Source organism: Nicotiana tabacum, chromosome 9, assembly GCF_000715075.1.
Source record: "Nicotiana tabacum cultivar K326 chromosome 9, ASM71507v2, whole genome shotgun sequence".
Lineage (NCBI taxonomy): Eukaryota > Viridiplantae > Streptophyta > Magnoliopsida > Solanales > Solanaceae > Nicotiana > Nicotiana tabacum.
The window spans coordinates 63,604,641-63,676,729 of record NC_134088.1 but is presented as its reverse complement, the minus strand read 5'-3'; the positions used below and the strand labels follow the sequence as shown (position 1 = coordinate 63,676,729).

At 38.6% G+C, this 72,089-nt stretch overlaps 2 protein-coding genes, 1 long non-coding RNA gene and 2 other non-coding genes across 10 annotated transcripts; 2 read left to right on the top strand and 3 right to left on the bottom strand.

Moving 5' to 3' along the window:
- Positions 1 to 4,325: 4,325 nt before the first annotated feature.
- Positions 4,326 to 9,559, top strand: LOC107777882 (putative TPR repeat-containing protein At1g05150). Of its 2 annotated transcripts, XM_016598044.2 has the most exons (2): positions 4,326 to 7,668; positions 9,284 to 9,559. In XM_016598044.2, the coding sequence occupies exons 1-2, from the start codon at positions 5,317 to 5,319 to the stop codon at positions 9,353 to 9,355; spliced, it is 2,424 nt and encodes an 807-aa protein (XP_016453530.1). In that variant the 5' UTR covers positions 4,326 to 5,316; the 3' UTR covers positions 9,356 to 9,559. The 2 variants fall into 2 exon arrangements, with proteins under 2 accessions (XP_016453530.1, XP_016453531.1); XM_016598045.2 differs by lacking the exon at positions 9,284 to 9,559 and having other exon boundaries at positions 4,331 to 7,961.
- Positions 9,560 to 16,907: 7,348 nt separating this feature from the next.
- Positions 16,908 to 18,945, bottom strand: LOC107777884 (uncharacterized). Its single transcript, XM_075221082.1, has 3 exons — positions 18,463 to 18,945; positions 17,957 to 18,038; positions 16,908 to 16,978 (listed from the first exon to the last, which is right to left on the bottom strand). The coding sequence occupies exons 1-3, from the start codon at positions 18,943 to 18,945 to the stop codon at positions 16,908 to 16,910; spliced, it is 636 nt and encodes a 211-aa protein (XP_075077183.1).
- Positions 18,946 to 22,780: 3,835 nt separating this feature from the next.
- Positions 22,781 to 22,887, top strand: LOC142164459 (small nucleolar RNA R71). The gene has a single exon (XR_012695227.1). It is a non-coding gene; the product is annotated as a small nucleolar RNA R71 (small nucleolar RNA).
- A 17,909-nt stretch (positions 22,888 to 40,796) lies between these two features.
- On the bottom strand, positions 40,797 to 48,532 carry LOC107777880 (uncharacterized). Of its 5 annotated transcripts, none has more exons than XR_012694895.1 (9): positions 48,219 to 48,532; positions 47,854 to 48,017; positions 46,904 to 46,992; positions 46,765 to 46,821; positions 46,482 to 46,534; positions 44,527 to 44,564; positions 42,214 to 42,282; positions 41,892 to 41,960; positions 40,797 to 41,143 (listed from the first exon to the last, which is right to left on the bottom strand). It is a non-coding gene; the product is annotated as an uncharacterized LOC107777880 (long non-coding RNA). The 5 variants fall into 5 exon arrangements; XR_012694892.1 differs by lacking the exons at positions 42,214 to 42,282; positions 47,854 to 48,017; positions 48,219 to 48,532 and adding exons at positions 44,657 to 45,629; positions 47,105 to 47,145; positions 47,241 to 47,356; XR_012694891.1 differs by lacking the exons at positions 47,854 to 48,017; positions 48,219 to 48,532 and adding exons at positions 47,105 to 47,145; positions 47,241 to 47,356.
- Positions 48,533 to 66,108: 17,576 nt separating this feature from the next.
- On the bottom strand, positions 66,109 to 66,215 carry LOC142164419 (small nucleolar RNA R71). The gene has a single exon (XR_012695190.1). It is a non-coding gene; the product is annotated as a small nucleolar RNA R71 (small nucleolar RNA).
- Between the last annotated feature and the right edge of the window lie 5,874 nt (positions 66,216 to 72,089).

Genomic DNA, 72,089 nt, shown 5'->3' with positions numbered 1-72,089 from the left:
ACACCGATTGCACTTCGGAAAGGTATACGGACCACACTTAACCCTAATCCTCATTATGTCGGTTTGAGCTATCATCGTCTGTCATCTCCCCATTATGCCTTTATATCTTCTTTGTACTCGGTTTCCATCCCTAAGTCTACAGGTGAAGCGTTGTCTCATCCAGGATGGCGACAAGCTATGAGTGACGAGATGTCTGCTTTACATACAAGTGGTACTTGGGAGTTTGTTCCTCTTCCCTCAGGTAAATCTACTGTTGGTTGTCGTTGGGTTTATACAGTCAAAGTTGGTCCCGATAGACAGATTGATCGACTTAAGGCCCGTCTTGTTGCCAAAAGATATACTCAGATATTTGGGCTCGGTTACAGTGATACCTTCTCTTCCGTGGCTAAAGTGGCTTCAGTCCGCCTTTTTCTATCCATGGTTGCGGTTCGTCATTGGCCCCTCTATCAGCTGGACATTAAAAATGCCTTTCTTCACGGTGATCTTGAGGATGAGGTTTATATAGAGCAACCACCTGGTTTTGTTGCTCAGGGAGAGTCTCGTGGCCTTGTATCTCTCTTGCATCGGTCACTTTATGGTCTAAAGCAGTCTCCTCGAGCCTGGTTTGGTAAGTTCAGCACGGTTATCCAGGAGTTTGACATGACTCGTAGTGAAGCTGATCACTCTGTGTTTTATCGGCACTCTGCTTCAAGTCTCTGTATTTATCTGGTAGTCTACGTTGATGATATTGTTATTATTGGCAATGATCAGGATTGTATTACCAATCTGAAGCAGCATCTCTTCCAGCACTTCCAAACTAAGGATCTAGGCAGATTAAAGTACTTTCTAGGTATTGAGGTTGCCCAGTCTAGCTCAGGTATTGTTATCTCTCAAAGAAATTATGCTTTAGACATTCTTGAGGAGACGAGGATGATAGGTTGCAAACCTGTTGACACTCCGATTGATCCGAATTCTAAACTTATGCCAGGACAGGGGGAGCCGCTTAGCGATCCTGCAAGCTATAAGCGGCTGGTTGGAAAATTAAATTATCTCACAGTGACTAGACCCGACATTTCTTATCCTGTGAGTGTTGTAAGTCAGTTTATGAATTCTCCATGTGATAGTCATTGGGATGCAGTTGTCCGCATTATTCGATATATAAAATCGGCTCCAGGCAAAGAGTTACTCTTTGAGGATCGAGGTCATGAGCAGATCATTGGATACTCAGATGCTGATTGGGCAAGATCACCTTCTGATAGACGTTCTACGTCTGGATATTGTGTTTTAGTAGGAGGAAATTTGGTGTCCTGGAAGAGCAAGAAACAGAATGTAGTTGCTCGGTCTAGTGCAGAAGCAGAATATCGAGCAATGGCTATGGCAACATGTGAGCTAGTCTGGACCAAACAATTGCTCAAGGAGTTAAAATTTGGTGAAATCAGTCGGATGGAACTTGTGTGCGATAATCAAGCTGCCCTTCATATTGCATTAAATCCGGTGTTCCATGAGAGAACTAAACACATTGAGATTGATTGTCACTTCGTCAGAGAAAAGATACTTTCAGGAGAGATTGCTACAAAGTTTGTGAGGTCGAATGATCAACTTGCAGATATTTTCACCAAGTCTCTCACTGGTCCTCGTATTGGTTATATATGTAACAAGCTCGGTACATATGATTTGTATGCACCGGCTTGAGGGGGAGTGTTAGTTTACAGCATGTATATAGTGTAGTATTGTCCCACATTGGTAGAAGAGTAGTATGTCCTTGTATAGTATAGCTATAAATAAGGACCTCTTGTATTGTATTGTTCATCCAATATCAATAACATATTTTCTCCCGTGCTTTCTCACACCCTGCATTACTAATACACCGTATTCCCCACTATTCTTATACATCCTACCAAACGACCCCTTAAAGTAAAGGAAGTAAAGGCAATTCTTGAACTGGTTGTGATGGCTGATAGCATACAACCATTATAATCTAAAAGACACTTTGGTGATATTTGATATGTTAATCTTCAACTGTGTTAGTTGATCGCCATATCCTGTGTAGACCTTTATATGAACAGGGATTGTAGGTGTAATAATTCGTTTGAAACTGATAAAAGACAAGGTAGTCCTAAAATCTCATTGAGAGAAGTTGTTTCAAAAGACCTATATCTCTGTCTGAATCAATGCAGTCTTAGCTTAGTAACGTAACAGAATGGAAGAAAAGCATATATACAGGCTATACCAACTAGTAAAATTAATGTTTGGTTGTTGTTACGTTTCATTTGGTCCTGTATTTGCCGGGGGTCTTCTGATTCTATTTAAGAGACATGTATGTCCTAGTGAAAAATGTGAGACTTAGAGAACCTCAAATATCCCTCAAGAGAAATTGTTTTGTATCGGAATAAAGTAGGTTGAATCGACGAAATAGCTATAGAGGATTTGTATAGTCGATAGCTAGTTTAGTATTGAGATGCAGTTTATTGGTATATTGACTGTGGTAAATTAAAGTACCAGGGAGAATTCTTTCATTAAATTGATGGAATAAGTACATTTCTGATGATTTGGCATGGTATTCGTAGTGTAGTTAATACACTGTAGAACAAGGTCTTAAAAGTTCAAATGAAATATGTAAGAATGTAGTAGTTTTCTGCTTATGGACGGGGTTCACATTACTTCGATCCTGATTCTACAACGTGTTTGTTAGTAAGGACTTCTTTTCTGCTCTGAAGCATCTAATTTGCAATCTGTTCAAAGCAACACAAATTCATTCGACTCTTGCGTTAGTTGGTCTCAGCTAGGATGCACTGATTCTTTTTTTGGGGGGTTGAGGGGGTGGGGTGGGGGGGTAGGGATTTCAGAAGCCTTTTGGGTAAGCCAGTCAAAATAGAACAAGCTAAGACAACATGATGTTGAATCGTACAGTAATTTGATTCTCTAAACCTTGTTCCTCGAGAATTTTAATCACAATTCTCTGCCTTTTTTTTTTCAAATAAAAGAGGAGAACCTCTCAAATTTTATTAATACTAGTCTGTCACAATTCTCTATTGCCGAGGGTCTTCGGAAACAACCTCTCTACCTCCACGAGGTAGGGGTAAGGTATGCGTATAAACTACCCTCCCCCAAACCTCACTTGTGGGATTATACTGGGTATGTTGTTGTTGTTACAATTCTCTACTGATTTTCAGTTTTCTCCTGAGAAGTCTCTGTGATGCTAAATCTATGATTTTTTATATTTGCAGAGCACCAGATTGGAAGGTGCCAACAGCTTTCATATATGGATACGAAGATTGGATGAATTATCAAGGAGCGGAACAGGCTAGGAAGAATATGAAGGTTCCATGTGAAATCTTAAGAGTCCCTCAGGTTCTCTCTCTCTCTGTAGAAAAAATAATTTAACTTTTATTCTTGTTTCCCCAAACTACATCGTAGTATTAAATGAAGCGCCTTTATTTAATACTACACTTGCTTGCAGGCTGGTCACTTTGTATTTATAGACAACACAGCCGCATTCCACTCCGCTGTACTCTATGCTTGCCGTAGATTTATCTCACCACAGAAGGACAATGACCCACTCCCTGAAGGCTTGATATATGTCTAATGGAGATACATTGCCATGGTGTTTTCATTGGGTGTGTTGTAGGTAAATAGTGTACAATAGCATATTAGCATTGATTTAATATTCTCCCAAATGTGTTTACTGGTCTGAGTAACGTAACTTACCAGTTTCTCAGAACATAATATCAATGTTGAGGAAGTCATGAATGGGTAGCATTCTGTTCTTCTGATTGTTCGTTCCTTGTAGGAAGTCATGCACAGATAGGTCGATGATTTGTGTTCTTGAAATTACATGAATTTTTTTTATGAAAATTGTACTCAATAGTTACGAAAGCAATAAGATGATGTACAAATAATTTTGAATTGGATATATTGTCCATACTGATTGCTTGGTTCTGATGTGCATCGTGGAGAAGGAAATTCAGTGTGTTTTATTCAAAACATATGATATCAGTTTTAGGTGTGAGCAGGAAACAACGTCATTATCGTCACTTCTGCCCCTAATTTTGAAGTTGAATGTCATTCCTCCAATCAATATTAAAGCCTCAAATGGAAGGAAGACACTAGACAGACCAAAGGAACAAAGAAATGGCACGCATGATGAATTTTGTTTACTTGTTGGGCTCTGTGACTCGTTCTGGTCAAAATCAGTTGGAATCCAAATTAGACAATGGCAATGTGATGATGTGACATCTAGCAGGAGAACGAAAATGAAAATGTAACACGGAGTATTAAGCATTAGCAGTAAAGAGGAACTAGCTTACTATACCTGTATCCTTTATTCCTCTATCTAGCCGTTATTTTGCCAAACCTTGTATCCTCCTATCTGCCAAAAGTCAAGAAAATAAAACCTGAGAAAGATTAATTGGGACAAAAAAGAAATCATGTGATTTGATTTGAAAAGAAATCAAGAACCGACAGCCAACTGGAGTTGATTACTTGTTAGTTGAAAAACGAACTCGCTTTGTCATTTACTTGAACGAAACAGCATTGTCCTTTTCATGTGCTAAAGGGTTTGGATAATCATTAAAGTCTGCTTGAGATTACACGACAACCAACGCAATTTGGAGAAAAAATGATGATGCTAAAGAGACAGACTCCTTTAATCGATCAAAAAACAAAACAAAAAGAGAAGTCCTTGCCCAACACTAGTCCATCATCACAAGTCACAACGACTCGGGAGAAAATGTAAAGAGTAATCTTCCCTTTCCTCCTCGATGCTAAAAAGTTAGCCCTCTACATCTAATAATTCCTCCTACCTCATACATTTTCCCCTATCCAAATTGGGTTATACTCCACTCCCCAATTTTAGGGTCAATTTACATACTATTCTATTATCCTCAGTTCAGCAAGTCTTCATCTTCCATTCATGTTTTGCAAATTAATCATTATTCCAATTCTTTGAATATTTTTTTTTAGTTGACACTCTTGTTTTATTTTCTTCCACTTCAATCTTAATCCAATTCTTCAGAATCCATAGAATGTGTCCCTATATTTCTATTTGCTTCCACTGTAAAACCCTTTTACACCCTCCTTTCAACTAGGTTTTTGTTTATTGAATCGAGGTGTTTCAAACTTCCAAGTTTTCCCAATTCTTTACGAACCTTAGTATTTGTAGCTCAATTTTATTTTTCTGGAACCCTAGAGTTCGATTTGCTCCTACTGTAAAACCACCCAATTACAGATTCTATACCCTGAATTCAACAATTTCTTGTTATCCAACATCACAAATTATTCAGAAACCCTAGAATTTTGCCGCATTTCGATTAAAAGAACCCTAATTTAGGAGGGGAAATGGCGACAAGGGGCAGCAGATCGGTGAAGGTGAAAAGAATCTTCCAGAATTTTGATGCAAATGGCGATGGGGGTCTTAACCGCGAGGAAATGGCAGCTCTGGTGGTTGCTGTAAACCCTAGGGTCAAATTCAGCGATGAGCAGATCAGTGCCATTCTGGACGAGGTTTTCCGAACTTATGGAGAGTTCATCGACGGCGAGAAGGGCCTTACATATGATGGCCTATTGCGTACCTACGATGATGGAGCTGGTGATGTTGATCGGGATTTTGAAGCCCTCGGGCTTGATCTCCTCAAACCGGATAACGACAATGGGGTGTCTATGGCTACGGAAGAGGCCTCCACCTCGTCCATTGTCGATGAGAGAGCGATGGAGCCGCATAAGAAACAACGGACAGCTGCGTGGGCAGCTTCTCCGAATCATGGTATTGTGTTTGATGATACTTGGAAACTTGTTGATGACATTGAAATACTGATCAAGAGGCTTAAATCCAAACAATCAAAAGAAGGGAAGCTGAAAAATGATAATTCTGATGTGTACTCGGATGCTGGTTGGTCACGCGAATTGGGACCACCTTCCACGGAGCTATCAGATAAAAGGGTGTTGTGGGAGGAGATGGGGCATGACTATGGAGTGTTTGTGAAGGAATTGGGAGTTTTGAGGTCGAGGGCAGATGGGTCGAGGTCTAGGGAGGAAGCTTTTGATGGTCATATGGCAATTGGTAGAGTTTTGTACGATCACCAGTTCTTTAAGGAGGCATTGGTAAGCTTTAAGAGAGCTTGTGAATTGCAGCCTGCTGATGTAAGGCCTCATTTTAGGGCTGGTAATAGTTTATATGTGCTCGGGAGATATCCCGAGGCCAAAGAGGAGTTCTTGCTGGCGCTGGAAGCTGCGGAAACTGGTGGTAATCAGTGGGCTTATCTACTTCCACAGATTCATGTGAACTTGGGAATCGCTCTTGAAGGGGAAGGTATGGTTATTAGTGCCTGTGAGCATTACAGAGAGGCTGCCATTTTGTGTCCAACTCATTTCAGGGCTATGAAACTTCTGGGTAGTGCTCTTTTTGGTGTGGGCGACTATAAGGCGGCCGTTAAGGCATTAGAAGAGGCCATTTACATTAAGAGTGATTATGCTGATGCACATTGTGATCTTGCATCTGCATTACATGCAATGGATGATGATGATAATGCTATTAAGGAGTTTCAAAGAGCAGTTGATTTGAAACCTGGTCATGTTGATGCTTTGTACAACTTGGGTGGACTTTATATGGATATGGGTAGATATCAGCGAGCTTCAGAGATGTACACTAGGGTGCTAAGTGTTTGGCCGAACCACTGGAGAGCACAGCTCAATAAGGCTGTGGCTTTATTGGGGGCTGGTGAAAATGAGGAAGCTAAGAAAGCTTTGAAAGAAGCTCTAAAGATGACAAACAGGGTGGAATTGCATGATGCAACAGTGCATTTGAAACAGCTTCAGAAAAGGAGGTTGAAGGGGAATGGGGGTGGCAATGGCGAGGAAGCCTTAATCACTGTGGAACCCACAAAGTTTAAGAGACTGGGTGAGAAGACGACATTAAGATCAGATTTGGCCACTGCACTAGATATTCGAGGTTTTCAGAGGATTACTCGATTTAACCATTGTGATGTTGATCAGATAAAGAAGGAAATTAGTGAAAATGATATACCAGTGTCTTATTCTGGAGGTGGTGTGCCTGAAAAGTCTATACGTAAGGCTTCACTGGAGGAGATTCTGTGCAGATTGCTTAGTTTCTTGAAGCCAGAAACTTTCGTAGGAGCTGTTAAAGCCATTAACAAGAAAATCCTCTCTGTTTTAGACGAGTCAGAATCGGGTAGGGTGGATATGGGCATGTTTTTTGCTGTTATTGCCCCTATCTGTGGAGGACCACCAGACAAACGGAAACGCTTTGCCTATGAGGCTCTTTTGTGGCGACCCGTGAATGAGGGCAGCAACCAGATAAGGAAAATCGATGCTCAGAGGTATATCAAGCTTTTAAGAGCTATTTATATTCCTTCACACGGAGCGAGTGAAATGCTAGAAATTCATGGGGATATGGACACATCATTGGTGTCTTTAGCAGAATTCCTTGCGATGTTCGATGATCCTGATTGGGGTTTTGGCATTATGTCTACTTTGTTGAAGCTTGAAATCGGGGATAGGAACCGTCATGGTAGCCATGTTTGTGCAACTTGCCGCTATCCTATCATTGGGCCTCGCTTTAAAGAGATGAAATCGCATTTTAGCTTGTGTGGTCAATGTTACAGTGAAGGAAAAGTAGCTCCAATCTACAAGCAGGAAGCGTACAAATTTAAAGAGTATGCAAATGAAGCTGAGGTATTGAAAGATAAGTGCTTGTGGTTTGGTTTGCATTCTAAAGGCTCCTCACCTACTGCTGCTTAGCTTTTAGAATCTGTGTGAATTATTTTACTTGTTTTGCTGGGCTTGTAGATAACCCTTTCTAGTTGTGATGTCTTTGCTGGTGCCATTATCATTTTGAGGTTCATCAATTGTATCATACGCAAGATGTTCAATTATAAAGTTTATGTTACTCCCTTTGACATCTACTGCCTAAGTTCGCTGCGTCATGTAACAATTGATTCTAGTTATTAACAGAAGAGCGTGGATTGCAGATTTATGGTTTCCATATCATCTGATTAAAGAGATCAGAATCGTGTATTGCGAAGGTAAAATAAATATTGGCAGGTTTCCTGCTGGAGAATTACAAACTTGAGGGTAAAGACTCTCATTATTTAGCTGAGGATAAACCCTCTTTCCAGGTGAGATTGATGTTTGGAGCCTGGGCTCGCTAGCAGGGGACACCAAAGAGCACACTGTTGATAGCATCTCTGTTTGCCGTTTTTATATGGAGCAGAGTTGGACTTGGCAATACTTGTTTGCGAAGGCTTGATCAACCCACAATAATTACCTTGAGGATTGCGCCTTGGTCTTGCTCTTAGATTCCCAACTGCTTATGTGTGGGATCAGCGTATATTTAAGTGTGGGATCAGCGTACATGCAAGGTGACGAGTGTATATACGTTGTCGTGGGTTAAGCATGCGGGTTGAACTACTTAGTCGTTATTTGTATTCAATTACTTCATGCCTTCATTTATTCCATGATACTATGTGTTATATGAATTAATTGTTACTTGCCTTTACTTGTTAAATTAATGCTTTCGTTCGCCACATGCCTTAGTTTTCTATATGTTTCTATGCATCCGTGTCTTCATTCATTGAATGCCTTTTCCTGCCTTGTATGTTGTTAGATAGTCACTTTTATCCATCTTATGTCTTTATTTGTTTAATTTACTTACTGCATTTCATTGTGAAATACACCTTAGTTGGTTGTAATATTGTATGTACATGTTATATATCTGGGATCGGTTGCACGCCGCAACGGATATTGATATTGTATATGAGATCGGATTGCATGCCGCATCGGATATTGATATTGTATATGAGACGGGTTGCACGTCGCAATATATATTGTCATTGTATTTGAGATCGGGTTGCACGTCGCAACATATATTGATATTGTATTTGGGATCGGGTTGCACGCCACTACGAACATTAAAATGTTGTTTGGTAATTATGTGTATATATGTGTGTGTGTGTGTGTGTGTGTGTGTATATGTGTGTGTGTGAGGATCGGGTTGCGCGTCGCAACTGAGAAGATATATTCTGACTGTTCTTGACTGTTGGTTCTGTATCCGTGTTGTATTATGAATTGAAGCATAGATGATATTCTGGGGCCCTATATGCGTATTTTCTATTCCAGTTTTTATCTTATTTCCCTATTCTACTATTATTATTTTTTACTTATACTAGTACAAGTTTATAGTGAGTGCCTTGTTATAGCCTTGTCACTACTTCGTCGAGGTTAGGCTCGGCACTTACGGAGTACATGGAGTCGGTTGTACTCATACTACACTTCTGCACTTCTTGTGCAGATTATGGTGTTGGTTCCAGCGTCGTATAGTGGAGGCTTGCTCGTACTATCATTATCCGGAGACTTGAGGTAGAGTTGCACGACGTTCACAGACCCTGAAGTCCCTTTCTTATCTGCATACTGTATACTTCATTAAGACAGTTGTATTTTATTTCGGATCTTATTTGTAGCACTTTTAGCAGCTCATGTACTTGTATCACCAAATTCTAGGTTTAGACTAGGCAGCGTGTATGGAATTTATTATGTATTTTAAAGTTCTACAACTTTATCTTCTCATTAATATGCTTTTAAAATTGTTATTGTAAATACTTGTGTAGCTAATGTTGGCTTACCTAGTAAGTGGACCTTAGGCGTTATCACGGTCCCGTGGTTGAGATTTCGGGTCGTGACAATCTCTTAAAGCATTCATGTGCTTCACATTTATGAGAAATCAAATAGACATAACTGAAGTGCGTAAAAAATTGTCAATAAACTTAAAACAAAGCACTAGACCTAGCCCTCATATTCATTGAACCATAGATATCGTAGTAAATTAATTACAACAAAAAATTTCTTAGTCTTTCCAAAATTATGTATAATCTTTCCGATAATATAATATTCACATATTGGCATTTTAATTTTAGACAAAGAACCTGTATATTCTTCCTTAGCCAACTTATTCATTCGATCTTTGCCCTATATATCTTAATCTTGCATGCCATATAATAACACAACATCATTATTACCAGAATAATATGCCATAACATAACGGTCAACATAATAGTTATGTGTAGAAGAATTATAATCTAACACAATTAAACTATCATAACGAAATTCAAAATCATAAAAAATATTGTCTAGAGTAATTTTAACACTATTGCGGCTGAAATTAAAATTGAAACCTAAATCTAGAAGAACAGACACAAAGACTAAGTTTGTCGAATCTTCGAAACATATAGGACATGATGCAATATCAAAGACCGGCAACCACGCAAGTCTTTCTCTCTCATTGACTTTATGCTTTGCATTATTACCCATATATACTAACTTTGATCTAGGTGAGACTCTGACGAGACTCTACAAATACTTCTTGATCATGACTCACATGGTCGGTGGCCCCTGAGTCTATAATGTATACATGATAAGATTCAGTTAATAAAACAATGTTAGAAACATATGTAGCACTTAGAAATAAATTTTAAAATATTATCTTTTTTCGACTCAGTGCAGTCACGAGCAAAATGCCCTAGAACTTGACAATTGCAGCACTTCATCTTGCTCTTATCATTCTCTTGGAGTCCCTTCTTGAATTAGGCCTTTTCTTTGAGGGTCCTTCTATGGTATCCTTACTCTTCCCGTTATTTTTTTAATTTCTCTTGCGCTTGAAGCCTGAATTTTATATACCACTTGATTCTGCCAAATAGGCACTAGGTATAGCTTTAGCAACACCAAGTTGCTCGTAATCAAGCTCCACATAACGGGTAACATCAACAAAAGTTTTGATGCTTTCATTATTGGACAAGTTAAACTTCAGATATTCTGAATTATTGGGAAGAGACCGAATCACTGCCTGAACCTGCTGCTCATCAGAGAGAACATGACTAGCACTTTTGAGTTGAGTAATCATGTTTGACATCACCTTTAGGTGTTGCTTAACAATGTGATCATAACTCTTCTTGTATGTGTCAAACTTGATTTTTAGTTGTCTAAGGCAAGTCACAATTGTACCGTCATATGCCTATCTTAAATATGATCACATAACTTGAGCAGTAGGATATTGTTCATATTTATGAATAAAATCATCAACAACTGAACTTACAATAATATCACAAGCAATGGAATCCTTTTTTCCAAACATTATAAGTCTCTTGATCTCCCATGTTAGGTAGTGTTACCCTCGTCTGGATGACTCATAATATGGTTAAATAAATTATAGGCATCTTGCTCTTCCAGCACATACCACATCTTATGACTACACATGTCGTAATTTTTACCATTTAGTTTGTCACCCTTATTTAATTTAGCAAAGATACTTTTTATGCCATGTTTGTTATAATTAAGAGACAATTATGCAAGTTTTGCTCATACATATATGTTACAATCATTTTATGCATGTAATTTACACACTTAAGTAAATTGATTAGAATATTGATTTTACATTTAGCATAGAATCGAAAGGTCACTATGTATTCACTCATCATATGTATCTAAATGTTTAACCAATATTAAAATTATTTTTAATGTTCCTAAAGTTATGTAAATAAATATTAATTTCACAAATTCATAAAGTTTCAACTCAATACACACAAAATAATAATAAGCAGGACGTGAAATCGAAGAGACAAACAACATAATTTTAACCTTTATAAAATAGGAACATACATAATAACAAGTTATATGTTTGGTGGGACATATTCCTCCCATTTGGTTTCAAGTATCTTAACATATACCCAAAAGAGTTCACTTGTCCAAACCTCAAGATAAATAATACTGGTTAAAACATCACACAAGACTCTTCGAGAGAGTCAATTAAAATAGCTAAAGCCTCCCAATCCGAAGCCGCTATATAATTAGACAATTCGTCTCATTTTTTTCATAAAAGTAAATATGATCAGGTATTGAAACATTAGGGGCTATTTTGAATTTCCTAAACTGTTTAAATTTCTTTTCTCTTTTCCTTCGCTTAGCCATTCAATCCCTTAATTCATTTTGCATCGCCTTTGAGACTTTCATGGTGACTTTTAGGCTCAGAATCGAATTATTAAAGTATGTATTATTCTACGTTGTCCCCTTTCTTGATTTTGATAACTCCCACTAGAAGTAGTTTGAGCTTGTCCCCGTCCGACCATGTCTAAAATAGGAATATGAATACAATAAAAATGTCTACAATCATTCGATGTGACAATATATGTCATAATTACTCGTACAAGACTATTAAATCCAAGGGTCATACTCATATTTTTAAGAAAAAAAATTGGCCCCTTTCAGGCCCAGATAAAGTATAAATAAAAGGACCGATGTAAGACATGGACTAAATTCCATCAGATTCTAACACCATTGTATAAAAAAAATAAAGACCGAGAGATTACTGTTTGGTGTATTCGATGTACTAGCAAAAGGAGTCCATCGATTCGTTCTACTAATCTCTGGACACATGTATCCCATATTAACCAGTACAAACTCTATAGATCAGATTAAAACAGGAGTGCATTGAGTAATAGTAAATTTGAAGGGGGAAAGTATCGATTGAAATTGATGGACGATCAACTTATTCAAATGAATTAATTATCGATTGACAAATGATTAGATAGAGTTTGAACCTACAAAATTGAATAATTTAGTTAGGTAAGTACGATCATGCCCAATTATGCCTTGTAAAAAGGACTTAACGGTCGTTGCAAATATATTTCGATTAATAAGTCCGAAGTCGAATCCCACAGGGAATTAACCTATTAAACACAGCTACTAGACTCGCACAAATTCACGCAATCAATCTTCAGAAATATTTAAGTAACAAATTTTATGTTTACTAACTAAATATCACGTAATAAAAATGCAATAATTAATTACTAACTACGAACGGGTTGTAGACAAGAATTGGAATGATCTAAGGTTATGATTTCCCCTATTGTCGGAATTATTTCCGCTACGTTTTCTATAAATTTGCCTAAGTCTTCTCTACCGATCATGAACGCTCTGAGTGTTGTAATTCTCTCCCGAGTAACTACCACAATTTACTAGACATATTCTCCCGAATTATGCTAGCTGTCATTAAGTATGGCTCACTCGGATCGTACCAAGATTTCATTATCCCTAATCCCACCTTTAAACCCTCTGTATTGATCCCTCATATACGTTAGGAGTGTTGTTGTTCAACAATTACCTAAATATGCACTCTCTTCCTAGTAATACACACTAAATAGGCACAACCGATTGATGGCCCTTCAATCAACAACAATAATAATATAGTTGAACAAATAGAGAAAATACTAGGCAAATCTATGTAATGTAACAGAAAAATCATCCTCCAATAGGTTCCATCAAAATCCTGGATTAGGAGTTTAGCTACTCATACTCATAGTAACAATATCCCAGATGTTTTGCATAATTAAATTACAAAGTAAAGATGAAAGGATGTAGAAATCAATGATTCTAACTCCCTACGGTTGTTTCACGAGCTATCCTTGCCTCCGGTTGCAAAACTCCTTCAAAAGTGGTGTTTTATGTTTATTTATATGTGTAGAAAAAGACCTAAATGACATAGTCCTAGTCAAACCAGGAGACGAAATAAGCCTTCAAAGTTCGGAGTGTGCGCGCCTCAGACCTCGCCTCGCGAGGCTTCACGCGAGCAGGACCTCGCCCCAGACCTGGCGTCGCCAGCCTTAACGCGAGGTGGACCTCGCCTCCTGCCTTGCCTAGCCTGCTCCCACGCGAGCTAAAAGGCTCGCCTATCCATCTCCCACACGAGCTATTAAGCTTGCTTCGCCAACTTTCTCATTTATCTGCTGCTTACTTCTTTCTTTCTTTCTTTCTTTCTTTCTTCTTTTCAACTGTTTTCGAGCACGCTTTAGACTTTAATTATTTCTTTTGATCTACTTTCATCTCCAATTCACCTACACATAAAATAGACTCCATTACGCACAAATAAAGTGTAGTTTATCATTAAAGCATACAAAATGCAAGGCAAATAATGTACTAAACTATAGAATTATAGCCACACATCAATACCCCACACTTAAACATTGCTCGTCCTCGAGCAATCAAACTACACTTATAGACACAACCTTTTTAAGCAATTCCCTTAACTCATCACACCAAGAATCTTTAAAATAGTCTAAGCACAAAGGTGTAACATCCTCACCTCAAGATTTGACTCATAAATACCATGCCTTATTCACAATTCACTTACTTACTCTAACATTGAGATCAATGACATTTCCTTTCCTTTATGAATCACATGCCCTCACCCAACAAAGAGCTTAGTTCCACACGCAATGAATTTTAAGAACGTAGGAACTCAATATAGGAAAAATTCACTCACTCTCAGAAATAACATTCATATGCCACAAATGATGCACCATAGGCTTACCCGTAGTGTAATACTCTACTAATCGAGCTCATTCAGTCTAGGATCAAGTAGGACTTTAATTGGTTGTACTGTAGGCTGCGGGTCGGATATGATATATTTGGATATGAGTGACTACACCTCCCTTAAGCACTTTAATACATATACTTTAATACTACAACCCATACTTATGTTAAACCAGAATTCCACCTTCACTTCAATTTATATTACCCCATACTTCTTTAAGCACAAGTATATCACTAGCCACCACCATCAAGAATTATTTTTCATACAATACAACTATTTTTTTTCTTCTTCTTCTTCTTCTTTTTTTCTTTCAATCCAAGTGGCTTTTATTGACATTTTGTTTCTTTCTTTCAAACGGTGCACCTTTCTCCTTATTTTATTTGTTCCACTCAAAAGCCAAACCACCACCCCACATGTTAATTTTAATATAATTTATCGCAATTCAAGTGCTCATAACAGGTGACAAGATTCAAATATATGGTCGATTCAAACAAAGGGGTGCAACTTGTAATGTGGTTACCAAAAAAATATGATTATAGGCTCAAATGGGTTAACTACGTTATATGACATTCAGGCGGGTAAACTCTATATATCTGGCTCAACAAAGAAACGCCTATATCACTTCCCAGACTGAACAAGACTACCATTTCGCTTTGTACACATACAGGGCAAGTTCTAGACATCAAATGCAATGCACTGAATACATACAAAACCTCACACAGACATGGCACATAACTCACTCAGGATTGGTTTTATCACGACACTCCAGTCAAAGCAGTCAACCAAATTTAAGAATCTATGATTTAAGGTACTTATACTAGAGTCAAAAACTGAGTTTAAGCGTCACAACCAGAGTACTAACTATTCTCAAGGCATAACAAAGTTAAGAGATATCGCTGCAATTCAATTCATAGCCCAGTGATTTCTACTCCTAAAAATTAAAAATAACTACACCCGGTTCAAATAAAATCCTTGGAAAGAACCGCGGCCCAAATAAAAACCAAAGGGGAATTACTACACTACCTACAAGAAAATATTTTTGGTTTTTTTTTCTTTAGACTTAATTCCCTCAAGCAAACTGTCTAGGAGATCCATCGTTGGGAAGAGTTTAATTTTTTTCTACTTTTTTTTTAAAAGCTAATATAACACTAAATTTTTTTTCTTTAAAAGGCTAAGACGACACTAACTAAAAAAAATATCTAAAACAAGACTAATTTTTTTTACAAGTCCCCACCCCATACTTATTTCATGCAATGTCCTCAGTGCATACACAATTGATAAAACAAGAAAACAAATGAGTAGGGTGTAGGAAAAACTCCCTGCAAGCTGCGTCCTTGCCCTCATCCTCTGAGGCTACCCACTCCTCGTTTTGTGCTTCCTCCTCCTCCTCGTCATCATCCTCAACATCTGACTACTCCGGCTCGGCCTCGGACTGCTCAGGTATGTTAACATCCTTGTCCTCAGGGAGTCTGTATCCATCACCTATCCCAACCAGCTGTTGGGCATGAGCATTGAGCGAGTACCGCTGCTCCAATATGGCCCTCTCCTCTGTAGTGGCAGGCCGTCCCCCTATCCGAAGCTGCAAGTCCATCATCCCATATAAATAGGCCATGAAACTTTCATCGCGTGCATTGCGCTCAGCCCCTGTCAGTGAAGTTGTGGTGTTCTCCTCCTTAACCCGGACATTTGTGAGGCCCGTTGGTCTTAAGGGTGGAGCAATGATGTGATCGAACTCCTTCTCCTCCTCCACTTCTTTTTGCCGCAAGTACTGAGTTAGCATGTTTACAAAGGGCATTCGGTCAATTTTCTTGCTAGTTCGCACTTGGGTCATCTGATAACGGATCAAGTGGCCCACATTCACCCTTTGGCCCGCCATTAAGAAATACAACACACAAGTCCTCTCACGGCTAATGAGAGTGTCATGGCTGCACGGTAGGAGCCGTGAATTGATCAACTTCAACCATACTTGCGCTTCTGCCTTCATATTCTTCTTTTGGAACTTCCTATGGCGGTTGGTTTTCTTATCCCGCACCCAAGCCTCCACAGAGTTAACACCACAAAGAGTGTGTCTCAGCTCTCGATAAGTAGGAAGGACTATGAAGTGGTCTAAGGGTTCCCCAGGAACATCCGGAGCACCTAAGAAATTGCATATTGCCGAGGCTAAAAAATCTATCAACCTTCCACGAATCGGCACCAGCTGTTCAGGATCCTCTGGATCAAACCCAACATAAAATTCCCTCATAAGATTGACGTTGATCTCTCTAGAGTTTCGGAACACATAGCTCAACCCCAACACATTGATGCCTCTCCAAATAGCGTGGTACTTGGATTTCAAGTGACGCTCATGAATAACAGCTTCCGGATGTATATGTTTTGGCCTACAACGCTTGTATCAATCCTTAACATGTGGGGGTATGCTTTTGATTCCAAATTCCCGTTGGCCCTGAGGTTGTGGACGGGTGGCTGCAATAGCTGCAACTGTTCTCAGTCCTTCACCTTGACTGGAAGTAGCTTCCCCCCCTTTTCTCTTCTTCTGGGGAGGTGCGGAAGTAGCTTAATCCTTAGAGGGAGTAGTGGATGTGGCTTTGTCTTTACCAGTGTCTTTTCTTGGAGGCATATTTGTACCTACACAAGTGAGCATAAATCAGTTTAAGCGGTATTGCAACCTCTCAAAACATGGTCTTGCCACCCACACTTAGAGTTTATCACATGATTATCAACAGTTTTCGAGGTTACTCAGACTTCACCTCATCGTTTCTTAGCATGAGAATCAAGCAATGACACATGGGTGCTTCTTCAACATTCGAAGCATCGGGCTACCAGTGAGCCACCCCACACTTAAGATTTAAAAGTGGTGCATAACTACATAGCAGTAGTCTTATAATCCCGAAGACTCGGGCTCCAATGGGGACAAATAATGCCTTTGAGGCATTATAACAAACACTTAGCATACACTAGTTCCATGGGAGTGCTTGTAGGGGTGACAGATTGCCTCACCCTTCCAAATCGGTTTGGGAGTTCCGTACTACCACTTGTTCACACAATAGCAACACCATTCCTATGGGGTTCATGGGGTTGGGACACACAAACACATGGTTACAATGAAGAACAACCCCAAAAATTTGTGTCCAATGTCATGCATTTACCCAACTCAAAATTGCCAAAGAATGGAGATAGAAACCATACCTTAGATGTTTAAGAGAAAGGGATTTGCCTTTGAATTGCTGTTGTAAGTGAAGGAAATAGTAGAAGATTGATTGTCTTCAATGGAGTTGTGAGGGGGAGGGTTTGGCAGTGTTCTGCGTGAGTGCGTAAGTGTGTGTTTTGTGAGCAGTGAGGTTTGTGTGGGAGGAGAAGAGGAAAATTGGGGCATGCAGTGTGTTTTCTTTTAGGCGTGGGTGTTTTAAGTTGGGTTTTTTAGAGGGAGAGTTAAAGGAAAACAAAACAAAAAGAAAATAAAAGCAAAAACTAACCTGGCGACGCGAGCTCTCAGGCGAATGACATACCTGGCGAGGCGAGCTCAGAGGTAGGCGACGTGGGGGATTCCGCGAGATGTGTCTCGCTATAACCCATGCGAGGCGAGCTCCTTAATGAGCTCAATACCTGGTGTCGCATGGCTTAACGCTGGCCTAGCTCGCTGGAGACCAGGCAACGTGAGATACTGCGTACGACTTGCCGAAATCACCTGCAAACATGTTAGTTCCTAAAAACGAAAAGAAAAATTCCAACTACACTAAAAATCAACTACGAATTGGGTTGCCTCCCAACGAGCGCCTTAGTTAACGTCACGGCATGACGAATACAACATTACAATGGGTTGCCTCCCATGAAGTGCCTGATTTAACATCACGGCATGACGCAGGTAATCGCTCTTAAGGCTCGCTCAACATTGGTGGCTCGAGCAAATGAGTCACCGACACTACTTTCGCGTCATCCATGCCCAAATAATATTTTAACCTATGCCCATTGACTCTGAACGTGCGGGAGTCATTTTCTGCAACAATCTCTACGGCTCCGGTGGGGTGAATCTCTACCACACGAAATGGTCCTGACCATCTTGACTTCAATTTGCCCCGAAACAACCTCAATCTCGAATTGAATAATAATACCCTGTCTCCCGGCTTAAAATTTCGCTTAAGAATATTTTTGTCGTGCACCAGTTTCATTCTTTCCTTGTATAACCTAGTACTCTCAAAAGCATGGTATCGAAACTCGTCAAGTTCATGCAACTCTGTGACTCTACTAGTTCCAATGGCCTCCACGTCCAGATTTAATTGTCGCAACGCCCAGAAGGCTTTATGCTCTAACTCCACTGGCAAGTGACATGCATTTCCAAATACCAATTTATACGGTGACATTCCAATCGGAGTTTTGAATGCAGTGCAGTAAGCCCATAATGCATCATCCAATTTTCTTTCCCAATCAGTCAGAGTAGCATTTACAGTTTTGGTCAAAACACTCTTGATTTCTTTGTTTGACACCTCGGCTTGCCCACTCGTTTGTGGGTGATACGGAGTGGTAACTTTGTGACGAACGCCATATTTCTCCAAAAGCTTTTCAAAGGCTCGGTTGCAGAAGTGAATACCCCCCATCACTGATGATAGCTCTTGGAGTGCCAAATCGGGTGAAGATGTTCTTTTTCAGGAAACCAATAACTGCCTTCGCATCATTTGTAGGAAGTGCGAAGGCTTCTACCTATTTCGAGACATAGTCCACCGCTACAAGTATGTACTTGTTATTGTATGAGCTAACAAATGGTCCCATAAAGTCGATTCCCCACACATCAAACTCTTCTACCTCTTGGATCGGGTTCATGGGCATCTCATGTCGACGGGAAATATTCCCCGTCCATTGGCACTCATCATAATTTTTCACCCAGAAGTATGCATCTTTAAACAGCGTCGGCCAATAAAAACCTGACTCCAACACTTTAGCCGTTGTCCTTATGCCCCCAAAATGTCCTCCATACGGTGAAGCATGGCATGTCTGCAAAATAGAAGATTGATCTATCTTAGGAATGCATCTTCGGATCATGTTATCAAGACAAATCCTAAACAGATATGGTTTATCCCAGAAATATATGCGACAATCACGAAAAAACTTTTTCTTTTGCACAGAAGACAAGTCATAAGGAACAATACCGCTTGCCAGGTAATTTGCAATATCTGCATACCATGGTGTATCATTGAGGCTCGTTGCTAAGAGTTGTTCATCCGGGAAAGTTTCCACAATCTCTTCCACCTCAACCTTCTTTTCGGCTCCTTCCAGCCTAGACAAGTGATCAGCCACTTGGTTCTCCGTTACCTTTCGGTCATGGATTTACAAGTCAAATTGTTGCAGCAGTAGCACCCATCAAATCAGGTGCGGCTTTGACTCCTTCTTCTCAATTAGGTACCCCGAGAGCAGCATGGTCAGTATAAACAATTACCTTCGAGCCTATCAGGTATGACTTGAATTTGTCAAATGCAAACACCACTGCTAGCATCTCCTTCTCGGTCACTGTGTAATTTAGTTGGGCACCACTCAAAGTTCTACTTGCGTAGTATATTGGATGCATGACTTTATCTTTTCGCTGCCCAAGAACTGCTCCCACATCATAGTCGCTCGCATCACACATAAGCTCAAATGGTTACCCCCAGTCGGGTGCAACTATGATAGGTGTTGTCACTAGCCTCTTCTTCAATTCCTCAAAAGCTACCATGCAGTCATCATAAAACACAAAAGGGTGATCTTTTTCAAGCAATTTATACAAGGGGTTAGCAATTTTAGAGAAGTCTTTTATAAACCATCTATAGAAACCGACGTGGCCAAGGAAACTTCTTATTTCTTTGACGGAAGTGGGTGGTGGAAGCTTTACTATCATATCAGCCTTTGCACGATCTACGTCAATGCCCTTACTCGACACTAGGTGCCCCAAGACTATACCTTCCTGCACCATGAAATGGCACTTTTCCTAGTTGAGCACCATATTAGTCTCCACACATATTTTCAGTACTCTTTTCAAATTCTTTAGGCAATCATCGAATGAGTCTCCCACCACTGAGAAATCATCCATAAAGACCTCCATTATGTCCTCTACCATATCTGTGAAGATGGCCATTATGCACCTTTGAAATATGGTGGGTGTATTGCATAGGCCGAACGACATTCTCTGGAAAGCGTAGACGCCATATGGACAGGTGAATGACATTTTCTCTCTATCTTCCGGAGCAATAGAGATCTGATTATACCCCGAGTATCCATCCAGAAAGCAAAAGTGGAACCTCCTGGCCAGTCTATCTAGCATTTGATCAATGAACGGCAAGGAAAAGTGGTCTTTTCGGGTGGCCTTTTTCAATCTTCTGTAGTCCATACAAATTCGCCATCTCGTGGCTGTTCTTATTGATAATCAACTCGTTGTTATTGTTTTGCACTACAGTCATCCCACATTTCTTTGGCACATATTGGACTGGGATACAGTTGCTATCAGAGATGGAGAATATGATCCCCGCATCTAACCATTTTATCACCTCCTTTTTCACAACTTCCTTCATGTTGGGGTTCAGCCTTCTTTGATGTTCTCTGGAAGGTTTGTGGCCATCTTCTTGTATAATCTTATGTATACAGAAGGCCGGGCTGATACCCTTAATGTCTGCAATGGTCCAACCAATTACAGTTTTGCACTCAATCAATACCTGCAAAAGCTGTTCTTTCTACACATCTAACAAACCAGATGAGATAATAACAGGTAAAGTTGAGTTAGGTCCCAAGAAAGCATACCTGAGATGAGGTGGTAGTGGCTTCAGTTCCAACTTTGGTGGCTCTTTTATCGATGGCCTAGCTGGAGGAGTTTTCCTTTCTTCTAAGTGCAAAGGCTCAAATTCTAGCTCTCTTTCCCAAAACCCTTGGCCTTCAAGAGCCAGTACCCACTCCGCCAAGTACTCTCCATTTGCTTCATCTAAGTTCTAAGACAGGTTGCTAGAGGTTCTTTAGCATTCAAGATCTCATCTTCCTCCTCCAAAATTACATCCACAGCTTCTATTAGAGAGTAGTTAGCAAATTCACTTCGTCGCCGCATAGATTTATGCACATTGAATGTTATCTCTTCATCATTTAGTCTCATTTTTAGCTCTCCAGTTTCATAATGAATTAAAGCTCTCCCAGTGGCCAAGAATGGTCTTCCCAAAATTATGGGAATCTTCTCGTCAACCCGGCAGTCCAGAATGACAAAATATACTGGTAACTCAAACTTCCCAACCTGTACTAATACATCATCAAGGATACCTGATGGCCTCTTCACTGTCCGGTCGGCTAGCTGTAGTAGAATGGATGTGGGTCTTGATCTTCCAATGCCAAACCTTTTGTAGATAGCCAAGGGCATCAAGTTTATGCTTTCCCCCAAATCACATCCTCTTCGCATCCTCAGTCTCATTCACATCCTCTTTTTCTTTGCTTGTGCTCTCTTGTGCATGTTGTACCGTCACCTCAGTTAACTATGTTGAATCATCTATCTCAATGGGTACTGGCACAATTGTTTCCGTAGGTCGGCTTTCGTGAGCAATTTCTTGCTCCAGATCTAGGTCTCTACCATTTCTTAGACTCACTGCCATAAGCTGTTTCAGGCCCTGCTCTTTTGGATTGACTTGTGTGTCTGCAGGTAACGTCCCTTGGGGACGATTATTTAGAGCCATCGAAATCTGTCCTAATTGAATCTCAATGACCTTTATCGCTGATTCACGTAAGTCCACTCTCTCTTGCATTTTTCCATTGGACCCAATCAGTTGTTGCAGCATTCCTTTAAGTTCAGTAAATTCGTCATCTTGTCTCACCATCTGTTGTTGTTGAGGCTGTTGATAAGCTAGCTGCTGATTTTGCTGGTTGTAACCATGTTGCCTTTATTAAGGCACAACTTGACCCTGTGGTCACATAGCTCCAGGATTATTGCTGTTATTGTACTGCTGCTGTGCTGGCCTATATTGTTGATTCTGCTGCCCTTAATTCTGACCACCTTGCCTCTGTCCCCCCTAGTTGGCCACATAGTTCATATCTTCCTGATAGTGCTGGTTGTCACCTTCCGCACTCCACGAGCATACATATGGTTGGTTAATGCATAGTGTACATAAGCCCCCATTAGTTGCGTCAACTATGTGTACCTGCTGCTTCTGGCCTAATTCATCGATATTTTTGGTGAGGATGCTCATTTGCGTCATTAGAGTGGCCATATTTTCAACTATGGATTTGTTTGGGTCTAAAGCCACTGAATGAACTACATGAGTGATCGTAGAGTCTCTTGTCATCCATCCTGAGTTTTGGGAAATTTTGTCAAGTAGGATCTTGCATTCTCTGAATGTTTTTCTCAAAAATGCTCCACCTGCTGAAGCATCAACATTGGCCTTTAAGCCGTCTGCTAGTCCTATGTAAAACCTCTGCCCTAACATCTGATCTGGAATTCCATGATGTGGACACTTAACCAGCATACCCTTAAACCTCTCCCACGTTTCTTGTAGTGTTTCTGTTGGTCTATGCCTGAAGCTCAATATCTCATCAATTTGTTTGTAGAACTTGTTCAAAAATTGCTTGACTAATTCCTCCCAAGTAGTAATGGAGTTTATGGGGAGTGAATTAAGCCAATTTTGAGCTCTCCTGTCACTGAGAATGGAAATAATAACAGCTTTATTGCTTCTGGTGTCACATTAGGTTGCCTTTGCGTGAAACATATCGACAGAAAATTCTTCAGATGCTGCTGAGGATCTTCAATGTATGACCGTGAGAACAGTCCCTTGTTCTGCAACAAATGTAGCATGTTGTTTGTTATTTGAAATGATTCCTCTTGTATATGAGGGACTGCAATTGCGGTTGCCAGATTTTCGGCGGTGGGTTGTGCCCAGTCATACAATGCTGCTTCTGGAACAAGAGGCACCACACCCTGATTGTTCGGGTAATTCTCATTGTTTCTGTTGTTTGGATTTTCTACTCTGTCATCCATGTCTGGTTTGATTTGTTCTGTTGAGTTCTGTTGCTATTTGCCCTTCTTGTTTGCATGATTCAGTGCCTTGAAAACTTTCTCAAGATCTGATAATGCTTCGAACAATTCACTAGTTCTTGAGGAGTTTCTAGGCATGTACCTTTAGCACCCAAGACTACAAACGTTAGAATTTCAATGTATTTGGTTTAAAATGAAGAAAATTGACTACACTAAGAATTCTAGCAATTCTTTTAGCTGCAATTAATAACACCGTAAAGTCCCCGGCAACGACACCAAAATTTGATTACTCCCAACTATGCCTTGTAAAAAGGACTTAGCGGTCTTAACAAATATATTCCGGTTAATAAGTCCGGAGTCGAATCCCAAAGGGAATTAACCTATTAAACACAACTACTAGACTCACACAAATTCATGCAATCAATCTTCAGAAATATTTAAGTAACAAATTTGACGTTTACTAACTTAATATCACGTAATGAAAATGCAATAATTAATAACTAACTACGAACGGATTGTAGACAAGAATTGGAATGATCTAAGGTTATGATTTCCCCTATTGTCGGAATCCTTTCCGCTACATTTTCTACAAATTTGCCTAAGTCTTCTCTACCGATCATGAACGCTCTGAGTGTTGTAATTCTTTCCCGAGTAACTGCCATAATTTACTAGACATATTCTCCCGAATTACGCTAGCTGGCATTAAGTACGACTCACTCGGATCGCACCAAGGTTTCGTTATCCCTAATCCCACCTTTAAACCCTCCGTATTGATCCCTCATATACGTTAGGAGTGATGTTGTTCAACAATTACCTAAATATGCACTCTTTTCCGAGTAATACGTACTAAATAGGTACAGTCGATTGAGGGCCCTTCAATCAACAACAATAATAATATAGTTGAACAAATAGAGAAAATACTACGGCAAATCTATGTTAACGTAACAGGAAAATCATCCTCCAATAAGTTCCATCAAAATCCTAGATTAGGAGTTTAGCTATCCCTACTCATAGTAACAATATCCCAGATATTTTGCATAATTAAATTATAAAGTAAAGATGAAAGGATGTAGAAATCAATGATTCTAATTCCCAACGGTTGTTTCACGAGCTATCCTTGCCTCCGGTTGCAAAACTCCTTCAAAAGTGGCGTTTTATGTCTATTTATATGTGTAGGAAAAGATCTAAACGACATAGGCCAGGTCCTAGTCAAACCAGGAGACGAAATAAGCCTTCAAAGTTCGGAGTGTGTGCGCCTCAGACCTCGCCTCACGAGGCTTCACGCGAGCAGGAGCTCGCCCCAGACCTGTCGTCGCCACCCTTAACGCGAGGTGGACCTCGCTTCCTGCCTCGCCTAGCCTGCTCCCACGCGAGCTAAAATGCTCGCCCAGCCAGCTCCCACGCGAGCTATTAAGCTTGCTTCGCCAGCTTTCTCATTTATCCGCTGCTCACTTCTTTCTTTCTTCTTTTCAATTGTTTTCGAGCACTCTTTAGACTTTAATTATTTCTTTTGTTCTACTTTTATCTCCAATTCACCTACATATAAAATAGACTCCATTACGTGCAAATAAAGTATAGTTTATCATTAAAGCATACAAAATGCAAGGCAAATAATGTACTAAAATATGAAATTATAGCCACATCAAAGTCAATATATAATGGGTTCAATTTTGATAATATTAGGTGCTTATGTGATATATTTATATCTCACTTAATAATTCTTTATAGACGGATGTTAGTAGTGTATGTTCCAATGTGGCGTTTCGATTGCTCTGTCATACAGCTCTTGGTGTAGGCATTGATATCCTTTTCAAAAGTGCAGCGTATAATTTTCATGAGAGAAATATGTTGCGGTAAAGGGAAGTCAATATTGGTGTTGACTCTTGCGTTGCAAGGCAGCAAGGGCATGTTTAACTACATATAGTTGATTTTTCTTTTTGGAGCATATACACAAACACACACGAAGTTTACAGACGTTACTACATAAAAAACTTTTGGATAGAGTCTAAACTCTGTAAACAAAAACCAAACAATTTCAGTAAAACAGTAAAGATAACAACTCTGTATTAGTTATTGCGAAGTTCCCAAAAAGTCATATTCTAAACTATTTTTTCTTTTTGAATATTTCTCATTTATTTTTTGAAAATGGATTAGCAAAAATTTCAATTAATATGATTATATTACTATTAGAATTGAATCAAGCATGTTCAAACAGTGCGAGAGGATATTTTAAACTGATTTCAAAAATAATATTTTTGAAGAGATCACTAAGTTCTAACGATTAATAGTGGCTCACAGTATTATTCCTCACTCTTCCCCAAAATGTAACATACATTGGTGAACTTTTTTGAGCGTAAAAGATATATTAGAGAATTTACAAAATAATCAGCCTAATAATTAATCTAGACGGGAAATAAAATACTCATAACAACATACATCTGGGGTTATATATAAACACTATTTAAAAACAAAACTGCAAAGAGAGAGTTCAAGAATTGTACCTATTATTTGCTTCATCGTGTCTTAAAAAGAACCAATAGCCGCTCTATATGACATCGAAAATACCCAAATGGTTAGAAAGCAAGAAAAGAAAGCATGTACGCAGCCATATATGTAGCCTCATTATTTTTTCCCCGTAATATCCACTATTCAAATTTTACAAAGATTTTGTTAATTCCACAGCCTTGAAGCTCACCTCTTTGCTGTTCTTAGCCGACAATCCTTGGTTAGGAAATTGATGTGTGGCTATAATTTCATATTTCAGTATATTATTTACCTTATATTTTATGTGCTTTAATGTTAAATTACACTTTATTTGCGCGTAATGGAGTTTATTTTATGTGTAGGTACACGAGAGATGAAAGTAGAGCAAAAGGAATATTTAAAGTCTAAAGCGTGCTCGAAAACAGTTGAAAAGAAGAAAGAAAGAAGTGAACAGCGAAAAAAATGAGAAAGCTGGCGAAGCGAGCTATTGAGCTCGCGTTAGAGCTGGCGAGGCGAGCCTTTGAGCTTGCGTGGGAGCAGGCGACGCGAGGGATAAGGCGAGGTTGAGCTTGCGTGGAGGCAGGTGCCGCATGGTCTGGGGCGAGATTCATCTCGCGTTTTACCTCGCGAGGCACGGTCTGAGGCGAGTCTGATCCGGATTTTGAAGGCTTATTTCGTCTCCCTGTTTGACTAAGACTTGGGCTATATCGTTTAGATCTTTTCCTACACATATAAATAGACACTAAACACCACTTTTGAAGGAGTTTTTACGACCGGAGGCAAGAATAGCTAGTGGAACACCCGTTGGGGGATAGAATCATTGATTTCTACATTCCTTCATCTTTACTTTGTAATTTATTTATGCAAAATACTTGGGATATTGTTACTATGAGTATGAGTAGTTAAACTTCTAATCTAGGGTTTTGATGGAACCTATTGGAGGATGATTTTCGTGTTACGTTAATATAGATTTGCCGTAGTATTTTCTCTATTTGTTCAACTATATTATTATTGTTGTTGATTGAAGGGCCCTCAATCGACTGTGCCTATTTAGTGTGTATTACTCGAGAGAGAGTGTATATTTAGGTAATTGTTAAATAATATCACTCCTAACGTATATGAGGGATCAATACAGAGGGTTTAAAGGTGGGATTAGGAATAACGAAACCTTGGTACGATCCGAGTGAGCCGTAACTTAGTGCGAGCTAGCGTAATTCAGAAGAATATGTATAGTAAATTATGGTAGTTACTCCGGAGAGAATTACGACACTCAGAGGGCTCATGATCGGTAAAAAAAATTTAGGCAAATTTATAGGAAACGTAGCGGAAAGAATTCCGACAATAGGGGAAATCAGAACCTTAGACCATTCCAATTATTGTCTACAACCTGTTCGTAGTTAGTTATTAATTACTGCATTTTCATTACGTGATATTTAGTTAGTAAACATCCAATTTGTTATTTAAATATTTTTAAATATTGATTGCGTGAATTTGTGCGAGTCTAGTAGCTGTGCTTAATAGGTTAATTTCCTGTGGGATTCGACTCCGGACTTGTTAACCAGAATATATTTGCAACAACCGCTTAGTCCTTTTTATAAGGCATAGTTGGACGTGATCAGAAATTCTCTAAACAAAGTTAATTTTGTACCAATGTCATGGGTATTCAATCAATCTTGATTGTGTGACAGTTTATAAGAAACGAAATAGTGCAGAACAAGTAAAAATCATGCACAAGAAAGAATAACAAATATGTACCAGCAATCTAGCATAAAAACATAGGAATCACAAAACTAAAAGATAAAAAATAAACATATCTCAAAAATTTGATGAGGAGATTAGTTACCTTTGGCAGGTGGGAGAAGACGAAGATTAAATCAAACAATAAAAGTTTAAAAAACAATAAGGAAGTTTAGAATTACTGTCTACCCGTAAAATGGTACAGTTGAATTTGTAACATGATTTATAGACAAGTGAATCGATTTGACCCAAATATACGAAGTAAATAAGAACACAAATAAGATTATGAAATAAAATTAAAGGAAATACGAGCCTGGCTAAATGTTTAGCTTCTCAGATGGCGGTGGCACGAACAAAATTAAGAGTAAAATAAAGAAAGCAGTTCTATTGAATAAGGGCAGATTATAGTTTTTTCATACAGAATGTTTCGTCTCTACAAATGATGCTAATTCCCTTATTTATAGCTTTATTTAGGGAGACAAGATCCCCAAATCAAGCTCCTCTTGAATGTGAATAAAACCGTCATTGATGGCTGCATAACTGTTGGCTATAAATACAAATATTCTCTGTAACGACTGCTCACTGAATGTTATCCGATGTCAATATTTTGAATCTTTATTATCGCTACTCTGTCTTCGGGATTCACTCAGCACCGGTCACATGCTCGCATCCGGTGTCAGCTGTTTGCTGACTCACGTCCCACCTGTCTTTAGTTCTGTCACACCTCCTTTTTATAGGGAAATGAGTTTTTCAGTTAAAGTGACATTATTAAAATGATATTATTTATTTTGTTTCAAGAGTTGCCCCTTGGAATAATTTATTACGGCTTCCCAAGTCGCCATTTTCTTTAAAATTCCAATTCAAGGAAAATTGACTATGTTTAAGTCTGTGAAATACAGAAGACCGGGTAAGGAATTCTGTTAAACTGAGAGAAGGTGTTAGGCACTCCCGAATTCCGTGGTTTTAGAACGGTCGCTTTACAATCATACTTGGCATAATTAACGGATTATTACATATTTTAGAACCTATGTGTATTTTTACCTTTTACCGCTTTTAGTTGCTTGATTATGGCGTTTATGGAATTATCTTGACACGAATCACACGTGTGTGAATCCGTTTTATTTAGTGTGCTAAAATCATGTCACACGTACATATACACAATTAATAACACTTTATTATTTATTAAAATTATTTGGACAAAGTCGCGCGAATGCGTACCATGATTTATTTTTGGGATCATAATCGTGCCATGCTAACGTGTACACAATCACGATAATAGATTAAAGCGCACCTAAATCATTCTACGAATATTTAACGGTTTATTAATTTTCTAAGTTTAAGATTATTGTGGATGTCCAAATTATGGAATAATTTATTGAGGACATGATATAAAATTAATCAAACTAATTTGAAGCTATTGGTTAATTGCTAAATCATCTTTTCTTTGTCACAAGAAAGTTCGTTGAATATCTGGGACTACTTATAAATTGATCAGGTCTTTACAGTAAAAGCAATTGATAAAGCTCATCACATTGTGGTCCAATTAGCATTGCCGAGCCAGGTAAGAAAAAGCTGGGCTCAGATGGAAAAGCCCAATCAAAACTATACACATCCAGCAAAGAATCCAAATGGACCCTGTGCCACTGGATAACAACATAGGGCTTGTCTCTACTTAAATATGGGTCCATCAACGGGCTTTAATAAAAATAAGGTTGTGATTTCAATTACACTTGTAACCGTTAATTCCAGCTATAGCCACTACTCTGAACTCTATCAAATTCATTTCTAATTCCAGATAGGCAACAAGACTTAAAATTAATTGTAATATATGAGAGGTCTGTTACTGTATTTACAACTTGCATTCGAAGCACAAAATATTCAAAATGCGATAATTATCAACAATTACATCACACGACTGTCGTGACTAAAATGAACTCATATCCATATCCATATCTTCATATTAACAGAGGGTTAGCAGCAAATACACATTGTTCTCAAAGCTTATAATTAAATCTCAAAACTAGTTACATCTCAAAGTTTACAATTAGAGTTTCTTAATTATATTTTGTAAGGAACCTCACGTAATTAGGCACTCTCCAATAAGATATATTTATCTAATCTAGTATCTAAATCTAAAACACAGAAGATAAATTTTCAGCCTGCACCTGACTAGCAACTATAGCCTCGATATTCCAGGAGTTCCACTTTTGGCTTCAAATTTAACAACCTGACCAATTAATGACTAGCTCTGTAAGTTACATCCACACAAGACAATAACAGTCTTTTCTCATCACTCATTACTACACACGATTGTATTTTTCTATTAAATTCATATCTAACTGTCATAATATACAAATCAACAGTCGAACAACATTAAACTTGACATGGAAGAAACATGATTCACATTTCACATACTATCAATCCAAAATGAACATATTCTCATTTGATTCTAGTGATGAACATAATTAGAAGAGTGATCAATACCTGGACATCAGTAGTAAGACTTTAAAATAGCCAAATAAAAGCCAGAAATAACTTCAAATTGGTGTTCAGCTACTAATTGAAGGAGAGACAACAACAAACAACAGAAATTCCCAGCTGAAACCACTTCAAAACCCAGAAATATAAAGGAAATTATTTTTGAAACCACAAAACCAACTACAGCTTTTTTTGAATTATTTTGAATGTCAAAATCAATCTAGAACTCTGTTGCTTTTTTTTTTTAGTTTTCAAAGCTTTTATTTTTGGCTTTTCAGGTCCAAATTTTGGGATTTTTTTTTGAATTTCAAAAATGTTTTCAAATGCTTCTAGGTGTATACAAATGAGTGAAAGTGAGGTGAGAGCGAGAGTGAAATGAGTGTGAATGAATGAGATTCCCCTCAAATGTGTGAGGGGAGGTGCTCTTTTATAACTGACTTTCCAACATTTTTTTTCCAGTTATTTTCTTTTCCTTTTGCTCCTTTTCTTTTTCTGTTTTATTCCCTCATCCCAAAGCCCTTTTTTTCTCTTTTATTGCTACTTAATCCTTTCTCATCTCCTAGAAACTTCTAAAATCAACTACAAAATAGATTCTTCTAACTTTTTCTTCACTTTAGCACCCATAGACTTCTAGTAATTACACTACCAAATAGTCGAACCTCTTGGTCAAATAAGCCCACGAATTCTCTCCCAACCCACTGACCACACCTAATGGACATGCCTTGTCCAAAAGAAACAAGCCCAATTTCCTTTTAACTAAATCAAAACTAACCAAACAAAGAAATCAACCAATTTATGCTTTAATTAAAACAGTAATTCGACTAAGGCAAATTGATTTAACTAATATGCAATTAATTACCAATCTAGATCAGAAAAATATAATGTTAAACTTAGCTAATTAAACAAATTAGTTACTAGACCAATTTCAAAAATAAAAGAAAGTGAAACACGAAGGGGAAAAGAGGATGCGGGATTTGGGAATTTCACCTTGCAAATGCTCAAATGAGGGTCGAGCACAGTTGAATTTCAAGACAGCAAAAGTTATAGGAGAAATTGGAGCTCTGGTTAGTCGACGACGATCTAGCCGGATTCTGATATCTTCCAAATGAATTGAAACTAATGTTAATCGAGTGTTCTCAACGAGAAAAATCGATCAACGCAAGTCCCAGGTCAAATCGAGTCTTGAAACTACTGGAAAAAAAAATCAAAAGGGGCAGACTAGGTTTTTGGGTATTTCCTAGATCTACTAAACGTGACGATTGGTGGGTTTTTTGGAGAAAACAATAGCAGGGATCAGGAGAGGCAGGGGATTATAGGGTGATGTCTTAGGGTCATATGGTGAAGGGCCACCGCCGTGGACGATTTTCGACCGTGGCAGATCGGCGGAGCAGCAGTGAGGATAAGAGAATAGGTATGAGAGGTCTTTTGGGGGTAGGGGTCAGGCATTTGGACAGTTTTAAGGGTAGTGAAGGGCCACTTTCGAGCCGTCTGATCAAAATCAGGGAACGACTGATATTAAACAAATCAGAACGATGTTGTTTTATCCTGAAAAAAGCTGGACCGAATATGGGGACTAGGCTGAGCAGGTTTGGCTGGAGTTGGGCCACTGGATTTGGACCCAATTCGATTTAGAGGAGGGAGATGGCATGCTCTTTTCTTTCTCTTCTCTTTTAAAATTAGTTTTCAATTCTAGCCACTAATTAACTAACACAATACTTAGAACTTAAATTGAAAAATTACCCCCACCCCCCAAACCTATTTTAACCTAGTAATAAACTGATTATTAATTATTTAGAAATGTAAATTAATGGAAGAAATCTAACTAATCTAACCTACAATGCTAACATGGAAAGTGACTAATATATTTTTGGTTAATTTAGTGTTTTACAAGTGCAATTAACGTATAATTAAAATCTAAAAATGCAAAAAGTAAAAGACAAAATATTTTTTTATCATTTTCATGATTTAAAATGCTACTAAATATGCATAAAATACAAAATAAAATAATAAAAAAATTAAATAAAATATAAACAAATTCCTAAAATTCTATAAAAATAGTTAAAGGCTATTTTGGAATGTTTTAGGAGCAATTTGTATATCGTGCAAAATATATGTGCTCACTGTTGATACCCGATTTGGTCCTCATATTTTATAAAGTATTTCATATACTTTCAAAATATCATTTTGCGCTATTATCCAATTTACAGGGGTTATATAAGATTTTCTATAATTTCTTTTAATCTTTAAAATTGATTTTCTTCCATCTTAATTATTCAAATATTTATTAATTATCCCTTCAAATTATTTTGGGATGATTTAATCATCCAAATTTATTATTTGTACCCACATATATTTTATAATATTTTATTCCATTTTACATAATTATATTTGCCTCTTTCTACTATTTTTACAATATTTTGCAATAATAGCCTATATTATCATAATAATTATATTTTTATATTATTTATGTCAAAATAGCATATTCATATTTTATAACTCTGAATTATTGTATTAAATGTCTTAAATAAGATTTTATTTATTAAATAGCCATTTGTTATAATTTATTTTAAAACATTTCATGTATTTTAAATTATTGCACAATATAGGGCTAATTTTCAGACCAATTAAGGTCCAAAAGAACAGGACCATTCCCAATCGACCCCTAGAAGCCCAAAACCAAACAACCCAATAGGTCTGCCCCAGTCCATGACCCGTTACACCCGACTCGGCTTATTTAAATCTCAGCCGTTGATAAAAAATGATCCGCAGCTCACAACATTTCCCCCTTCCTCCTTATATCTCCTCAAACCAAACCCTATCCCGTTCTCATCCTGCATCCGCCCTCAAACATTCCCTTTTGTCTCTCAAAGCTAAACCCTAGCGGCCGGAATTTGCTCGCCCTTTTCTCTGCATTTCCCCTCGAACCAGAGATCTCCTTACCTTTTCTGAGTACTTACCACTCCAATATAGTAATAGTAGGTATTGTTCTATCTATGGAAGGTGTATTTCATATAAATCGGGTCTAAATGGGCTCGATCTTGAAGATTCTGTGAGATTCCGGCTAGGTGCATCAAAGTATACAGAGTATCTCTCCGATTTGGCACATCTCCATTGATTCCGGCTTGATTAGGGTTTTCCATACTCGTTGCCCTAATCCGGTTTGAAATCAGTTTGCATGTGGCCTTTTCCCTTATTATGTATGATTGATTTTCTTATTCTGTGTGATTGGTCTTTTTTCCATTTTTTTTACCTGTTATTAACACTATATAAACCCCTTCCCCTAAGGACAAACCTTAATCACTACTGTTATTCTCTCACTCTCATTCATTCTCGACTATTCTGAAACTTTTAATTATGGCCGGCTGAAAGCCAAGGCCACCGAAATCCACTCTATTGACCTTCCCAGTGCGAGCACTGCTCGGGGCTCATTTGAAGCTCCTGTGAACTCTAACGTACTGGGGGTTTGGGGTCCTGTTGTTCTCCTTTTGCTACTGATATTCGAGTGATTGTTGGAACTTGTTTTTTCCCTTTATTTGCTTGTTAAATATGCAAACTGATAATTATTCAGACCCTTGCAATTATGTTCTTCCCTGTTAGTGTTCATGCTTCTGAATATCTGTGTTATGTGAACTATTCTAAACCAATGTGACAATGTGTCGACTTTGCTTTTTCTTTTGCAATTCTTCATCAGAACTTGTATAAGTTTACATATGTTCATTAAGTGTAGTCAATTTGGAGGATTTCTGGCTGTTATGTTTGTTTGAGACTGTCATGTTTATGTATACTTAAATTCCTATATTGGCCGTTTGGTATTGAATCCTTTCTCATGCCTTACTTTGATCTTTTGTATTGAAACCCCTTAGGAAACTACATTCCTGCTCAGAATTGCTTTAATAAATCTCTTCCTATTGAATCCTTATGCACAATCTGCTATTTTTCTGCAAATTGACCCTTGACCATCACATGTGACAATACTATCTAGATGTTTAGCCTAATATGCTCCCTTGCCATTGCTAAACTTTAATGTATACCTATTATATGTGTTCACCCTGACTGATTTATAGCCATTATGTTTATGTATAGCTAGTTACTTATATATGTTGCTTGTTATGAGTCCATGCCTTAGATTCTCGTGAGAAACTGATTCATGCCCAGAATTATTTCAAATGAATTACTTTCTGTTAAGTCTTTAATGTACAATATGCTACTTTGTTAGAGTCAATTCATGAGGAACCTACATACCAATACTATCCCAACTAAGTCTCTCTGCTGTTTGTAAACTCTAATGTTATGTTATCATTAAGTGCTCACTAGTTGCTTAAGACTGCCGGGATGATTTCCAATATATTTAGCCTATTTTTCCTATATGGTCAACTGGGATAAGTCCTGATGCTTGTTTAACATGTTAGTCTGGAGTTGACATGCTTTCACCAACCATGAGTCCTTGTGTTTTCTTTAAGATTATGAGCCTTGTGTTATGATTGATATCTGCCTGACACTCAATATGTTAAGTTTCTCATGTTCAAACTAAGTGATTGCTTCCCCATGTCCACTAGTCTGTTGTTATTCTGCTTGGCTGCAAGTTAGCTGTAATCATGTCTTCCTTAGGTTCTCATGTTTAAGGCCTTTCTGTATAACTTCTCCTTACTTGTGTTCCTAATTATGACTCCTCTAAGTTTCTTTGTTAAGACTCTTATGTCTAAAGTCCCCTTTAGGTTAATTCTGAACCATGCTTTACTTGGAAATTCTGCTTAACTTTGACTTGCTATCTCTTAACTTGTTCTCTAGGAAATATAACTTGTATCTATCTTGCGTATGCTATGAGACCTTGTGTAATCCTGCCTATGTGCCTTTGGTTTGGAAATGTTCTGTTTCTCTGTTAGCTACAACCCTTAGAGCTAAGTGTGTAATCTACTTAGCATATGGCTTGTACTCACTATCAAAACAGACTCAATGGTAGGAGTATCAACACCAATATCCTTCACAAAGACCAAATATGCCAGACATCCCTTCTCAACCATCCGTTCAGCCTTCATATATGAAATCAGTCTACTGGGAACATAATCCAGGGAACCACTCCACTCAACCCTATACAATCCTAGCATCGCCAACATCACAGTCTTAGCGTGACAATCCAAAATAGTGTGACATGGTGACAACCAATCCATGTCTAAAATCATGTCAAAATCATGTCAAAATCAGTAAAAGATCAACTCTCATCTTTAATCCCCCAATAGTTACCACACACGACCGATACATACGGTTCACGATAATAGAATCACCCACCGGTGTAGATACATGAACAACATAACTAAAGAATCACAGGGCATATCTAAATGATAAGAAAAGTATGACGACACATATGAATAAGTGAAATCAGGATCAAATAATACTGAAGCGTCCATGTGGCATACTGAAACAATACCTATGATCACGTCATCAGAAGCAACTGCCTCTGTCCTGGCTTTCTGAGCCCTACCCGGAGCTGGCTATGCGGGTGGTGTAGCTACTGGTGCTGAAATCATAGACTGAGAGCTCTGCTATGGAAACCTACTCAATAGTCTGGGGTAATCTCTCTTAAGATGACTCAAGTCTCTACACTCATAACAACCTTTCCTGAAAGGCTGTTGACCCTGATAGCCCGAAGAACTGTATGTGGAAACCTGGGCAAATGGAGTACGGTAAGAACTCTATGCCGGCAATACACTGACTGATGACTGAGCTGGGCGTGCACTATAGGAACTGTGGCTAACTGAAGAACCACGAGGAACATGGCGAGCTGCCTGAATGAGTCTAGAAGAACAACTTTTGTTGTAATAAAACTGGCCTCCATATGAGGCGCTGCTGAAACCACCTGAGCTATGAGGCCTCTTGGCCTATCGCTCCCCACGCTCCTACCTCCAACCCATCTCTAAGAGTCTAGCAATCTCGACCACCTGGTCAAACCTAGCATCTGTCGCAACCTCTCGAGCCATACTGAATCGTAAACCTTAGTTGAGGCCATCAATGAACCTCCTAATCTTCTCCCTCTTAGTGAGAATCAACCATACTGCATGACGAGCCAAATTTGCGAACCTTATCTCATACTCAGTGAGTGTCATACCCTCCTGGCGTAGCTGCTCAAACTACCTATGCAAGTCCTCTCTACGAGTCGGTGGGACAAACATCTCCAAGAAGAGAACTGAGAACACATGCCATGTAAGTGGCGCTGCATCAGATGACCTGCTCAACTCAAAAGTTTTCCACCGTCTGTAAGCTTCCACAGTCAGCTGAATAGTAGTAAATACAACCCCATTGGTGTCCAAAATACCCATTATGCGAAGAAACTGCTGACACCTATCTAGAAAATCCTGATCATCCTTTGACTCTACTCCACTAAACTCTGGAGGCTTGAGCCTCCCAAACTGCTCTAGCCTTTTCTTCAACTCATCAATCATAAGTTGACAAACTCCGGTCCGAGCAGCAGCAACCGGCTGAACTGGCAATACACAGGGTGTCTGGAGTCCCTGAGCTAGCTGCTCAGGAGTACGGGCGGCTGGAGTCTGGGCACCTCCCCCGGACTGTAAAGTGGCTGGTGCAGCTGGAACCAAAATCGAAACCGCCTGAGCTAAGCTCGTGCAAACAGTCAAAATTTGGGCTAAGGCCTTCTAAACGCTAGGAATCACGATGGGCACCACTAGTGCCTAAGCTGCCCCCGCCAGCTCAACAACATCTGGTACCTGCTCCTCAGATGGAGCGACTGGTGGCTCCACATGTGCTGCTCTATCTGTAGTACGAGCCACACCTCGGCCTCTACCGCGGCCCCGGCCTCTCGTGGTCCTAACTGGTGGTACTGGTGGCCGTCCGCATGATCCGGTCGCACGTGTCCTCACTATTTGTGTCACATTCGAGTTTGTAGCTTGTTGGAACATTGTGGCATCATATGAGACTTTTGGCAGTGTCTGAGGTGGCTTCCTACCTGAACAGCTTGTACTGGGTGAGACGAGATTATTGGACCTGGGATCAGTGCGATCAGATTTATACGAAGCATATTAAAGAGTAAATATTGTTATTCGGTCCATAATGAGGTAATGGTTCTTGTCGAGAGGAGAGACTCAATATATTGTGATTCGGCAGGTCGTTATGAGTTCTTTACATCTTCTCTGTCGTGGCAGTATTGCAAGAGTTGGAACAGGACTTATATGGGTCATGAGGTGTGTTGTGAGCATCAGATTCGTGGATTTTCGGTTGTTGTTATCAAGGGATATTATTATGGTCATGTGAATTATGTGGTGCACGGTGTGGATTCCGCGAAGGTATGCGAACATGTATTGGTGCATCGTGTAGTGATTAATACGGCGTTCGTATGTTGGAAACAGAGCTGGTAGAGGATTTCAGATGTTGGAATTCGGTTCTAAGGCTTATTGGACTAGATAAAAGGGAGGATTTTCAGGTTTTACTTGAGCAAATGTGCTCAACTGGGTTGTGGTAGCACGGGTAGGTGCACGAGGTGTTAAACAACGATTTCGGACAACTCAGAGCAGTTCTTAGCACGTTCGAGGACGAACGTATATTTAAGTGGGAGAGAATGTAACGAACCGACCGGTCGTTTTGAGCCCTAGCGCGTCATTCAGCAGTTTGAGACCCTGAGCAGCTTCACTTCAAGTATTATGACTTGTACGTGTGGTCGGAATTTTTTCGGGAAGTTCGGAGTTGATTTGGAAAGAAAATTCTAATTTCGAAAGCCTTAAGTTAGATGATTGACTAAAGTATGACTTTTGAGTAAACAACCTCGAAATCAGGATTTGAAGGTTCCAACAGGTTCCTATGATGATTTTGGACTTGGGCGTATGCCGGGAGCAAATTTTGGATGACCGGGGAGCGTTTCGGCGCCTATTATGGAAGTTGGCATTTTGGAAGAATTTCATAGATTTGAGCTGAAGTGCATTTCAATGTTATCAATGTGCGTTTGGGATTCTGAGTCTGGGAATAGTTCCGTATGGTGATTCTGGTATAGGGAGCGCGTCCGGATGTGGATTTAGAGGTCCGTAGGTCATTTTGAGGCCCTTTGGCGAAAGTTGGAATTTAAAGGTTTTAGGAAAGTTTGACCGGGAGTGGACTTTTTGATATTGGAGTCGGATTCCGATTCCGGAAGTTGGATTAGGTCTGTAATGTCAAATGTGACTTGTGTGCAAAATTTGAGGTCAATCGGACATGAGTTGATAGGTTTCGACATCGATTATAGAAGTTTGAAGTTTCAAGTTCATTAAGTTTGAATTGGAGGGTGATTCGTGTTTTAGCGTTGTTTGATGTAATTTAAAGAGTCGACTAAGTTCGTAATGTGTTTTGGAACGTGTTGGTATATTTGGTTGAGGTCCCGAGGGTCTCGGGTGGATTCCGGATGGTTAACGGATCGAATTTGGCCTTATGAAATGCTGAAGTTGTTGTCACCTGGTGTAACCGCACCTGCGAGGTTTTGGCCGCAGGTGCGGGGCCGCAGAAGCGGACCAGGGGTCGCAGAAGCGGAGCAAGTAAGCCAGGGGAAGGACCGCATGTGCGGAGTTTTGGCCGCATCTATGTGGGGCGCAGAAGCGGAAGAAGACGCAGGAGCGGAAGGAAGCTCGCACCTGCGATGTCGCAGAAACGGGGGTCTTTCCGCAGGTGCAAGGCCTTGTGTTTGGGGTGAGTTCCGCAGAAGCGGAGGCGTGGTCGCAGAAGCGACGCCGCAGGTGCGAAAATATCGTTGGGAGATTAATTTAAGAACGAGACTTGGCTCATTTTTCCCATTTTTCACTTGGTTGGGGCGATTTTGGAGAGTTTCAAGGAGAGATTTTCGTCATCTATGTCAAGGTAAGTGATTCCCACCTATTGCAAGTTAAATACTTTGATTATATAAGAATTTAGACTTCAGAATTAGTAGAAATTGTGGGGGTTTTGGTAGAAAACCTAAAAATTATATTTTTGGATTTTGACCACAAATTTGGGCATGAAATTGAGAATAAATTATATATTTGAGCTCGTAATGCTATGGGTAGTGTTTATCTTCGAAAATTTTCGAAATCCAGGCACGTGGGCCCGAGGGTAACTTTTATCAACTTTTCGAGCGGAGTTGGAAATTGCTATAAATTGATTAATTATGAGTATTAGAGTACATTTTGATTGGGTTGCATCTTAATTGACAAGTTTTGGAGCGACGAGCATCAGTTTGAGATGTTAGAGGGTTTTGGAGCCGGTTATGGAATTTCAGAGCGAGGTAAGTCTCCTGTCTAACTCAGTGAGGGGGAAATTACCCCTAGATGTTGCATATGGATGTGTGCTACTTGTTGTGGGGGCTACGTACGCGCGAGGTGACGAGAGCCCGTACGTAGCTACATTCATGTTATTATCCTGGTAGGCTTAGGTTCACTCATGCTATAGCTGTATTATTTGAGCAGTCTCTCCTATTAAATTCCTATGTTTTACATTACTACTTGAAACTAGGCTTGTAATTGTAGAGACTTCACGAGTTCTCGATTAGTCACCAAATAACTTTACTCCTCCTACGGCATGTTTCCATGATAATATATATATATATATATATATATATATATATATATATATATATATATATATATATACACTTCTTTTGAAAGTTTTTGTTAAAGAAATTACAACTCACACGTTTATTCGTGAGTGCGGTCAAAGCTCCTTACTCTTATGGGATCGGGTCGTTCGCCTCGGCAGGATTTATGTACCACTCTCTCATGGGAGCGGGCCGTTCGCCTCGGCAGGTTAATTGATTTATCATATGGTTCGGCCCGTTCGACCCTCGGCAATGTACAGTTTTATTATTATGTTGGATCGGGCCGTACGCCTCGACATTTTCTATATCATATCCTCATGGAATCGTGCGTAATATTTGGCAAGAAGCCAGAGTATCTGTAAGTTTTCCCGATTTGGGTTATGAAAATCTATCTGATGAGATCCACTATATTCATATATATGCTCCGGTTAAGGAGGAAAATTTCCAAATTGAGAGCTCGAGTTCCTCGTAAAGAGGGGTATTCGTACCATATAATCTATACTTGTTTATCTCATTTATTTACGCTGCCTCATATTTACTTACCCCTTTACTGTACATGATACTATTGGACCACTAGTAAGTGTCGATGTCGACCCCTCGTCACTACTTATCTAGGATTAGGCTAGATACTTGCTGGGTACACGTTGCTTACGTACTTATACTACACTTGCTGCACATTTTTGTACAGGTACATATGTGACTAGTGTGAGAGCAAAGGCGTATATGCATACGGGGACTTACGTGAGCTGCATTCCACATTATGACCCGCAGCCGGCAGAGTCTCCTAAAGAGTATTTACATTTTTCCTGTCCAAATTGTATTCCGAACAGCTGTATTTTATTTTATATTCATAGTTAATGCTCATGCATTTGTGACACCGAGTTTTGAGATGATTATGGGTTGTTCTGTATTGAATTCGTTGAAAGTATTATTAATTACTCTGTAAATTCCTATTCTTTACTATTTAAATTGAAGGAAAATATGATTTCAAAAATAATAAAAATAAGAACCCAATTACGTAATTATTGTTGACTTGCCTGACAGTGGTGTCCGGTGCCATCACAAACTTTATGAATTTTGGGCCGTGACAGTCACATGTACATACTAGATGAGGCTGCCCGTGCTATGCACGGGCCCAATATGTCAACTTAGTAGCAAATATGCGAGTACATTATGTAATGTATGAATTAGAAGGGTGAAAGAAAAAATATGAATAGCATAGAAACAATAAACAAACATTAGCACAGCAATTGAATGGGAAATAGAAGCAATAAATAGTACAGCCGTTTAATAAAAGATAACAAAGAGTTCACATATTTTTTCCTCTCCTTACTTTCATCCATGTAAAATGGCTCATTAAATTATGTATTCTGCAGTCATACATCAGCACTAGATAACCAGTTGTCATAGTTTTGCATTCTTTTGCTATTTAAAGAAAATCGCCAACGTAACTCTGTGGTATTGCCAAAGCGAAGTCTGGTGTGAATGTTAGATGCTGGGTGAAAGCACATTCTTTTGAGTCCTTAAGGAAAATCCTAGAATCCATGCTTTCTTCACGTGGAATTTAGGACACAGCTCTACACATGATCTAACAATATAATGTTTCAGAAAATTTTAGTGACAGATGCTATAACATAATGAATAACATTTATCAACATCATCAGAATGTTGTTCTACACTTCAAATGGCAAAAGGAAAGACATCAAAGCATAATACATTTCACTCTTTATACATAACATAGACTTAGTAAGTTCACCCCACCAAACAAATTCAATAAAGAAGAAGATTCATGAAGCAAGAATTTAATAGATGATGAGAAGTTGGCAATAGAAAATTCCAATGCACTTGTATTTGATTTGGAAAAAGAAAAGAACTTGAGCGGAAGAGATGACTAAAAGAAAACATTTAACAAAGGAAACCAAAAATGTGTAGTCTAACTGTTGGCTGCTTTAAAGCAGTAAAATCATAATTCATGTGATATGCGAGAAAAAGCTAGACAAACACACATTTTTCTATGAAATATCATAACCCCCCCCCCCCCCCCCAAAAAAAAAAACAATGAAAAAAACTTCCAAGTTAAGAGAAGTAAAAAGGACACATCACAAGTCCAATGACTTCTACTGTGAAGAAAAGCTTATTGTTTCCATGACAATCTTATGTAGGTTGATAACATTGATTCAATTTGAAAGGAATTGCACGGAGAAATATTTAAAACCATAATATATATGTACCACGTCAATACATGGAAGCAGGTTAACATATCATATCTCGTGCATCAACATCTTCTTATCAAAGCTTTTGGGACATCAAGTGTTAGTAGCAAATAAAAGACACACCTGTATTTCTTGTAGATTTCATGCATTTTTACAAATATAGAACTTCCTCTTCATTTTCTTGACTGCAATCTGCCAAATAAAAGTTGAATCAACATAAGCCATGTGGATAAGAAACACAACTCCAGGATACACGGGAATTCCAAGCATATAGATGTCCGTGTTGAAAAATAATACATCTTAAAGAAAATTTAATTGGAAGTAAGGGCATCATAGATAAATTAGCCATAAAAGAACAAAAGAATATTTTTCCAGATGTAGGTTACGAATGAGCAGCAAATTATCTTATTAACAGATTAAAGTGGTTTTCCTCATCATAGCCTACCCCATCTTTAGTATTAGAATTTGGACCACAACTAGAGTTCAAGTCCTCCCAGTTATCAACTCCAACACCCTACCAAATGAAACAACAGCTTATTAGTTCCATCATTTTTGAAGATCAGCTTATTAATTCCAACATATTTCATCAGCAGGAAGAGGTTTCACAAAATAACATCAGATTCTTTCAAGACAATGTCAACCTCGGATTGCTAAAACCATGCTAGTGGTAGATTACAAATGCACAAACAACTATGAAAATCAAACCCTCTTTCGTCGGTTGTTGGCCGTCGAAACAACTATTTTCTAACAGGTGCTCCTGGAACAAACTTTAATCATTGTGTTGTTCCTGTAATGCTCCTTAATGAATATATATGCAAGTAGTTGCATGGCGTATAATGTATTTGACCAAGTGGTATCAGCCTGATATGTTCTTACCAATTAAATTTCTTTTTTGCATTCCATTTTTAATGAAAACATAAGAACTAAACATAAAGGTTTTCATCAGAAGAAAACTTAACAACATGTAATTTGATTTGATAATCATAACATACCATGTAAGACACTTTTGGTTAAAAATATTATAATAAATTCCAGATTTTCAGATAAGAAGTTGGGGCTTGGCTCATTCAGATAGGAAGAAGTACTGCACTCTTTCATTTTTGAGAACTTAATAAAGTAGCAGTACCTAATCATAATTTAAAACAGTAGGGTACACCTTTTGTTTTTGGAAATAGGAACTTATGAATTAATCGCACTCATTAACAATTAAAAGAGATTCCTTTGTTACAGAACTCTTTAACAAAAAGCACAAAATTCGTTTTCTTAGTTTTTGAGTTATTTAGCCTTCTTGATTGTTTAAATAATATGAAACTGTGAACATTATCCTGGTCAGAATTTCCGCACAATTCTTGCTTAAAAGTTGAAGGTGGAACATGTATAGGTCTACACTACTATATGCAGCATCCTTAAGTTTTTTGAAAAAAACAAAAGAAAGAAAAAGAAAAAAACATTAAGACACTTCTAAACATAGAGAAATTGCCAAACAAATTTATGTTAAAAAGGTGAACCACCATTACTGTAATAACTTGCCCGTGTTCAGATATCATAAAATTTGATCGACTTAAAACTTATCATGAATGGCATCATAATTCATAGTCAAAATAGATTATCTCATTAGCATCCATCATTGCTTCCTAATATCAATTGAATACTTATGCTCCACATTCACAAAATAAATTATTAGCTCAAAGCAACATATCTCTCTTGGAAGAAGAACTCACAGGTAGGTTAAAGGAAGATAGTAGCATTATAAGCTAAAGATCACCATCTTACAAGCGTACTGCTGCCTAATGCGGGTTATATTTTTTCATGCTACTCAAAATGTATCCGATTTATTTATTCAAAAGTTATATTCACGTCGGACCAATTTCGCAAATATAAAGCAGTATGAGAAAATATTAGTAAATTATATATACCAAATGCAGCGCATCATCCTGATGGTCGTAGATGGATTTTCAAAATCCTTGTATCGAGATGACATCTTGGTCAACAATCAAAATCTATTCAAATAGGAATTATCTAATAGTTTTAAAAAAATATAGTAATGAGTATCACTGAAAGTGGTAGCACAAGCCATAATATCATAGTGTCAACTAAGATTAACTACATGAAAGAGTGATAATCAACATGTCTATCCTTATCTTACTCTGCCTCCACGATTTTCTAAAGGAAGAAAAGCAATAAAAAGTTAATGACAGTTGATTTATACCAATTTTATGTTTCACAATACAGCAGTATGGTGCTAGAAATAAAAGAAAATAGACTATCGCTAACATATTCTGATATATTAAAACTTGGTACATAAATGAGGGAAAAAGGGTTCTACAAAGTACATGAAAAGGATGTTTTATTTACTCCAGAGTACCATATTAGAGACTTGACTCGCGTTCAACATGATATTAACTCATAAAACTGCCGAAATGCAGAACTCTTCAGCACAGCTAGTTTTTCAACTTTATTTTAACTTTTGAGTGAATGACTTCTATTTATTCAGGAGCAAATTACTATTTCTATCAATATTCAACTTGTAGAGACCTCATTGAACGAAGTAAAATCACACTATACCATCATCCTTTCTCTTTATTGAAAGATTCTCTCTTTTACCTAACTAAATGGTCTCTCTACTTCATATTTAACCATATTATGAAGAGGCCACAGTTCTTGATATAGCAAGCATCCATATACTATCTCTTCAAATCGAACTTAACTTAAAAGTAGGTACAATTAAAAGGTAAAATACAAAAATAAAAGAACTTACCTTAAGGATCACACTAAATTGATCTTCTGACAGGTTCCCTGGGAGAACAAAAGAATGGTAAAATTAGATATATTTAAATTTGTATTACACTTTGAGACACACTCATCCCTAAATGTAAAAATTAACATACTTTTTTTGTTTTCCCCCCAATTGAATCCGCGAAGAATATGACCATTCTTTTGCTCTATTCTTGAAATTTTGTACTATCATATCAAACCAACCAACGTAATTTTTGTTGCATGACTTAGTAGTAAGCAAAACTTTTTAGTCTTAAAACCTAATCTTTAATAGGATATTGAATAAACAAAGAAAATGAAAGGATGAGAGTAGGAGATGTGTCTAACTAATATACATGTCAAGTTCATGACTAATAGAATACCTCAATTGTAGGATTCTCTCGTGTTTCAGATTTTGACAGTGTTATAATAAAACTATATGCTACTTTACTGAGCTATCATTGTGCTACTACATTATTTTAAAATAACACAAAAGTACAAGTACTTTCTAATAAACAAAAGCAGAATGAACCACGACCAAATGCAAAATTTGTATCCCCACTGGCCTGCACTAAGAAGATTATCAGTTCAAAATACATGAGACGTACGAATTCTCTTGATTCCCTCCTTTACAATTTCAGATCCTATTGGCTAGGAGATGTTCAAGACCACATTGTTATTGCCATTTGAACATGTTGACCAAAGAAGAGCAAATTCGTAGGAAAACCAAAGCCCCACTATAAAGGTAGTAGAAGAGTAATAGCTTTTAAATACCTCAAATTCAGAGTTGTTACTTATATTTTAAATTTTAACACGAAAAATATTATAGAATTAAATGTTCTTTCACCAGACAATTATTGCTCATAGATTGTATCGTGTTGAGATTGCACAAATTACAAGTACTACTCAACAACATAAAAACAAAAGGAACAAAGGACACAAACAAAATTTATAACTCTTCATAGATTGAAAAAGATAAAATTTCCTATCTGAAAAATAAAAAGGAAGAATATTCTATGGAGTTTATATTTCCTTTTTGCCTCGATCATTTGCCGCAGCATTTAATCTGATTACAAATTAATATTGTTCAGCTCCTTTCAAATAATCCTGTTGCAAACACAAAAAATTAAAAAGTGAGAAGACTTAATAGCAACTTGATTGTAGTCGCAATTTACTCTATAACATGACCGACATGTTACATGCGTGTAGCAATGAGTGTATACTTCATTCGTGACAGGACTACAAACCGGTGAAGTATTGTCTCGAAGCAATGCAATATTTTATAATTCCCAATTGTCCTGAGAGACATTTGAAAAGATGCAAAGATACTACAGGAACAAATGTTAAAGTGCTAATACTTGAACCTACAGAGATCTACATAAATGCATTTTGTAAGTGGAGTAAACACTGCCTATATAAATCAAAACTGAATGTCCCAGAAATAATATATATCAAGACCGACATCCTAGACGGTAAGAAGATCGAGAGTTCAATTTCTAAACTATTGAAACCCATTAAGAACCAGTAGTAGACTTGATACAACAAAGAAAAAAAAACAGTTTACTTTCAAGATGTATATTTTTATTTGAAGAACTTTGGAGAATACCATCATTGCGAATACGAAAAAGAAAAATACTGAAGCTCCATGATATATGTTGATGACATTATATTATCCATAGCCTACTATTTTGGTGTAACTATGTTTTATTCGTAGAAAATATATAGTCCATAAGCTACAAAGCATTATCTTGTAAGAAATTTGATTTATCGTTATTAAGTAAAACATTAAATAAACTAAGTCATGCCCATTACTTGCATTCTCCATCAACGATGTCCATAATTTTCTAATCCTTCTTCAGAGCAAAGTGTCAGACACATATAGAACATGTCAAAGAAAATAAAACACTCAGGCATAGTAGCACATCTATATATAGCATAGCAGAAAGAAAAAAAACTCACAAAATAGAGAAACATGCCGAATATGTTCATGATCAGCATTGTCGTAGAGGTTGCTGCCAAAAAATATAAATACATGTTCAATCACTTATTCAGTAAACCCATCTTTAAAACCTTCTATGGAAGAAAAGAATTCCCCCCTTTGCATTAGTTCGTTAAACAATATTGGTCAAAATATCAAAGAGGAAAACAAAATCCATATTCAAGATTTAACTTTTTTAAGAAAGCCAAAATCTCTCTTTCAAATTTGAAAGCAAAATAAAACAAAAAGAATGTATTCTCTTACCTTGAGAATTGCTTGAGATAGAGAGAACACTGCTGTTGGAAAAATAGCGTGAGCAACCTAATCAAATTAGAAAAGCAAAATCACATACCCAAATCAGAAGAACATATTGCATGTGACATAGAAACCTCAAATCACATACCATCCAAGGTTCACCAAGCGGAGATACGGGTTTGATTGCCGCTATGCCCAAAAAATATCATACCCCCAGAATATCATCATTGCCTCGACCTTTGAAACCAATTTCAGACATGCATGTAGAGAATCCAACAAAAAAACAACCCAAAAGCTTAAGATGTTCATAATTTCTTTTGAAAAAAAAGAGAAAAAGCAAAGGAGATACCCATTTTCCTGCTTTTATATAGCCAGGAAACTGAAAAGTCACTGCTGAAACCCAAAGAGTACCAAAAGCATATACATAAATTATAAAAGTAAAATCAGATGAAAACAGTGAATAAAAAGGAAATAGCACAACCCACCGGTGAGAGAAATAGAGCCGGCAGAGAACAGAGAACAGAGAAAAGTAGAGGAATAAGCATAGAGAGAGAGAGAGAGTGAAACAAATTACTGTAAATTTACTTACAAAATTTACAATGAAGAAGCCAAGGTTTCAGGTGGATTTGTCCAAAACTAACACGTGGAATCACAGTCAAGTTAGAAAATTGCCCTCACTTTTGGTTTGTTTACGCAAATACCCTTCGTCGCACCAAACTTCCACTTATTATTATATAGTTAAATTAAATAAATAAATTAGTTGTGTTTTCATTTGCTATAGAAAGAAAAAGTTTCAAAAAATATATTCTTTCATCTAGTCTAGTTTAATTTTCAAGAGGTTTTAATAGTGTGAATATTGAGTAGTTAGTATTTTATCTTGCTTCTTTAAACTAAATGTAGCTGTAGCATTTTTAAATTATTATTTTAAAAGATTTGAAAGAAAATGCAATACAAAAGTAAAATAAACAGACATAAGCACATAAAGAAAGAGGGGAGAGAAAACAAATTTGGAAGAAACGAAGAGGGAAAGGGAGGGACACAAAAAATATAGACAGACGAGAAGGTACACAAAAATTAGGGAAAACTCTAGGCTTGTACCTCCCTCTTCTTCCTCATCGACTCATCATCATCTTCACCACAAAAGCCAATCTGAAACTTTCTTCATCCTTCATGAAAAACCAGTCCAAAGGTTCCTCAAAATACCGTGTAATGCTTCGCAAAGACCAGCTCTGAAACCAACCTTTAACAGTCATAAAGACCACCTGAAAACACGAAAAAATAGCCACTAAAACCTCCAAACACTACCTCAAATCCCACCCCCAAAACAACAGCGAAAAACAGTACCAAACAATCTAAAATGTCCAAAAATGACCCTAAAACCAGCCCCAAATAGCCCCCTAAAATGAAGCAGAAAATATAGCTAAAACAATCACTTTTCCTCCATAAATAGCATGAAACCCAACTGAAAAATAGCCTGAAACAGTCCAAAACATCACTCAAAACCCAGCCAAAAGGCATGCAGAAAGCAGTCCGAAAACGCAGCCAAGAGCAGCTCGAAAACGCAGCAACAGCTGTTGCCAAGCTCACCCAAAAAAAAAGTTTATTTGAGCTCAACTTCGAAGCTTCCTCGTCCAAGTTTGTCGTTTGAGGTTCGAGTTTTCAGTCGATGTTCCGTTATCGGAGAGGTTTCCAATCTGAGATTAGTGAGGGTTCCCGGCTAGGTTTTTTATTTCGTGTCGAGTTCTCCGTTTTGCTTATGGACAATCACTGATTTCCTGTTTGTTGGCTTGGAGTGTCTTCAGCTAATATAAGGCCTCTTTCTCTCCTTTAACATGCATTTAGATAATAAATGAAAGAATAAAATAAAGCACATTTAATGTCATCATTTAGCTTTAAAAGCTTAACCCAAATCATGTGAGATTTTATCTTTAATCAAGAGTAATATATTATGACTGACACAAAATATAAGCCAACCATGTTATGTACCTAGAGGCAAGTATCGTATACTCTACTTGCTCAGATCGTCACTGATCACGCCCAACTATGCCTCCTAACACTACTAAAAATTCGGGCAAAATCGTCCAAAATAACCGACCAAAGTGGGTCGGTAATGGCCAATAACCGTCCAAAATGCGACCATTTACGTATGGACGGTATTTTGAAGGTCAAAAGGGCATATTGACCAAAGTTGGTCGTAATTATCGACCAACTTTGGTCGGTCAATTAAATTCAAAAAATAAATTACTGAAAAAATCGACCAAAGTTGGTCGGTTATTTCTGACCAAAGTTGGTCGGTTTTATTAAAAAATAAAATTACCAATCGAATTCGGTCAGTTTTTTAAAATGACCGGCCGAATTAACCGACCTATTTCGGTCGGTTTGTTTAATATTAATTTTCATTTATTTTAAATGAAAAACCGACCAAAGTTGGCCGGTTTCTTGAAAAATAAATTTCGCGGACTCAAAAATAGTTTCTCGCATTTTTGAGCCAAAGAAAACCGACCAAAGTTGGTCGGTTTCGTAAAAAAATATTAAAAAATAAAATATTTTTGAAAAACCGGCCAACTTTGGTCGGTTTTTTGGTCTTTTTCTTGACCGACCAAAATTGGTCGGTCGACCGTGGTCGTTTTTTGCCGAATTTTTAGTAGTGTAAGAGGACTAATAGTTGTTGCAAATATAATCTGATTTACAAGTTCGGAGTCAAATCCCATAGGGAATTAACCTACTAATCACAATCACTAGTTTCGCAAGAATTCAAGTAGTCAATCTTCAGAAATATTAAATAATAATTTGAGTGTTTGTAACTAAGAGCGAAGTAATTAAAATGCTGTAATTTATAACTAACAGAGCAAATATTGTAAACAAGATTGGAAAAGTCTAAGGTTATGATTTTTTCTATTATCGGAATCCTCCCCACTATATTTCCTATAAATTCGCCTAAGTATTCTCTACCGATTGTGAGTACTCTAGGTGTCGTAATTCTCTTCCAAGCAACTACCATAATTTACTAGACGTATTCTTCCGAACTACGCTAGTTGGCACTAGTTTACTGCTCACTATGATCGCACCAAGGTTTCGTTATTCCTAATCTCACCTTTAAACCCTTCGTATTGATTCCTCATATACGTTAGGAGTGATGTTGTTCAACAACTACCTAAATGTATACCCTTTTTCAAGCAATACACACAAAATAGGCACAGTCAATTGAGAGCTCTTCAATCAACAACAGTGAAAACGTAGTTGAACAAGTAGAGAAAAATCAAATGCAAATTTATATTAAATATAGTAGAAAATCACCTCCAATAGGTTCCATCAAACCCTAGATGAGAAAGTTTAGCCAGTCATAAATGTATAAACAATCATCATGATGTTTAAAGACATTAAACTATAAAGTAAAGAGAAACGGAGGGAAAACTCGTTTGGTTCCTACTCCACAGTGCTCTATAGCCTTTTTCTTCTCCAAATAATGTCCAACCCTTTCTAAACTCGCTTGGCTATTTATATGTTAAGGTCGAGGTCCTTGAGTCTAAATCCGGGTCGGAGTATTTTAATTCGCGAACTTTTGGCCATCGGGCGCCTGATCTCGTGAGGCCATGCTTGTAGCGTGCCTGGGACCTCGTGAGGCGGACCTATAGCGCGGTCAAGATGGCTACAAAGCCGGCGACGCTTGGCCTGTAGCCAGGCTTGGGTACTTTGTATTTTTGTGTGCGTTTCTTGCATTTTTGTCCTTTTTTGTGCAACTTTCATTCGACTATTTATTCTGATACTCCTACACATAAAATAACATAATTTAGCTCAAATGTCGCACAATTAATTATTAAATCAACAAAATATAGGGCGAGTAATAATGTACTAAAAATAAAGAATTCTGGCCAAACATCACCACCCCACACTTAAACGTTGTTCGTCCTTGAGTCAACCACCAATTCAACCTAACCTTGAGCACTTTATTTTCCTTCAACAAATCCGAAGCACACTATACCTATGATTATGGTTGATAGCAACAACTAAACTTTAGCATATGCCTTCAATACACACTTCCCTTTACTTTATGCCATACCTCAAAAATTTATTCAACATCAAGACAACATGCTCATAACAATCCTAGTCTCACAAACCGGCTAAATATCACAATGCATTCATGGCTTGATCACTTAACATCATAGAGAAATCTAATAACGTCACCTATCCCTTGCAAAATCGTGTGCCCTCACAACAAGAATAAAAAAGTAAGTTGAATCTATACATTCGAATCAAATACTCAAATATATTTTAAGGACTCACATATCTCAAAGAAATTCTTCACTCTCACAAAGAAGTCACATGCATGTACAAAGTACCATAGGCTTGCCCATTATGTAAACCTCCACTAATGTAGGCTTGCTCGATCTAAAATCAAGTAGCACTTTGCCATGGTTGCAAGGGGGGCAAGGAACGGGTAGGATATATTTTTGGAATAGCGCCTCTCCCTCCTAAGCACTTTAACACGTCACATATTTAACTTTAAGCGCAAATTCCTCAATCCCAACTTCAATTTCACAAACAATATCATTCCAAGAGTATTTTTTTTAAGTACTACTTTACTTCACACCTACTAGCAAGGACAATATATCAATTTATTCATCTACCCTTTTTTCCAGCTATGTGCTTTTTTATTTCTTTTGTAATTTTTCTTCTTCTTTGAAATTTTCGCTAGTAGTGTATTCTTTTACAATATACGTGCACCTTTTATCTTTCATTGGTTCCACTCAAAAGCCATCCAAGTTTCCTCCTTACTTCTTCTAGCGCTCATTTTACAATTCAAGTGCTTCAAGAGGTACAAGGATCAAACAATGACAATTAAGAACAAAGGGTATAGCCTTGTAATGTGGTTGCCAAATAAAAGTCTATAGGCTCAAAAAGGTTGAGTAGGGATAAGTTTTATTTGTGGTAAGCATTAAACTCAAAAAGATCAAAGAAGGCCTAAAATTATTTTTCAAATCGAGCAAAGCCTAGGATTTTGTTTCAACTCACATGACGAGCAAGTTCTAGACTCTAATGCAATAACACGGACTACACAAATTCTCACCATACCTGGCATATGACTCACTAAGGACGGTTCTATTCCGACTCTCAAACAATTACAAGTATTCACGGAGCTACAAAATATTAAGCATTAAGCACAAAGTGATACAAGCCAAGAAAACGAGACATAGGTGTTATTTAACATGCAATCTAACTCAACAAGGAATCATAAGCACTTTCAAACCATAGGGAAGGTAATACATATGCTAGAGCCTAAATATGCTACTATCAAACAAGTCAAAATGCGCCTATCAATCTCATTTTTTCCATCCCTTTATTCCTCTATCCTAATCTACTCTAGAAAAAAAAAAATACTACCAGGTTCAACTATATCCCATAGAAAAGAATCGAGGCACAAAGAAAAATCACGGGGGGTTATTACTACCTATAAGAATAAAAAGGCATATTTTTGGATTTTTTTATTTTTCAAATTTTTTTTTGTGTCTTTTATTAGACTTTAATCCCTCAAGAAAACTGCCTAGGAGATCCATCATCGGGAAAAGTCCAATCATATATATATATATATATATATATATATATATATATATATATATATTCGATTTTTTTTTATTTTTTTCAAATTAAACTACTAAAAGCAATCCTAAAAATTAAAGACTAAATCTAGAATACTATACTAAAATGTTTTTTTTATATTCTATGCTAAAATAGAAAAGAAGAAGCCAATAAAACAAATAAAACAAGAAACTATTAGTTTATCCACTATTTACAAATAAGAAACTGTTAGTTTATCTACTATTTACAACACACAAAGAATAGAGAATCCCCCACCCCACACTTAATTCATGCAGTGTCCTCAGTGCATATATAAAGCTACAAAAACAAGTAAGGTTGTAGGAAAAAAGACTCCCTGATCAGTCATCATCATCGCCTTTATTGTAGAAGGCTTCATCTGCAGCTGTCCACTCTTCATCATCTGCTCCCTCATCAACATCATCCCCAGCTTCCTCCTCAGACTGCTCTGGCTCGGCCTCTGAACAATCCGGTGTGTTGACATCCTCGTCTCCAGGGAGTCTCTGGCCCTCACCAAGCCCAACCAGACACTGGGCATGAGCAATGAGTGGAAAGCACTTATTCAAGTTGGCCCTCAACTCCGGAGTAGCTAGCCTCCCTCCAATCTGAAGCTACTAATCCAGCATCCCATATAAATGGGACATAAAGTTGTTCATCTCGAGCATTGCGCTCGGTACCTGTAAGTGAAGACATATCGCTCTTTTCCTTCGTCCGGATGTTGGTGATGTCTGTCCCTCGGAGGGGTGTTGGAATGGCTACATAAAAATCTTGCTCCTCCTCTACTTCCTCTTTTCTCAAGTACTATGTCAGCATGTTGCCGAAGAACAACCTATCAACTCTATTTCTTGTTCTCACCTGCGCCATCTGGTGGTATATCAACCGGTCCACATTCACCTTTTGGCCAGTCATTAGGAAATAAAGCAGGCATACCCTCTCACGGCTGATCATCGTCTCATGGTAGCATGGTAGTAGCCTTGTGTTGATCGACTTCAACCACACTTAAGCTTCTGGCTTTATTTTCTTCTTTGGAAATTTCTTATGACGTTGGATCTTTTTGTCATAGACCCAGGCTACCACAGAATTGACACCACATAGAGTGTGTCTCAGCTCCTGATAAGGTGTGCAGGCAATAAAGTTACCCAAGGGCTAATGGGAAACATTCAGAGCTCTTAAGTAATTGCATATAGCTAATGCCAAAAAATCAATCAATCACCCCTGAATAAGCACATACTGCTCTGGATCATCCGGATCATATCCGGCATAGAACTCACGAACAAGGTTCACGTTGATATCCCCAATGTTTCCAAATACGTAGCTCAACCCAAGTTCATGAATACCCTTCCAAATTATTGGATACTTAGATTTTAAACGGCGCTTATGAACAGCTGAATCAGGGTGCATATGTTTTAGCCGATAAATCTTGTACCATTCCTTGGTGGACGGGGGTATACTCTTAAATCCATACTCTCGATGTTCCGCAAGGTGTGAGCGCGAGGATGCTATAGTTGCAACTGCTTGCAACCCCTCAGCATGACTTGAAGTAGCCTCTCCTTCTTTCCTCTTTTTTGGTGGAGGTGCAGATGATGTCTTGCCTTTAGTTGGGGCAGTAGCTTTTCCCTTTCCTTTGTCCATCGGTGGTTTAGTGGGCTTCAGACATACCATATTTGTACCTGCACAAGTGGACGTTAGTCAACCTTAGAGGGCCTTTAATCATTTCAAAACGTGGTCTTACAACCCCACACTTAGGACATCAAGGGATGCATGAAGATATAACACTAGTTAACAATCCCGGAGACTCGGGCTCCAATGGGAACGAAGAATGCCTTCGACGCATTTTGATAAACACTTGGCGTGCACTAGTGCCATACGAATGCTTGTGTAAGTGAGGGATTGTCTCACCCTCCCAAATCAGCTTGGGATTTGATTGCGAACACTCGTTTAAAAAACAACAATACCACTCCTATAGGATTCATGGGGTTGGGACAATCATGCACAAGTTATGACATAGAAGAAATTCATTACCTTGCACATTGCAATTTTTTCTTCAAACAAAGCCAAAATAAAAGAAGGAGAGAGAGAATTACATACCTTAGATGTTTTAGAAAGAGGACTGCTCTTCAATTAGTGGCGATATTGGGGAATGAGTGGATTCAATGGGAGTTTTTTTGTGAGTGAGAGAAAAATATAGGGGGTTGGTAGTGGGGTTTGGGAGAGGGGAGAGCGTGTGTGTTCGAGCGAGTGTGTGGGTGTGTGTGTTGCGTTTAGGGCTGGGCGGGTGTGTTATTGAAGGTGTGTGTTGCATTTTAAAGAAAAGGAAAGAAGAAGAATGAAGAAGAAAAGAAAGAAGAATAAAAGGAATACATACCTGGCAACGTGAGGTTAGTAGCGAGGTAGGTTTCATGACAGACCTGGCGACGGAAGGGAGAGAGCGGTCTAGGGGCTAGGCATTGCGAGTTGTAACACGCGAAGGAGCGGAGCCTGGGCGTGTTGTTCCAGGCACAACGCGAGAAACAGGAGGCTTTGGGGCGTGCGGCGCCTACTCTGACGCGAGGTCCATGGCGCTGTAGGATGCGCGGCTCCAACTCTGTAGCGTGATTCTTGCCTCGCTTGGCGAGGTCCGGAGCATATGCAAGTAGTTTCTATTCTGTTTTGTGAACTACTCCAAGTGTTATGACCTCCCAACGTTCTCCAGTACCTGTTCCAACACCAAGACTTAACTAAAAACTTGTTAGTACCTAAAAATAAAAAAGAAAAGTCTAATTAAGCTAAAATAAATTACGAATTGGGTTGTCTCCCAACAAGCGCCTTGGTTAACGTCAAACTGCATGACGAATCCAATACTACAATGGGTTGCCTCCCATAAAGATCCTAATTTAATGTCGCGGCATGATGTAATCAATCATGCTCAAGGTTCACTCAACACTTGGGGTTCCTTCAAAGAAATCACCGACACCACTTTTTCCTCATCCATGCCAAGGTAATGTTTCATCCTTTTCCCATTGACCGTGAACTTCCGAACTCTATCTTCCGACTCAATTGCAACTGCTCCCGTAGGATGTACCGTTTGCACAAGAAATGGTCCTGACCATCGTGACTTCAACTTACCTAGGAACAATTCCAGTCTTAAATTGTACAATAGTACCATGTCTCCACGCTTAAAATTCTACTCCAATAATATTTTTGTCATGGATCATATTCATCCTTTCTTTGTACAACCGGGTGCTATCAAAAGCATGATAGCAGAAATCATCAAGCTCATGTAGCTCTGTGACTCTACTCGTACCGGCGACCTCCATGCCAAGATTTAATTTCCTTAATGCCCAAAATGCTCTATGCTCTAACTCCACCTGTAAGTGACACGCCTTTCCAAAAACTAATTTGTAAGGTGACATACCAATCGGAGTTTTGAATGTAGTGCAGTAAGCACATAGTGCATTATCCAATTTTCTCACCAATCAGTCCGAGTAGCATTTACAGTCTTGGTCAAAACACCCTTGATTTCTCTGTTTGACACCTCCACTTGCCCATTTGTTTGTGGGTGATGCGGAATGGCAACTTTATGGAGAATGCCATATTTCTCTAACAACTTTACAAAGGCTCGGTTGCAAAGGTGGATGCCTCCATTACTGATGATCGCCTTTGGAGTGCCAAATCAGGTGAAGATATTTTTCTTAGAAAACTAATGACTCCCTTTGCATCATTTGTCAGGAGTTCCATGGCTTCTACCCATTTCGAGACAGTCCACAACTACCAATATGTACTTGTTTTCATATGAGATGACAAATGGTCCCATAAAATCGATTCATCATACATCGAATACTTCCACCTCTTGAATAGGGTTCATAGGTATCTCATGTTGACGGGAAATGGTTCTCATCCGTTGGTACTTATTACAGCCCTTCACCCAAAGTGTGCATCTTTAAACAACGTCAGCCAATAAAAGCCTGACCCTAACACTTTAGCAGCTTTCCTTACTCCTCCAAAATGGCCTCCATAAGGCAAAGCCTGACATGCCTGCAAAATAGAAGCTTGGTCTATCTCGGGAATACATGCAAAACAAAAGCTCTGGATCATGTTATAAATACAATTCTTGAACAAATATGGTTCGTCCCATAAATACATGTAACAATCACGAAAGAACTTTTTCTTCTGCACAGAAAACAAGTCATAAGGAACAATATCGCTCGTCAGGTATTTTGCAATATCTGCATACTATGGGGCTACCTCAAGGCTCGTGGCTAACAATTGTTCATCTGGAAAAGTTTCCATGATCTCTTCCACCTCAACCTTCTTTTCAGCTCCTTCAAGCCTGGACAAATAATCAGCAACTTGGTTCTCCGTTCCCTTTTGGTCACGGATTTACAAGTTGAATTCTTGCAGCAGTAGCACCCATCGTATCAGGCGCGACTTTGACTTCCTCTTCTCAGTTAGGTACCTGAGAGAATCATGGTCAGTATAAACAATTACTTTTGAGCGTATCAAGCATGATCTGAATGTTAAATGCAAATACCACTGCTAGAATCTCCTTCTCAGTCATAGTGTAGTTTAGTTGGGCGCCACTCAAGGTTCTACTTGCATAGTAGATTGGGTTCATGACCTTCTCTTTTCGTTGCCTAAGCACGGCTCCCACAACATAGTCGTTTGCATCGCACATCAGCTCAAATGGTTGCTCCCAGTCAGGTGCAACTATGATAGATACAGATACAACCTCTTTTTCAGCTCCTTAAAAGCTACCCTACAGTCATCAAAAAATACAAAGGGGTGATCTTTTTCAAGTAATTTACACAAAGGGTTAGAAATTTTGGAAAAATCTTTTATAAACTGCCTGTAAAAGCCGGCATGACCAAGGAAACTTCTTATTGCCTTGACGGAAGTAGGTGGTGGCAACTTCTCTATTACATCAACCTTAGTACGGTCCACCTCAATGCCCTTACTCGATACTAAGTGTCCCAAGACTATACCTTCTTGTACCATAAAATGGCATTTTTCCTAGTTCAGTACCAGATTAGTCTCCATACACCTCTTTAGTACTCTTCTCAGATTCATAAGGCAGTTATCGAACGAGTTCCCTGCCACTGAGAAATCATCCATGAAAACCTCCATTATATCCTCTGCCATATTTCTGAAGATGGCCATCATGCACTTTTGGAATATGGCGGGTGCATTGCATAGGCCAAACGACATTATCTGAAAAGCATAGATGCCATATGGACAGGTGAACGGCGTTTTCTCTCTATCCTCCGGGGCTATATAGATCTAGTTATACCTTGAGTATCCATCCAAGAAGCAAAACTGGGACCTCCCTGCCAATCTATCTAACATCTGATCAATGAATGGCAGAGGAAAATGGTCTTTTCGGGTGGCCTTGTTCAACCTTCTGTAGTCCATACAGATTCACCATCCCATGACTGTTCTTGTTGAGATCAGCTCATTATTCTCATTTTGCACTACAGTCATTCCACCCTTCTTTGGCACACACTGAACTGGGCTGACCCAGTTGCTGTCAGAGATGGGGAAAGTGATTCCCGCATCTAACCACTTGATCACTTCTTTCTTCACCACTTCTTTAATGTTGTGGTTCAACCTTCTTTGATGTTCTCTGGAAGGTTTGTGCCCATCTTCCAATAAAATCTTATGCATATGAAACGTTGGGATGATACCCTTTATGTCTGCAATAGTCCAACCAATTCTAGTTTTGCACTCCTTCAGAACCTGCAAAAGCTATTCTACCTGCACATCTAACAACCCATATGAGATAATAACAGGTAAAGTCGAGTTAGGTCCTAAGAAAGCATACCTGAGGTGAGATGGTAACGGTTTTAGTTCCAACTGTGGTATCTCTTCGATTGGCGGCTTAGTTGGAGGGGTCTTCCTTTCTTCTAAGTGTAATGGCTCAAATTCGAGCTCTCTTTTCCAGTACCCTTGGCCTTTAAGAGCCAAAACTCACTCCGCCAAGTCCTCACCATCTACCTCTTCTAAGTTCATGAGGCAGGTTGCTAGAGGGTCCTTTGCATTCAACGCCTCATCTTCCTCCTCCAGAATCACATCCACTGCTTCAATTAGAGATAAATTAGTAAACTCACTGGGTCACCGCATGGACTTTTGCATATTGAATGTTATTTCTTCATCGTTTAGTCTCACCTTTAGCTTCTAGTTTCACAATCAATCAAAGCCCTCCCGGCCAAGAATGGCCTTCCCAAAATTATGGGAATCTCTTCATCAACCTGGCAGTCCAGAATGATAAAATCTGCCGAAAACATAAACTTTCTAGCCTGCACAAGTACATCGTCAAGTATACCAGATGGCCTCTTCATCGTTCGGTCAGCTAGATGTAATAACATAGATATGGGCCTTTCTCTTCCAATGCCTAACCTTTTATAGATAGACAAGGGCATCAAGTTTATTCTCTCCCCCATATCATACAATGCTTTAGCAAAAGCATAGCTGCCTATGGTGCACAAAATTGTGAAACACCCTAGGTCGGATAACTTCTTAGCTATAAGTCTTATCACAACAGCACTATAGTTCTGAGTCAATGTCACAGTTGCCAAGTCTTGAAAGTCAAACTTGCGAGACATCAAGTCCTTCATCATTTTTGCATAACCAGGCATCTCCCTCGAGGCATCAATCAGTGGGATGTTCACCTGAATCTGCTTCAACATCTCCATGAATTTTTTATATTGCTCATAGTCTACGTACATGCGAAATTTATTATTTTTCTTTGGAACTACTACTATGTTAGCTAGCCAGTCAGGATACTTTACCTCTTGGATTGAACCGATATCAAGCAATCGAGTTACCTCTTCTTTGACGAATTTGTTTCTGACCTCGGCAATAGGACGTTTTTTCTATCTTACCGGAGGGATGTTGGGATCCAGGCTTAGTTTGTGCACGACCACTTATGGCAGGATACCTGTCATATCCGCATGCGACTATGCAAAATAGTTAACATTAAATTTAAGAAATTCGATAAATCCATACCTGAGCTCGGGGTTCAGTCCTGTCCCCAAGTGGAACTTCCTCTCCAAGAATTTTTCAAACAACACGACCTGCTCAAGTTCTTCCGCCATGGATTTTGTTGCGTTCATTTCTTCTGGTACCTAGAAATATCTTGTTACCTAATAGGATTTCGATGACTCCTCTCCCTAGTTGACTTTGCTCGGCTTGAGGGGCGGGCGCCAATTCCTATAATTGCTATGATGCCTGTTCCTTCCCTTTGCTACTGGAAACTGAGATTACATTTATCTCCCTTGCTGCTTGTTGGTCACTTCTTATTTGTTTGAATCCCTCGGGAGTTGGGAATTTAAGCAGTTGATGATATGTTGACGGTACAACCTTCATCTCGTGCAACCACGGCCTCCCCAAGATAATATTATAGCCCATATCGCCGTCTACTACCTTGAAAAGGTTTGTCTTCATCACCCCTTCGACATTCGTGGGTAGCAGGATCTCTTCTCGGGTTGTCACGCTTGCTAGGTTGAACCCGACGAGGAGTTTTGTGGCCAGAATGATACTTCTGGTGAGCTTGGCTTGCTCCAACACTCTCCACTAAATAATATTGGTCGAACTTCCTGGGTCCACTAAAACACATTTAATTTTAAAATCTAAGACATTTAAAGAGATTACTAATGCATCATTGTGCGGAAATAGTAGTCCATTTGTGTTTTCCTCCATGAATGTAATGTCGGCTTCAATGACTTCTCGGAGTCTTTTGCTGTGGGTCACTGACACCTTCGTCTTTTTTGCCGCCGAATATGTCACACCATTAATCTCGTTCCTTTCGAAGATCATGTTGATTGTCTATCCTAGAGGATCTTCTTCGAAGGTTCTGTGTTATCACGATTGTGGACGTAATTTGTTTTAGCCCAATTACTCAAGAATTCTCTAAGATGAACATTTTTAGCAATATCTTCATCTCCTCGCACAAATGTAGGCAGTCCCCTGACCGGTGGCCGTTGGTCCCGTGGTATTTGTACCATAAGTTAGGATCACTTTAGCTTGGATCAGATCTCATTGGTTTCGGGAACCATGCTTCCTTAATGTTCCTCATAGCCGACACCAGATCCACTATGCTGATGTTGAAGTTGTATTCGGATAGCCTGGGGTAGGAGGAATCTCGGGGACTCAATACATCCTTGTCCTGCAATGATCTGTTATTCCGGCAACGATCGGCTCTCCTATCAGTAGCGAACCTATACGTCGACTGAAAACCTCTGTCGTGTCCTTCGACCCTTTCATAGTTAAAAATCTGACCCCTTGAAGACCGTCTATCTTTGTCGAGATCATCTTTTGATTTCTCCTTATTCGTTTCCCGGTCCCAGCCCTTGGTTGATGCCGGAAAACTGAGCTGATCATCTTCAATTCTTATCTTTGACTTGTACCGGTTGTGAACATCGCACATGTTGTTGCTTGGAACTTGAGAGCAGACTTTCTTTCAATTTACGGGAAGTATTAGAACTTCTCGGATTCATCCCTTTAGTAAATGCTTCTGCTGCCCACTCGTCTGGTACGACCGGGAGCAACATACTTTCTTTCTGGAATCTGCTCATGAACTCCCGCAACAATTAGGACTCTCCTTGTGCAATCCTGAATATGTCGTCTTTTCGGGACTGTACCTTTCTGGCCCTGGCATGGGCCTTGGTGAAAGAATCTTCGAGCATCTCAAAGGAATCTATTGAGTGGTCGGGCAAGAGTGAATACCATGTCAGGGCCCCCTTCGTGAGGGTCTCCCCAAATTTCTTCAGTAAAACTGACTCAACTCGCGCGGAGCTAAATCGTTTCCCTTTACTACCGTTGTATAGGTAGTGATGTGCTCATGAGAATCTGAAGTCCCATCATACTTCAGCACGTCTGGAATTTTGAACCACTTCAGGATCAACTCTGTGGTGCCACGCTTGGTTTGAATGATAATTGGATATACTTCTTTGAGTCCGGTCCTTTTAATGCTGGTGGTGTGCCTAACCATTCGGTCATTTATTTCCCTCTAAACCGCATGAGTTCGGTTTAAAGGGATCATTATCATTGTTGTTATCGGACCAGCTACCGTTTCCCCCGACCCTTTCAAAGGCGACTTCACCCCTCAGGGTGTTGTTGTCGACTATCTGCGTTGTGTGGTTTATAGGAGCACCGGGAGGAACTAGACCTCGTCCATTCGCATTATTGGAAGCACCCGGCAATGCCTGCCTCAGTTCCGTCATGACCTGGTTATATCGTGAGAGGTGGCCCATAATGGCCTTTTGTTTCTCCCTCAGGATCCTTACTGCTTCAACGACGTGCTCTGTTGCACCCTATTTTGCACTAGACAAAACAAGATTCAACTTATGGTTTCTCTATTGTTGATAAATGAGAGTCTCCACCTATTATTTAAAGGTATACTAGGGTACCTATTTAATTACTAAATCATGTTCCTTATAGTTCTGCAAACCTGTGAGATTACGGGTAAGGGTTCTTGTTCTTCTAAGGGGAAGGTGGTAGGCACCCCTTAAAATTTACCTGAGGTATCTCCATAGGACTTAGACTAATTTTAAGGGATCGGTTATTTGTACTATACTTAATTACTATTAAAATACGACTTACTATATATCTAAGGGAGGGTATATAAAAGGGGATGTGAGACATAAGAGGAATGTGAATTTATAAAGGAGTTTAGAGATATGTTAAAAGAGTTATGAAATAGGTATGTATGTGGTCTATATTTCATAAGGCTTTTAGAAAAGAAGTTAAGTTGTGAAAGCAGTTGATTTAGGGAATGGTGTTCATTTAACTCTAAAAGGTATTTGTAAGAAAGTGAACCTAAATGTACCTTGATTTTAAAATCCGAAGAGGAGCAGTTTTTTGAAAATCCATTTGGGCAATAGTGCTTCACTTTTTATAAAAAAATTTGATTTACCTCTTGATAGTAAAGCTGTCGATTCTTTTTTGATTTTTTTTTAAAAATGGGGCTGCTGTTTTGACTAAATTCTGGGCTTAATATTTTAAGAAAAGACAAGTGAGCGAGAACATAGTAAAGAGATGAGTAAATTATAATTAGCGAAGTGAAGGTTAATTGCTAACTAATTTCTTTTAAATTCTATATTATTTTAAGCTTGCCTATGTTTCATATGAGATTAAAGCATAAAAATAAAGTATGAAATCTAATATATGAGTGTTATATACATGGTAACAAAGATAAGACAAAAGCAACAAGGTAATAGATAAAAGATAATGAAGTCGTAAACCAGATTAACGAAGCAATAGATAATAACAAAAAGAATTAAGGGAAAGAAGACTGTACTCTGGTAATTGGGCCTCAAGAAGGCAGGCCCAGCAGTAGAGAGAGTTGCGGCTACAACTGACTTTGGACTCTCCAAAATGTGACAACGTTGGGATTGGGCCTGAGTTCCTTAGGAACTCAGCAGGCCCAAATGAGTGTACATGCCCAAAGAAAGAAAGTCATTAGATGCATATTCCATATTTTCGGCATATTTAACCATGCATGAAACATATATAAACAGATGACTGGAACCATATTAAAACATCAATAGTCTAACACTATGAGAAATTATACTAATGTGGTAGTTATATATGGCAAATAATTTATATTAAAATTCTTTCGTTGTCATTAAACACTAAACCCCTAAGGAACCAAAATTGTCAATGAATTAAGGGCTAAGGAGGGAGTACTACTCAAGGTCGATGCCCCCTTTGAATCCCCCGATACTTCAAAATTCTCAAGGGACTCAAGGCCTAAGGCAATGCTTGTGCCGGGGAGAGCAGCCTAACCTAGAGTCAAACTCCACTCCCAAGTACCTTTAACCACTAACGACTTATTTTTCCTATGGGTTTGAGTGCCTACGAGGCTCTTTCAATGTAAACTAAGTGCTACAGTATCACTTACCATAAATGTATATTTTCCTTCCTAATAGAATGACATAAGGGCACACAGACTACATTTGATACTAAATAAAGAATAAATATCAGGTAAATCTAAAGGTCAGACTTTTGAACACACATAAGAGAGAAGCAGAAACATCATAACATACTGTTAAAGGGTCTAATCATTAAGGAAAAACATATTCAAAAGGAAAGTGAGGAATACAGAGTTCATATATATAGTAAGAAATGCAGATGCTCCTGCCCTAATAGACTAATGATGCACTGATTAGCTTGCTAATGGCACATGCATGGGTTAGAAACATTACTTGGAATTTCAAGAAGTATTAATAAAGGTTCAGACAAATAGTCACAACTAGAACCTTTTACATAAGTTACTAAAGATATCAGAAACATGACCAAACTCTCAACATGACTGCAGGTTCATAGATTTGAACATGAAATCCCTAAAGGCTAAACAGGATCATATTCCTAAATAGTATTAGTCTTAAACAAGTCATCATGTTCAGACAGTATCAAACAGAGACTTCTTACAAGGTTTAAGAATCAGATTCAGTTTCATATTAACAATAAGAAGAGGACTGAGGACAGTTCAAGACAAAGCATGAAATCAGCAGTCAAACAGGAACATACAATATTTAGCCAGTTATATATGAACACTTCAAGTAAGGTTGTAATCTTATACATATAGGGGAGCTTTACATGTTACAGAGTCAAGTTAAGCATGCCTGATGGTAGGCTATAATCTCGTATTTTAGTCGCTTATCGCACTCTAATTTACTGTACTTTAATTGAGCTTGAGCTTTATTCTCTAGTGTTTTGCACTAATTATGTGTTTTATGCCTTGTATGAGGATTCCGAGCTATGTAGATGTTATGAAATAAATTTGAGTGATTTGGAGCTTTGAAGTCTGAGTAAATGCCCAAGAGATTAAGCCGAGATCGCGTTCAGGGGTCGAACACCACGTCTGGATAATCAAATAGTCAAGAAACATTGCCGACTCTGAGAAAACAACACTAGTGCGGCATGTGGGGTGGCGCATGGGGCGTCACGCCTGTACAAAATCCCTGATGCCTGTCAGAACTAGCTCACTGGATTTCCCCACTAATTCCCCAGGGCGACGTGCCTGTGCAATTTTTATAGAGTATTTGTCCTATTTCGCGCAGGAAGAAGGTGTTTTCGTCTGGACCTGACCCTACTTCATATAAATACATGGAAAAATGTTATTTCCTAGACTTTTGACATATCTAAGACCTAAGGAGGCTAAGGAGGAGGTATAGAAGCGAAAGCACAAGGAATTCATCATTCAATCTTCACTCAAGACAGAAGTTTGGATTGTTTTATGTTTTTCTTCACTTTAACCATATTTGTGATGAATTACTCCATATATATGGATTACTTCCCTTTAGGGATTGATGGATTTGGTGATATTAACTCTAGTTTTTATGTATTGATTCGTTTTGGATGTTTTAATTGTTGCATCAATATTCACATGTTCATGTAATCGCGAGAGGCATAACTTGTGATATCTTTGCATTATCTTATTGGTTGAATTCATTAATTCTTCTTAGTAATCGAAAGATGATAATTGAATTATTGGTTAAACCTAGTTAGGACGATAATCGAGAGAGGTTCACCTAAAGACCAATCTACTACAAAGTCGTGCATATCTTCACCGAGCTTTAATTAGTTCATATTATGAGGTTGAGACTTAATTGAGAGAGGAGTTTCTACTAAATGTTTGAACTAATAATTGAGTGAATTCGAGAGACTCATTTGAACATTAGAAGTGAATTAACTAGAGTTAAATCCCAGGCAATTATCTTTTACCTATCCAATCAATCCCTATTTTCTCCCATTGATATCTTCCTTGCTTACTTTTGTTCGAGTATCATTCGTCAATTAGCTTTAGATTCTTAGTTAATTTTAGTTTTAAATCACATAATTCTAAACTATTGATTATCTTAGCTAGCAATCTAGCTACAAACTACGATAATACTGTTTAGCTCCAATCCCTGTGGATACGATATTATATTATACTATATTCCACAAGCGAGCATATTTAAATATGTGTTTTGCGCTCGTCAAATTTTGGCATCGTTTTTGGGGATTGGCAATCAATAGTGTTTGAAATAGTTTGTAGTGATAATTTTGGATTTTTATTTACTTTTCTCTTTTTACGCTTTTCTTTGTCTGTGCGCAGGTTACAGGTTAGATTGGTGCATGACTCGAACTTCTGCGAAGGAAGTGCTACCATACGATCCAGAAATTGAAAAACAACTATGACAGCTGAAGAAGGAAAGAAATCTCACCGAGACAACAGAAAAGGTTGGGCAATCCTCAACCAAAGAACTTATGGCTGGAAATGGTGAAGATAATGTGGATTTGGCTACGAGAGAGGCTGCCCAACAAAGCGAACGAGCTGCACGGGATGCTGAGGAAGCAACTATTAGAGATGCGCAGAACATCTATGAAGAAGAGAAGGGTCTCAGACTTAATCAACATCAACCCGTGCCTGGGAGACCACTTGGCGATTATGCTAGACCGGTCTACAATCAAGGTTTATCAAGTGTTAGACCACCTCTAATTGCAGCTAGCAATTTCGAGTTGAAGCAAGGGTTGCTCCAAACCCTTGAAAATTATTGTGTCTTCAGAGGGAAGATGAACGAAGATCCAAACACACATTTGATGGACTTCGAAGAGATTATGAATACCTTTCAATATAATAGTGTGTCACAAGATGCAGTGTACTTAAGGGCATTCCCTTTCACATTGAAAGATGATGCTAAGCAGTGGCTTCAGAGCTTGCCAACGAGATCAATTAGAACTTGGGAGGAGATGACCAGAAAATTTCCTGATAAATATTTTTCCTCAGCTAAAACGGGCAAGTTTAGAAGAGAAATCCATAACTTCTGCCAGAAAGATACTAAGACTATGTTTGAAGCATGGGAGAGGTTTAAGGAGATTATCAAAAAATGTCAACATAGCGGAATTGAACTCTGGATACAACTCTAGGACTTTTGGGATGGATTGACACCGACTTCACATAGAACATTGATCAATACAGTTGGAGGCCCTTTGATAAAGAAGACTCCAGAGAAGATAGTCACAATTCTTGATGAGTTGTTTGAAGATGAATGGCCGACTGAGAGTGCTGAAAGAAGAAGATCGACAGGTGTTCATCGGGTTGATGCTAACACGACCGTATAGGTACAACTTGATGTTATGGCCAAAGAAATACGGAAGATGACCTTAGCTACAATACAAAGTGAGCCTCATGCAGCTTGTGATATATGTGGAAGGGGACATCCTACTCATGAATGTCAAGCCTCGACTGAGGAACTGAGTGCTGTGGAAAATTATAATGTGATGGGTCAGAGGCACCCCGATTTTTCATGGAGTTAACCTGGAGGTAGTGCAAATGTGTGGCAATAAAATAACTCTAGACCTCAGGGACAAGGAGCTCCAGCATACCAGAATCAGGAGAGGCAACAATTTTAGCCTCAACAGCCTATTCAGCCCGGTCTAGAGGATCTAATGAAGGCCTTCATTATCAAGACAGATGAGAGGTTGGACGCTCACGGGGCAGCTATCAAAGAATTGGGCACTGAGTTTCGAAATTTGGAGAGACAAGTGGGACAGATTGCAACTATACGATCTAAGAGAGTCCCAGGTACTTTGCCAGGTGATACTGAGAGAAATCCTAAAGAAACGGTAAATGTTGTAACTCTAAGAAGCGGGCAAACGTTGAAAGACCCCGCCCTTATCCAAAAAGATATGATACCTGAGAAAGAAAATGGGGAGCAGTTGAAAAATGAAGTTGATAAGAAGAAGAAAGGCAAGATGAGAGCTGAGAAAAAGAAGAAGGAAGAGAATTTGAGAAGGGATGAATCTAAAAAAGGCAAGCACATGCCTGCTTTACCTTTTCCCCAAAAGTTGTATATAGAGAAGCTGGACAAACAATTTGAGAGATTTCTGGATATGCTGAAACACGTTAATGTAAATTTGCCATTCACAGAAGTTCTCTCACAAATGTCAGCTTATGCAAGTTTCTTGAAGGAGATCCTTACAAAGAAGAGAAAGATAGAAGAGACCTCAGTAGTCAAGCTCACTGAGCATTGTAGTGCAATCTTGCAAAACAAACTCCCACAAAAGTGTGGAGTTCCAGGGAGTTTTACTATACCTTTCTCTTCAGGCTCTCTTAGTTTTGATAAATCTTTATGTGATTCTGGTGCATCAATTAATCTAATGCCTTTGTCTATTTACAGGAAACTTGAGAAGGAGATTGGAGAGATAAGGTTGGTGCAAATATCTTTGCAGCTGGCAGACCAAACGACTCTGATACCCGATGGGATAGTGGAAGATGTTTAGTTCTGGTAGATAAGTTTGTATTCCCTGTAGATTTTATAGTAGTGAATATAGAAGAGAATAAGGAGGACCCCCTTATCTTAGGAAGAACATTCTTAGCAACGGGTAGAGCAATCTTAGGTATACATGAGAGAAGACTCATGCATAAAGTGGGTGAGGAGACTGTGACTTTCGAGATAAATGTAGAAACGAAGGCTAAAAAGGAGAAGCCAGCTGCAAGTGTTGAGTGGAAAGTGAAGAGTTCGAAAGAAAAGGCTCCAATGATTGAAAAAGATAAGTGTGGGGTGTACCCCAAGAAGGCTGAGAAGAAACTGTCTGCGTGGATGTGTGCACTAGTTCGGGCGAGAGGAATGGAGCCCGACTTCGACTCAGACCCCGACTAAATATTCAGGAAAGTTTCCTTTACCTTATGTTTTTTAATTGTGTGTCATAGGGACATGCCACAACTTAAAGTGTGGGGTAGGAGATATTTGAATGTTGTATGTATATGTATTTCTTTTTGCTTAGTAGTGGTAGTTAGAGGTAAAATGTTTTTTGAACAACCGTAAAAAATTCAAATTTTTGATTTTTTCCGACGATGGATATCATTCGACAGGTTTCTTGAGGGATTAAAGTCGAAAGAAAAATACAAAAAGATTTTCTTTTGTTAGGTAGTGTAATAATCCCATCTTGGTTTTTCTTTGTGCCATAGTTCTTTTCCAAAGATTTTATTTGAACCATGTGTAGTTAGTTTTTATTTTTCTTAGTAGTAGGAAACCTTGTGCTATGATTTGAATTGAAGACAATGTCTCTTAACTTTATTACGCCTTGAGAATAGAGAGTGCTTTAGATTTGACTCTTAGGCTCAGTTTTTTACTCTTGTATAAGTACCTTAAAGTGTATGATCTTGACTTTGCTTAACTGCATAAGATTCGACAAAATCGACTTAGTTTACAAAAGGTCTGTATTCCAGAAGGATTTAGTGCAAATGTGTAAGGAATTTGGGAAAACTGAAAAGATGAAAGTTGTAGCCCTTTGAAATATCGTTCCAACGATAGATTGTGGAGCCCGAAAAAATCTCCTTGTAAAACGTTATGTGCATTTTACAGAGCAGTGCGCAATATGCGCGCCCAGGTACACGCCCGGAGGGTCACGTGCGCGACCGCACACTTGAGGCAGTGCTGCTTCCATTTTGCATGGTCAAGTGAGCGGTCAGGACTTTAGGTGCATAGGGGAGGGGCATACCTGGGGGGTCATTTTAAAGCCCTACTTCGTCCCCACACCCCCAAAACACAAAAACTTGCTCTAGAAGGGGAGCTCTCAAGAACCTAACTCCTCAAAGGTCCCTCCACCATCCAAGGTAAGTTATAATGGTGATTATAAGTTAATTTCAATTCCCTAACACCTTATTAACCTGGGTAAACCCTCCAAATCATTAGTTATTCGATTGTGGCATCATTGTTGAGAGAAGAAACCCTAGAACTCGAATTCAAGAGGATTGAACTTCAAAAAGGTAATGTCTTCACCCTCTAATTGATTATACCATTGGATTAATGATTATAGACTCTATGTTCATGAGATATGAGTTGACGGGTTTGATAAAAAAACATGAAAAATTATAGGTTTGGTTTGTTGATTGTTGATTGTTGATTATTGGTTAAGGGTGTTGTTTATCTTTGCTGAAGAAGAATGATTTTTGATTATAAGAAATTTGGGATTTTAGAGTTTATCTAGGAGCAAGAGAATGGCTTGTTGGGTGTACAAACACCATTAATAAGGTCTATAAAGCTTTATGCCACCAAGTGTTTGATAAAATGCCTAAGTGACCAAAACATGACTATTGTTGCTAATTTGGAATCCCTTTGACTTGTATTGATATAGATTAAAGTTGAAAGGGTTGGCGAATGTTGTAATTGCCTCAGAAATATAGTTAAGCCTAGTTCCTTGAATAGTTGCAGAACTTTTATTCTCTAGCTTAGTAACTCGTTCATGACTTTCATTCTGAATGTTATGAAATCACTGCGTAATCAATATAGACTTGGGTTTGATGCCCATGAGTCTTAGTCTAGATTACTCAGCATGTCATAAACTGTTAAAGTTTCAGTTTTCATAATCAGATCATGAATATATGTCTCAGTCTAGTTCTATTCAGCATTCGAGTATCATGTAACTCAATATGATTCAGTATTTCAGTATCATGTATTGCAGTATGATTCTCAGTTCCTGATTTTAAATCCTTGAATGTTGAACCCCTGTATTTGGGCCTGAGGCCGCAGTTAATTCTTTATGCATCTTTGGGCCTGAGGCCGCAGTTTATGCTTTATGCATCTTTGGGCCTGAGGCTGCAGTTATGTATACGTATACTTGGGCCCGAGGCCGCAGTTTGTGCACATATATATTGGGCCTGAGGCCGTAATTTATTTATTCAGATAAATAGGTGGTTCATCATTCAGAAGAGGGAGTATTCATATCCTTTCTTCCTTGTTCAGTTATCAATTATCAGTTACTAGTTATCATTATTATTTCAGTTATCAGTTATCAGTTATCATTTTAGTTTCAGTTTCAATAGTTATCATATCAGTTATCAATTATCAATTCTCAGTCATCAGCTTAGTTTTAGTTTTAGTATTTATAATTCTTTCTTTCAGTTTCTTTACATACCAGTGCAATTCAAATGTACTGACGTCCCTTTTTCCAGGGGCCTGCATCTCACGATGCAGGTAATGATTTACAGGTTGACGATTCAGAGCGCTAGGAATCTCGTACCAGCTATTTGGTGATCCCTAGTTCTTTCGTGGCATTATCATTACCTTATAGTCTTCAGTATTTTCAGGCAGTCAGTGTTTTGAGTGCTTCATTAGAGGCTTCATGGACTAGAGTAACGGTTAGACAGAGTCACATGCATTTAAGGTTAAGCAATGTTGCTACATATATGTTTCAGACTTATATTAGTGATTTTTCACTTGATTTATATCATTTAGACTTTCAGTATATCAGCATGTGTTAGTTTATCTTCCGCATTCAGTATGTTATGATATCACATGTTGATTCAGCCAGCCAGTTGGTTCGCTCGGTCACATGTAATCAGGCACCGAGTGCCGTGTTACGTCCAGGCCTAGGTTCGGGGCATGGCAATTATGTCATTGTGCTTAGTCTATTTTGAATACTCTTGGTGTAATGAGTTAGGAAAGACATTTGAAAAAGGCCGTGTCTTTATAAAGTGTAGTTTGATTGCTCGAGGACGAGCAATGGTTTAAGTGTGGGATATTGATGGTAGGCTATAATCTCGTATTTTAGTCTCTTATCGCACTCTAGTTTACTGCACTTTAATTGAGTTTGAGCTTTTATCGCTAGTGTTTTGCACTAATTATGTGTTTTATGCCTTGTAGGAGGATTCCGAGCTATGTAGATGTTACGAAATGAATTCGAGTGATTTGGAGCTTTGAAGTCTGAGTAAAATCCCAAGGGATTAAGCCGGGATCGCTTTCGTGGGTCGAACACCACGTCTGGATATCAAAAAGTCAAGAAAAATCCGGACTCTGAGAAAACAACCCTAGTCCGACGCGCCGCGCGCCTGTGCAATTGTTACAGAGTATTTGTCCTATTTCGCGCAAGAGAAGGTGTTTTCGTCTGGACCCGACCCTACTTGGTATAAATATATAGAAAAACGTTATTTCCTAGACTTTTGACATATTTAAGACTTAAGGAGGCTAAGGAGGAGGTGGAGAAGTGATCGTGGCCAAACCTACACCACTATATAGTAGCAAGGAGTGGTCGATGCAGTTTTACCCGATGAGGTCGGGATCGATTTCCACAGGGAGTTAATTTGGTTTGGAGTCGGGTATCTAACTAATCTAGATGTGCGTGTTGTTTCTAATTGCACTTCCAAACATTGTTGTGATTGATTCTATTCTAATTGTTATACTATTGTATGCCAAGTGTAAGCTAAGTACAATATTTTTGGTGAAAGTTTTCAAGTGTTAAAAGGCACTAGGGTAGTGACTTCCGCCTATGTGTGTATCTAATGGGTGTCAAGAATTTAGGACAAGCTTGTTACGATTGGGTCGTGATATAACCATCACACATAAGTGCTCACTCTAGACCTCTCGGTAGTTTGAGTGACTTTGCCTGATTTGGCTTTCTCAAGCCCAAATGGGTGTTCGTACAATCGAAATGAAATTGGCTCAAGTCGGGTATTACTATCTCTCAGTTTAACCCTTTAATCGGGGCTATCAATCTCTTGAGTTTACCCCAATTCCTTGTTAGCCTAATTTTCCTAGACTTAGTCTCTCTTTCTCAAGTAGAGCCTAAGTCATAAAGGCATGAATCAGTGTTTGCAACCACTAATTCTATAATTTTAGCATGAATTAGGCTAAATATCACTAACCCATAAACAATTAAGCCCTAAAATTCAAGACCCATTAAATAGTCACACTAGGATTGGGTCACCACCCTAGCTATGAGGTCTAGCTACTCATGAATACAGCAGAAATCAAAGGTAAAGATGAAATATAAGCCAT

Bases quoted from the DNA above. Each gene is read 5' to 3' on its own strand.
- LOC107777882 (XM_016598044.2), top strand. From the start codon at position 5,317: ATGGCGACAAGGGGCAGCAGATCGGTGAAGGTGAAAAGAATCTTCCAG. The intron at 7,669-9,283 runs GTATTGAAAGAT...CTTCTTGTGCAG, and splicing joins AGTATGCAAATGAAGCTGAG to ATTATGGTGTTGGTTCCAGC.
- LOC107777884 (XM_075221082.1), bottom strand. From the start codon at position 18,945: ATGGGGGGTATTCACTTCTGCAACCGAGCCTTTGAAAAGCTTTTGGAG. The intron at 18,039-18,462 runs GTATTATTATTC...ACATGTTTGCAG, and splicing joins ATTTTAAGCCGGGAGACAGG to GTGATTTCGGCAAGTCGTAC. The intron at 16,979-17,956 runs GTATTGAGCTCA...TCACTTGTGTAG, and splicing joins GTTAAGCCATGCGACACCAG to GTACAAATATGCCTCCAAGA.